Raw genomic sequence first — 72,089 nt, forward strand, 5'->3', positions numbered from 1 at the left:
TAATTATAGGTATAAAATACGTATATAGTTTAAATTGAATAAAACATGTATGTTTTGTTCATCCAACATAGACATCAAGAACACAAATAATATACACACATATCATGTAATTTATATTAAATACTTCATATCTATGTGTAAGATGAAAGTAACTATGCACTCACTTGTTAAAGTGATAACTCGAAATTTGGACAGCGCTTCGCTTCTAACAATCGTCTTTTCCTTCGACGAAACCTAGTATCGTTGCCGCTAGATTTTAGTCTAATATTTGTTGCAACTATTTATGAGCGATATTGTTTTATAAGTGTTAAAAAATACTTTTCAACCACTATGTACAGACAAGGGGCAGGCATGAAACACCGGAGGGCCGTACCATTTTGGCATTATAACACTTCTGAAATCGAACAACCCTATGCGGCCCTTCAAACTAGATTCCCGTGCTGCGAGTAGTTAAAAGATATTATAATAACACTTTGTATATTATATTTTATAATATATTTATTGTTTATAAGTTCATAATAACGATACTGAACTTAAATATAAGCTATACTTGAAGTAGGGTAAGCATAACTCACTTACCGGGGGTTTGGCTAGGAACCGGGCTCTGCGGGGGCAGAACTTCCGAGCTGAAAGCTCTTCTTCTCGGAACCTTCTAGCACTCCGGGGCTTTCCTCTAGCAATTAGGGGTTACTAAGGCTTTAGGAGAGGTTTAGAGAGAAGTTAGAGAGAGAGAGAAGGGTTAAGGTGTGAGGAAAATGGGGTGGTCTCACATCCTATTTATAGGCTGTAAAATGGCCCAACTCGTCGAGTTTGAGCCTCCAACTCGTCGAGTTGGTGCCACATGTCACCATTTGGTGGAAAGGCGTGGGGAGAAAGCAATGGTCCAGATTAAGCCATGTCACCCCTTTCGCAGCAGCACCCTTCCGACTTCTAAATTCCGTAACTTTCGCATACGAGCTCCGTTTTTGACGTTCTTTATATCCACGCATAGGTATTGACAATATCTACAACTCTCCTTTTGACTCCATTGGCTAACTATCGACCGATTTTAAATTTAACAGGAGCTCAAATGGCGGAGCACCAATGCTAGAGTGATAACTGTTGTTGTAGGAGAACATCGCAAGAGGTAGGTAGGAATCCCAACTCCCACCAAAATCAATAACACATGCCCGCAAAATATCCTCCAGGGTCTGTATAGTCCGCTCACTCTGGCTGTCGGTCTGCGGATGATATTGATGGGTTTTAGGTACAACAAATAAACTAGAAAACAATTCCTAAGTTCACATGCAACCTACTTTGGATCTATGTTTTAACTATTGAACATACAACTTTGAATTGCAAAACAAGAACCCTAGAGGAGAGAGGCTAATTTCGAAATTAACAAACTAGGGTTTAGGGTTTACATACCTTTCAATTGTTATAGCAAACAATTGATATTCCCTTGATCTTGATCTTGATCTTCTTGGAAGCTTTAGCACCACAAGTGTAATGCCTCTAATGGAATCACACCCAAACTAGCAAGAAGGAAAGTAGAAGAGAGATGGGAGAGGGAGTATGCAAAATCTCGGCCTTAGGGTTTCTTCCAAAGAAATCAGTGACCAAAAACATGAACCAGGAGGCTCCTTATATAGCTGAGGGATTTAGGGTTTAAGGGAAACCCTAGTTATCCTTTGCTTAGGGCCTAAGCAAACCCAAGGGCCTTATCCAAGCCCCTATGGACGAAATTATTAGGGTTTCCCCTAAAGATTTCGTCCACCCTCTTCCAAGGGGGTTCTAGAGCCTTCCACTCAACTATTAGATAATTGCAAACTAGTCCCTGCACCTTATAATTAATTCTTTTAACCCCAAAATCAATTCTGATTAATTTCTGGTTAACAATTAATTAAACATAATGATTTCTTATTAATATATTAATCTTTTAACATATTAATAAATCATTTATATTAATTCATTAATCTTATAAATTAATATCTCTCCTTTCATAATTTCCTTGTCCAGTTGCTAGGTTGAGGGCAACCCAAAAGGACTGTGCTGCTATCAATTCAAGTACATACCAATTATAGTTATGGGCTTAGACACCTAATCCAACAGTCTCCCACTTGGATAAGTCTGTAACTATAATTGCTAGTATGCCTTCTAAATTTGACCAGCAAATTGTAGCTTCCAAAAAGCTGCTGCCGAACTCTGACCCAGTCAGTTACGTGTCCTAAGATAAGTGATCATATAACCCTTCGTTCTGCTTGATATCCCCAGACAAAAGACATGGAATGTAATCAATCTGTTTGTCCAGAATCTATGTTTCCCGATTCCTGATTTGTGATGATGTAGGACTTCTAATCGAACACATCAATTTAGTCCTGGCTGGGCCCAGCACATAAGTCAACACCAAATCATCGAGGGGCCCACAGATATCGCTTTTCCTGTTAGGGCAAAAGGAACGAATAAACGTTGACTCATATGCTTGTATCTTTTACTCATCAAATTATGCATGACAATACGTTTTATAACACCAAGTTACTGATGCGTTTTCGTATCACCAATGCACAACCGACTTGTAAATTACAACTCATATATCTTCGTTTCAAGATTATAAGATATTATCGTCTCAGTATTACTCGTGATGAATTCCATGAAGTAATACTCTGAGCGAGGGTTTATCCAATACTCAAATCTCAATTTCTGAGTACTCATGAACATTGCAGCAATTCTATTGCCATGTCTATCCTTAGACAATCTGCAATCCAATTCATGACAGTCTTAATTCACTACTTACTTCCAAGAGTACGAGCGACTGTGGAGTTTGAATAATCTCATTATTCAGGAAGTAAAACATGCAAAAATGAAACACAATAATAAACAATCGACAAAAGGTAGTAGCCAAACTTATAAATAATACTTTATTATTTAATCACCAAAAGTCAATTACATTTACTTTGTTACAAGTTTCAAAAACTAATCTAACTACTAAAACTAATATCATCTTTCAGTCCTATGCTCCGAGCATGCTGAATATGCTTAGCCCTACTCAGACCCTTTGTGAGAGGATCTGCTGGGTTATCTTCAGATGACACCCTCTTTACTATAAGATGGCCTTCTTCTACTCTATGTCTGATGAAATGGTACTTTCTGTCGATATGTCTGGTCTTACCATGATCTCTTGGTTCCTTTGTCAAGGCAACTGCTCCTTCATTATCGCAGAACGGTTCCATAGGCTCCTGGATGGTTGGAACAACTCCGAGATCCCCGATGAAGTTCCTCAACCAAGCTGCTTCTTTCGACGCTTCACTTGCTGCTATGTACTCTGATTCACAAGTAGAATCAGCCACCGTATTTTGCTTGGAACTCTTCCAAGTAACTGCTCCTCCATTCAGTAAAAACACCCAGCCTGACTGAGAACGGAAGTTATCTCTATCCGTCTGAAAGCTGGCATCACTGTAACCATCTACTCTCAAAGTATCACTGCCACCAAGCACAAGGACCCAGTCCTTTGTCCTTCGCAAATACTTGAGTATATTCTTAACTGCTACCCAATGAGCTCTACCTGGGTTTCCCTGATAGCGACTGACCATGCTCAAAGCAAATGCCACATCATGGCGAGTACATGTCATAGCGTACATGATCGATCCGACAGCGGAAGCATAAGGTACACGACTCATGTCATCTATTTCAACATCTGTACTCGGGCATTGAGTCTTACTCAATTTGGTATTGCTCTGGATAGGTAGCTCTCCCTTCTTGGAATTTTCCATACTAAACCTCTTTAGTACCTTATCCAAGTATGTGCTCTGACTAAGTCCAATTAGTCTCTTCTTTCTATCTCTCAATATTCTAATCCCAAGAATATAGGCAGCTTCTCCAAGGTCTTTCATGGCAAAACACTTTCCAAGCCAAGACTTAACTTCTTTCAAGGTTGGAACGTCGTTACCAATGAGTAATATGTCATCGACATACAACACCAGAAAAGTTACTATACTCCCACTAGCCTTGATATACACACAGAACTCATCTTCACTTCTAGAGAAACCAAACTCTTTGACTTTCTCATGGAAGCAAAGATTCCAACTGCGAGATGCTTGTTTCAATCCATAAATGGATTTCTCAAGCTTGCACACTCTATTGGGGAACTTCGCATCAACAAAACCCTCTGGCTGACTCATGTAAACATCTTCAGCCAACTTCCCATTAAGGAAAGCAGTTTTGACATCTATCTGCCAGATTTCATAATCATGAAAGGCAGCTATGGCAAGCAATATCCTAATAGATTTAATCTTAGCTACTGGTGAGAAGGTCTCATCATAGTCAACCCCTGGGGTTTGAGTGAAACCTTTTGCAACCAGTCGAGCCTTGAATGTGTGCACATTTCCATCCATGTCTGTCTTCTTCTTGAAGATCCATTTGCACCCAACTGTCTTACGACCTGGTGCACTATCAACCAAATTCCAAACTTGGTTGTCATACATGGACTTAATCTCGCTGTCCATTGCCTCTTTCCACTTGGAAGCCTCTGGGCCTGCCATTGCTTCCTTATAAGTGACTGGTTCATCTAAGTTTACCAGTGTTCTGTCACTTATGAATGTGTCACCATCTGAAGTAATATGAAAACCATACAACTCAGGTGGCACACTCACCCTAGTGGATCTTCTAAGAGGTAATGAGTTATCGATTGGTTCAACAGGAACTGTTTCCTCTGGTTGAGTGCTAGTGTCATCTAAGGTTCCTTCATTGGCTGACTCTTGAATTTCTTCAAGGTCAATAGTGCTCCCACTGTCCTCTTTGAATATGAGCTCTCTTTCAAGAAAGACTCCTCTTCGTGCTACAAAGACCACGTTCTCACTAGGCCTGTAGAACAAATATCCAAAAGACTGCTTTGGGTAACCAATGAAAACACATTTCTCACTTCTAGCTGCTAGCTTGTCGTGAGTCTCTCGTCTTACGTAAGCTTCACAACCCCAGACTTTAATATGTGCTAACGAGGGAACTTTCCCTGTCCACATTTCGTGAGGTGTTTTGGCAACCTTCTTTGTAGGGACAAGATTGAGGATGTGGGCGGCTGTCTCTAAGGCATACCCCCAGAAGTGAATAGGAAGCGAAGCCCGACTCATCATAGAACGAACCATGTCTAACAAGGTTCGATTACGCCTCTCAGTTACACCATTTAACTGTGGTGTCCTAGGAGGAGTCAATTGTGAGACTATCCCACATTCTTTCAGATAGTCGTTAAACTCGATACTAAGATACTCCCCGCCTCTATCGGATCTAAGTATCTTTATCTTTCTGCCCAATTGATTTTCGACTTCATGCTTAAACTCTTTGAACTTTTCAAAAGTTTCTGACTTATGCTTGATCAAGTAGATATATCCATATCTGCTATAATCGTCAGTGAAAGTCACATAGAATCGATTAGCATCTCTTGTAGTTGATCTGAATGGCCCACACACATCTGTGTGTATGAGATCCAACAGACCTTCACCTCTTTCACAAGACCCTGTGAATGGTGATTTTGTCATCTTTCCCAAAAGACAAGATTCACACATATCATCTGATTTTAGGTCAAATGATTCCAACACTCCATCCTTTTGGAGTTGGGCTATGCGTTTCTTGTTAATGTGTCCAAGACGACAATGCCACAAGCATGCCATGTCTACACTATTAGACAAGTCAATATTAAGTACACTATTTCCTAGGCTATCAACACAAGTCACTGTTTCATACACACCATTACAAGGCAAAGCTTCAAACATAAAAACACCATTCTTATAAATAGAAATTGAACCATTCAAATCATTAAAAGAATATGTAAAACCTTGTCTGAACAATGCATGAAATGAAATAATGTTTCTCGTCATCTCAGACGAATAGCAACAATTTATTAAATCTAATCTAACATCATTACTAAGCAGAAGCTGATAAACTCTGATCTTGGTTACTGGTGAAGATTTTCTGTTTCCCATGATCAAGTTTATCCTTCCTCGCTCTATCTCCTCACTTTCCTTTAGTCCCTGCAAATCAGAACAGATATGAAAACCACATCCTGTATCAAGGACCCATGAACGAGAAGATAATGAGTTATTAGCAGAAATAGTGTAAATACCCGCCGAAGATGGCTTCACTTTGCCATCCTTGATATCTTGCAGATATTGTGGGCAAGATCTCTTCCAATGCCCCTTTTGATTGCAGTAAAAGCAAACGGCCTCTTTTGGATCAGAAACATGGGGAGTGGAACCATTGGGCTTAGCCTTTGGGCCATTACTAGACGACCCAGCTTGAGCCTTGCTCTTCCAGTTTTGCTTGGGAGGACCTTTCCTCTTTTTCCCCTTTCCCTGTCCAATAGCCAACACAGGGGCACTTGTAGGCGTGGAGGGTATACTTTTACCCTTCATTCCTGCCTCAGCTGTCTGCAACAAGTTGTGCAATTGGGCCAAGGTCTGCTCAGTATTGTTCAAATGGTAAGTTAGAATAAACTGACCATAACATTCAGGAAGTGAGTTCAAGACCATGTCAATGGCCAATTCCTCATCAAAGTGAATATTGAGCTTGACCAAACGCTCTATGTAGCGTTGCATTCTTTGCACATGTGACACAACTGACTCCCCATCTTTCATCTTGCAAGCCATGAGTGACTTGACTACTTCGAACTTTTCTTGACGAGCTCGCTTATGGTACTTTTCCATAAGGTCCTTGTTCATCTCGAAAGGCCAGTAGTCCTCATAGTACCTCTGCAGTTCTGGGGACATAGTTGCCACCATGATGCATGCCACTTTGGTAGCATCATCGTAATGTTTCTTGTAGGCAGCAAGATCTTCAGGAGTAGCTTCATTCTCATCAAGCTCTTTGAGCTCCTTTTCAAGAACATATTCTTTGTTCTCAAAACGAAGAGCCATCTTGATGTTGAGCATCCAATCGTTATAGTTTGAGCCATCCATAACGACTTTGGAGCAGATATTGAGCAAAGAGAAGTTTTGGTTGGAGGAGGATGAAGCAGAAGTGTTTCCAGGAGTAGACATCTGAAAAGAAAGAAAGTTTTAGTTAGATTTCAAGATACCTTAATAGAATAACCCAAAGATATAATATCAAGGTTAGGATCCAACTATGAAGATTCACAACTTAGAAATGGGATGCCGAGATCCAAGTGCAAATTTCATAAAGGTAGGTGAATGACGATTCACCAATTCCACCATTAGACGAAACAAACGAAGTGAAATTCCTAATTCTTTTGAGATACATTGAAACTATTCAATGGCATGTTTTAATCTCAGATTATGCTCTTCTATTTGTGACTGGGATGCCGAGGATCACAAACAAGATGTGAATAACCATGCAAATGTGCTTGGTAACCTCATTGTCTTTATCATTAACTATTGATGTGCTGGTAAACCACACACGCTCCATCAAAATGACAATTATGAGATACCCATTACTACTCTTTATTAGTGCCTTTTAGTGTGCTGGTTAACCACACACGCTCCACTAACGACCAATAAAGCATAATGTGCAATTTCATGGATTAGCATACTTTTCACATTTTTCCTAAAGTAACTAGAGTTGGGATTTTGAAAATAATGTTCTAGTACTTTCTTTAATATCATTATACTTTTAATGAGAAGTAGTTGTCCTATCAAATCCGTTCTGCTAACGACCCTCCACTAATCAAGGAAGCGGTGGGTGAGAGTGGACACCCATTCAACTACCATTTTATAGGCAGTTTCCTTATACCCCCCTTATAGATTAGCTTCGTGAATGAGGCATACTAGCGATTTGACTGACCATATTCTTATACATATATAATATTAAACTTTTAATTATAATATATATAAGGTGTGTTTTAAAACATTTTAAAACTTCAAGGGTTTATAAATTTCGAAATTTAAGCTATTAAATTTAAATTTAAATAAACCAATTAACTAGATTTAATATTTATCTTTTAATTAACTATTAATCAAATTATTAAATCTTGTAAGGATTATCTAATTAAATTAATCCATTAATTTAATCCTAATCCTTATCCCTCTAAATTTCGAAAAATAGGGTAAGGATAATTATCCAATTAATCTAATTAAGTAACAATTATCCAAAACAAGAAACCCTAAAACTTCTAAGCAAATTTCGAAATTTACAAGGGAGGAGGCTAGGGTTTTCAAAACCCTAACCCTAATTTCGATTAGGGTTCTTTGGAGGCTAGGGTTTTCGAAAAAACCCTTTGATCCAAAACCCTAGAAATCAAAGATTTGGCCTTTAGGGTTTAATAGCTATAAACCCTAATTTGCAATTCAACAATTGTAGTAATTCAATTTAAAACAACAATGGCTCTGATACCACTGATGGGTTTTAGGTACAACAAATAAACTAGAAAACAATTCCTAAGTTCACATGCAACCTACTTTGGATCTATGTTTTAACTATTGAACATACAACTTTGAATTGCAAAACAAGAACCCTAGAGGAGAGAGGCTAATTTCGAAATTAACAAACTAGGGTTTAGGGTTTACATACCTTTCAATTGTTATAGCAAACAATTGATATTCCCTTGATCTTGATCTTGATCTTCTTGGAAGCTTTAGCACCACAAGTGTAATGCCTCTAATGGAATCACACCCAAACTAGCAAGAAGGAAAGTAGAAGAGAGATGGGAGAGGGAGTATGCAAAATCTCGGCCTTAGGGTTTCTTCCAAAGAAATCAGTGACCAAAAACATGAACCAGGAGGCTCCTTATATAGCTGAGGGATTTAGGGTTTAAGGGAAACCCTAGTTATCCTTTGCTTAGGGCCTAAGCAAACCCAAGGGCCTTATCCAAGCCCCTATGGACGAAATTATTAGGGTTTCCCCTAAAGATTTCGTCCACCCTCTTCCAAGGGGGTCCTAGAGCCTTCCACTCAACTATTAGATAATTGCAAACTAGTCCCTGCACCTTATAATTAATTCTTTTAACCCCAAAATCAATTCTGATTAATTTCTGGTTAACAATTAATTAAACATAATGATTTCTTATTAATATATTAATCTTTTAACATATTAATAAATCATTTATATTAATTCATTAATCTTATAAATTAATATCTCTCCTTTCATAATTTCCTTGTCCAGTTGCTAGGTTGAGGGCAACCCAAAAGGACTGTGCTGCTATCAATTCAAGTACATACCAATTATAGTTATGGGCTTAGACACCTAATCCAACAGATATGCAGTGCTGAAATGCAACCTCGTGCCCAGTTCCTTGTGGAACTTCTGCCAGAAACGGGAGGTGAACCGAACATCTCGGTCGAAAACAATAGAGACCGGAACCCCATGACGAAAAACAATCTCCCGAACATACACATCGGCCAACTTTTCGGCTGAAGAGCTCTCCCGGATGGCCAAAAAGTGGGCACTCTTGGTCAATCAATCCATAATGACCCATATAGCATCAAAACCCTTTGCCGTCTTCGGCAACTTGGTGATAAAATCCATGGTGATCTGCTCCAATTTTCATATGGGAACCTCCAGAGGATACGGCTTGCCATGCGGCCTCTGATGCTTGGTCATGACCATCCTGTAGGTCAAGCACCTCTCGACATACCAAGCTATCTCCCTCTTCATAAACGGCCACCATTAACTCAATCTCAAATCCCGATACATCTTGGTGGCTCCCGGGTGTACAGAAAAACGAGACTTATGAGCTTCCTCTAACACAATCTGCCTGATCCCACCAGAAATTGGAACCCAAACCCGACCACACCGGGTCAATAACCATCGACTATCAGGCTTGAGGGAGTGGGCTCGCCACCCCTCTCGCCAAAAGCTAGCTATGAGATGCTACACCATCCCCACCAGCTCGCTAAAGGACACGCCATAAACAACTCGTTAAGGAGCTAACGACATGAGAGCGAATGAATAGCTTAAATCTGATTGGCTCTTTCCTTTTTCTATTATTTTTTTTTCGTGATTCACTTTTGCTGTTGCCTCCCTCAATCTCCTCTCCACAAACTTTGAGTTATTCACTTGCTTTCGGAAAAAATCGCAATTTCTAAGCTCGAAAATGGAAAATGGGAGACTTTGTCGCTGCAATTAGTTACTGGGAGGAAGAAGACAGAAAATCTAAATTTGACAGAAATAGACCTCCTAAAATCTCAGACTTACACATCACACCCCCATATTAATTCCTCTCACAAACCAAGTTTCTGAAATTACCAAAAGGACCCTGCACTTAAATATTATACTTATTTTCATGTAATTGATTTATATTATGTTAATTGTCGGTGGTTTAAAAAAATAAAATTTGATTAATATTTGTGCATAAAAAATGTTTGTGTATTAAAATAAAGTAATTTAATTAAATTAGAAAAAAATGGAGTGCTAGGAGTGTTACCACTCCCTACCAAATGCTATGATTAGGTGCTAAATGGAGAAAAATGAGGTGACACTCAAAAAGCTGATGTGGCAAGATGCTAGGAGTGTTACCACTCCCCTTAGCCTCAGTGACGAACCTATCAATCTCACCCCTGATCATTTCCTGTTTCCAGTTCTCCTTCCGAACTCCCTCTGCCTGAGCCTCTCTGATCAATCTCATAAGCGGAGAGTCAATGGATAGGTCTTCTTGATGCGGATATAGCATGAGCTATGCGTAAAATCCACCCCCATGCAGCATTAGGTTGCGATGCACCGCCACCGTGGCTAGACCGAACAACGCGACTGCCACTGTTTTGGTCGCCAGAGCGACCTCCACAACCGCGATAGTTATGACCACCTCCCCTTCCACCATTTTAAAATCCTCACTTGGAATTATTGGGGGATCGATGTTGGTGTTCGGTATTAAGAATAGTAGGAGCGGAAGAGTTATCGAGATGCGATGTAGGGACAATGCAGTTTTGATCTTTGATCATGGATCATTCCTCGAAAGTGAGCATGGAGAGCATCTCTAACCATGTTGGAAGGTTTTTGATGGCGTGTGGTTGTAACTATGTGAGCAAACTTCAGGGATAAGCCATTAAAATTATTAATTACAAGGTTTCGTTCAGTAACCGGAGTAACCGGAGCACCGATGTTATGGAGGAGATCGGCTATGGATTTAATGCGGGTACAATAATCCATAACAGTAGATTCACCAATGACACGATTTTGAAGTTCACTATATAATTCCATGGCTTTAATTAATCTCTTTATTTTCATGGAAGAGATCGTCAATGGCTTTCCATACGTCAGCGGTTGTAGCATCAACTAAGAATAGCTTAGAGAACTAATTGGGTTAGGGTTCCATACAACAGTTGTTTAACAATGTTATCAACCGTGGTCCATGACGGGTCTTCATTCGATTTTGAAGATGATGAACCGTCAAGATGATCATAAACAAAGACTTTGTTCAGTTTAAAAATGGATTTTTTCTTCATTGACCTATTCATGATCATAAACAAAGACTTTGTTCAGTTTAAAAATGGATTTTTTTCTTCATTGACCTATTCTTACTACGTTCGGATTACTTGTATAGTTGTGTTCATTAGAAGTAACATGAATACAATCTGCGTGTTTATAGAAGGGATATTATGCATAACATAATACATATTCTTTCCAAAATGTGTTTCTATGTTTCATCTATAAAGGGAGGACAATTACTCGCACTCAAAATATAGTAAAATGAATTACATTTTTCGTCCCTTTCGTTTAGCTGTTTGTTAGGATTTGGTCCAAAAAAATGTTTTTGATTTTTTATTTATTTACATTCAATCCGTATATTTTCACCAGTGAATTTATACAAAATGACCATTTTGCCCTCCATTCTATATTCTTTATTAGGGAGAATTTCATATATACCATTATTAAAGGTCTAAATATCGTATTTGCCCGACCTAAGCCTTAAATATCATATTTGCCCGTCTTAATATTTTAAAATATCGAATTTATCCAAATCTAATTTTAAATAATTTTTATTATTTAATAATCATTTTTTACAATTTAAAATCATTAAAATTGAAAAAACTTAACTAAATGGACATGAATACCCTTACTCTCTAAATCTGCATAAACCCATTACTGCTGACATTATGCGATCGCAGCAGAAGATCTCGTCGATCAACAATCACACCACACCGACCTTCAGTTTTGCATTCTCGACTCTTCCCTATTGCAATCGTCTATGATTATTAGGTTAATTTCTGGCTTTCTTTGTGAATTGAATGTTCAATTTATGATTACAACAAATGAATAGCTTAAAATCTTTTGAGAATGCGTGATCAGCTCGTGGCCATAGTCCTCGTCCTCTCAAACATTGGTCGCCGTCTTCCATCTCCGGCGACGTCGCCCTCCTCCCATTAGGTTGAATTTAATGTTGTCGAGAAACAGAAGCCCTTTTCGGTTTGCTTTCTATTTTTTAGTTTTTATGATTTAATCGTACATATTTAAGGTGATCCATTGTTTGTTTTTCTAATTTGATCCTATCATTAACTTAAATCTGTTGTGGTATCATAACTCATTGTTTGGGTAGTACCCAGTTTGCGTCAATCTTTGTTGTGTGTATCATGTATATGTTTCAAGTTGTAATACTCTTTTTGACGGTTTAGATAGTAAAGAATTGGACACTGTAACTCTAGATGAAGAAGACATTAAATGACCAATTTTGGCTTGTTTTTGTTATGTATTGTGACTTTTGATGTGAATAATTTGTTTAACAATCTTGTTCGTATTAGTTTTGACTTTTGATAATTGGAAAATTACATGAAATTATTGACCTGTCTCTGCTATAAACATATATAGATATATATACAGATATAATAAAACAGAAAGATAAACAAATTTGGTGAGAAGTAGGCAAAGAAAAAAATAAGTCGCAGGTCCTATATTGATCATCCGGTCAAAGTAGCAAAATAGTAGGTCGCACGAATAAGGTTTACCTGTAATTTAAAAGGCAAGGGTATTATAGTCTATTAGGTTTTATTTTTTATTTTTAATGATTTTAAAATATAAAAAATGATTATTGAATAATAAAAACTGTTTAAAAAAATAGATTTGGGCAAATCTGATATTTTAAAACATTAAAAAGGACAAATATGATATTTAGAGTTTATGTTGGGCAAATACGATATTTAGACGTTTAATAAGGTTATATACGAAATTCTCTACTTAAGGGGTTTTCTTTTCTTCATATCAAGTCCTTTATAAGTAAAGTGACTGAATGCAATGATATTTACTCTTTTTATGGATGTGATTTATTTTTCACCATAAAAGCAATGTATAAAAGACCTTTTTTTTATCTTCACCGGTCACATACACAAATCGTTAATTGACCGCTTGGCAAATGTGTAATTTACATAGATTCTTTTCGGGAAAATTGAAGTATTGTAGATGCACAGTAGAAACTTTCTTTTTCAACTTATTGAATCGGAATTCATGTTTGTTTATTTTTGAATTTTTTTCCCCTTTGTTTTTAATTTGGAATTAGTTGCTTTACAATCATTTTATTTGAATTTTAAACGTGATTTGTTTGTTAATTTTTGTATTTTCTCTCTTGGATTCTTTCATTGTTGGGAACCTGTTATATATCCTAAAAAGAAGATTGATAAAAGATATATTGGAATGAATTATTTATTGATATAACTGAAACACTTCTTTTCCTTCAGGTACTTTATTTCTAATCAAGATATTTTAGTTTCTTTACATTCTGCTATTGTGTGTTTACTTGTGTGCGCTTTTGTGCAGATTGTTATATGGTATCATACCTGCTACAAGAACCCAAAGCCCAATCACTATAATAATGCCTTTATGTTGATAGTGAAGATTATATTTAATATTTCCACTCAGTTCGGAACGGGGTGAAAGCAATGTTCTTGTTGGTGATTGTTTTATTAACGGGATCACTATCTTCTTTTGAGGTATTACAATCTCCTCACCTTGAATTTGTTTGCCATTATGTAATTGTATTAACGTCGTTCGCAGATATGATAAATCTTTATGCAAGCTGATACATTAAAGAATATTTTTGACACTAAATAGTAGTATTTTTTTTAAAAATATGGGTTAAAGCAATCATTACATGTTTGTTAATGCAATAGTTGTTTTTCAAAGTTATGAGTTAATGTTCTACATTATGATTAGAGTAATATTATATAAATCCTTATCATTTCTACTTAAAGTTGACATTACTCAATGGTGGTATGAACTATGCATGTAGTTTAGACATGTAATGCTTAAACTATTTGTAATATCTATTAAATAATATTAGCCTTTTTCTTATAATAAGTTATCTAAATAAAAACTATATGATAATGAGTTAATTAATAGTAGATCTGTCAACTTGTCTCATTATACAATGGGCTAAATTCGTACTTAGAGCTTCAAGATTAGTATTTCAAGACCATTTCAATTGGTCATAGTAAGATTCCTTGAAGTATTTACATGTGTGGGTCCAACTTCTAAATACTCTCCTTTTTATATGTATATATAAAGATTTATATATTTTTATCCGTTTCTTATTACTACAAATAAAATAACATTGTGATACAAAAAAATACTACTAAAAACCAAAAAAGAAAATCAATAAAGGTTTCTTATTAATTAGTGGCACAAATAAAAAGTACCATTACAACGCTCCCAAAAACTCTTTAGTAACATTTTTTGATATTGCCGATGCAGCCTTTTAGGATTTTTGATTTGCCATAAGCCCATAACATAAACAACTATTTTGTAGTACATATTTCTAGTCGGTAAGAATTAATGCGATTCTAAAATTAATGCTATTTTCAGTGACACTATTTAGATATGTAAAAATGTTACATTAGATCTGAAATAAATCAATGAAAACATAGTTGTCTTGGGATTAAATTATTATTTGCTTGACATTATCAGTCAACATCGCTTTAACAAAGGACCAATAAAGAATGTTCGAAAAAGAAGAGAGGATTTCGATAACAGTTATGTGATAAGGAGAACGTTATTTTGTGGTTATACCAACAGGAAAATAGTTTTTCGTTGCCTGTAACCACAATAAAAATAAACGGTTCATGTAACGAACTAAAAGAAGTTTATGACCATATAACATATCGTAAGGTTTTAGAAGTTAGAACTATATTTAATTCCGATGCTATACATGGAAAGAGTGACAAAATAAAATTTATACATGGAAGAGATAAAATATTAGAGGGCATAACATCGAAGGAGTGACAATATAAAAACTATAAACAATTTAGATGAGTTAAATAGGTTTTGTTTTTTTCTAGTGGAGGTGATTTCTGGGAGCCTAGCTACATGGCATGTGAGACAAAATGACTAATGTCCATTTAAAAGCTTAATATACATTTAAAAATTATTTTATTATGTTTGCTCTTTTATGTTCGTTACTATACAACACACATAAATATATATAAAAATAAACATAAATATCAAATAAAGATCGAATATAATTAAATATAAGTGAACAGTCATCATTTCTAAAACCTCACAGAATACCAACTTATATAATATAATCATCATCTTTTAACAACAAACAAAGAAAACAAAAAATAATTATCGTAGAGAACAAGTATTAGAGTTTAAGAGAATTACTTTGTTTTTCTTGTTTAAATTAATATAAATGAACATTAATAAATAAGCATAAATGAATCTAAATGAATAAGCAACCATTAAATCAACATAAACAAATGAAAATAACTGAACATAAATAAATTAACAATACCATTAGTTTTGTTTGTTCGTTCAAACAAACCGACAAAAAAATCATGTTAATGTGTGGGAAACTTCCATCCAAACAATTTGATGAACCTTCGATTCATTTAAATCTCTATCTAGAATTATATGGTGTATAGTGTTGGGATAATCGGTTTGAATAAACAGAGATTTTTAGTTCAAATGGTAAAATAGGAAAGTTTATTTTTTTTATTAAGTTTTTCCTAGTTTTTGTATAAGAGTAGGTTTCTTTTAGAATTAGTATAAGTAAGGGTGGTACCTACCTTTGTTTATTATTATTCCAGATTAAGTTTATTAAGCCAATAATATTTAGACTCCAAGCAATCTTTTAATTCCCTTGTTTTCAAATCTCGTTGCCAATTCCTTATTCTCGCTTCTTTCTTATTTTTTTGGGGTAAATTACACGGATGGTCCCTGTGGTTTAGGGTAATCTGCGTGTTTGGTCCCTAACAACTTTTTTTAACTCGGACCATCCGTACTTTATATTTTTATTGCACGTTTGATCCCTATCCATTCTAAAAAGACTGATTTACCCTTACTTATTTCTTTTATATTTTTTTAGATTATCAATTAATTAAATGTGGAAAATGTATTAATTAAATATTAAAATCTGATGGGTCCTACTACTACACCCATTACACCCCTCACCCTCTTCTTCTCCGGCAACCAACCCACAACTTCAACTTCTTCTTCTCCGGCGAACCACCCATAACTCCTTCTTCGACGAATCACCAAAATATACCAAGCCAAAATTAAAATAACGTCTTCTCCGACAAACCTCCACTAAACCCAAATACATTCCATGAATTGAAAAAACCAGAAATCGACCAGCAAGATCGATGGTGGAAGATCCAACCTTTATGAAATCCATTGATCCACCAGAAACCTCTAATACTCGTCGGAAACCTTCTACCTGCCCATCCCAACCTTTCTTACTCCTATCTACCTTCAGCGTCGTCCCATTCTGCCCCCAGTCCACCATTTCTTCGACGAAAATTGGATCACCACCGGAAACTGAATTGATTTCTGAAAACCAAAACCAAAGTTATCCCAAATCAACCCTAAAATCCAACTTGAAACCAAAATCACAGTTAGCCACAATGAAATCTAATATCCTAGAAACCAAAAACAAATGAAATGAAATAAAAACCTAAAGCCATTACTAAAGCAAACCATTTTTTTAAACCTAAAATGAATCTGAAACCAATGTCGAAATATTTATAAAATATGTTGTCAGAAACATCATAAAGATCGAGTGCATAAAATTCGATGCTTCAAGTCAATGGTCCAATCGACGAGAGAAAGAAGAAAGATAGGAAGAAGGTATTCTTATGGGCATGGTGACCGCTTTCTTACCCACCGTTGTCAGTGACCATGACTTCATTTACAGGAGGAAAGAGATCTGACAATCGTTTGCAGGTGTGTCTTGAACTCCTGATTCTCGTCTTCAAATCAATCGGTAGGCGTTGGTTGGTACTGGAGGAAAGAGGGACGGTAGCGGTGGTGGAAGGGAAGGGAATCGATGGCAATTCCGACCATCTCTTTTTTCTGACGGGGCATAGATGAAAACGTGAGAGAGGAAAATGACGTATGGTGGGTTTTAAAGAGACGAAGGTAAAAGGGTAAAGAGGAAGAGATAAAGGGTGTGGGTCCTTTATTTTAGTTATTAATTTTTTAATAATAATTTATGTTATAAAAAAATATAAAAAAAATATCAAAAGGACAAAATAGTCTTTTTAAGAGTGGTAGGGACCAAACGTGCAACAAAAATATATAATAGGGACGGTCCGAGTTAAAAAATGTTTTTAGGGACCAAACACGCAGATTACCCTAAACCACAGGGACCATCCGTGTAATTTACCCTATTTTTTGTTATCTACATGTTGTTACCTTAGTGCATAAGGTACCTAGTGTGAAGAAGTTTATTTAACACTTGGTATCAGAGCGGTTTCGTTGAAGGGGGTGTGATTCGAGGTTGATTACAAGCAACCCATGTTTCTTTTAATCAGGCTTGTGAGAGACTAACCGGAGGCGCGGAATAAACGGACGGGAAGACGTCAAAGCGGGTGGCTTTGATTCGGTTCGTTTTTCGGGTGACGGAAAACGGTAAAGGTGGTCGTGACCTTGTCTTGTTGTCCGGTGGAAGAGTGCTCTCGGAACAAGCTTGATTAAAGAAGTCGGGGTTAAGGAGAAAAGGATGTTGTTGGTTAAAGAAGGAGGTTCGATGACGTATCAAGTTCCGGTTTTGACTCCAACGAATTATCCGGTGTGGGCGGTGGAAGTGAAGTCGATTATGGATGCACACGACATATGGGAGACGGTTGAACCAAATGCGTTAGGTGAAGCATCAGATCAAAAGAAGTCAAAACAAGCTCTTGCCTTTTTGTTTCAAGCGATACCCGAAGACATGGTGTTGCAAATGGCGAGTTACACCGAACCAAAGAAAGTGTGGGATGGGCTGAAAACACGGTATTTGGGAGTGGATCGGGTGAGAACGGCTCGACTTGCAACGTTAAAGAGAGAACTTGAAAGTTTGCGCATGAAGGAGGGTGAAACGGTCGATGATTTTGTGACAAAATTATCCGGTTTAGCTTCAAAAGCAAGGAGTCTTGGATATGAGCTTGAAGAAAGTGATTTGGTAAAAAAGGTTACTAGATTCAATGCCTAAGTCGTTTCTTCAAATTGTGGCTTCAATAGAGCAATGTTTCGAGTTGGATTCAATGTTATTTGATGAAACGATTGGTAGATTGAAGGCATACGAGGAGCGTATAAGAGGAACCGAGAAAGTGGAGGACACTCAAGGTGGGTTATTTTTGGCTAGTGAGGAAAAATCACATGTTTGTAACCATTGTGGCAATGGACGTTCAAATCGGGATGACTTTGGACATGACCGGGGAAGAGGTCGGGGGTCTGGTAGAAGTCGAGATGGTAATGAACGTGTCCGGGATAAAAGTCACGCTAGATGTTACAAATATGGTGAGCTTGGTCACTATAAAAACGAGTGTCCTAAATGGGAAAAGGAAGAAGCGGGTCTAATCGAAGAGGAACCGACAATGTTTTGAACGAGTGGTATAACCAAACCGATTAAGGGGGTGATTGTTGGGATAATCGGTTTGAATCAAATAGGGATTTTTAGTTCAAATGGTAAAATAGGAAAGTTTATTTTTTTTTATTAAGTTTTTCTTAGTTTTTGTATTTGAGTAGGTCTCTTTTAGAATTAGTATAAGTAAGGGTGGTACGCACCTTTGTTTATTATTATTCCAGATTAAGTTTATTAAGTCAATAATATTTAGACTCCAAGCAATCTTTTAATTCCCTTGTTTTCAAATCTCGTTGCTAATTCTCTATTCTCGATTCTTTCTTATTTTTTATTATCTACTTGTTGTTACCTTAGTGCATAAGGTACCTAGTGTGAAGAAGTTTATTTAACACTTGGTATCAGAGCGGTTTCGTTGAAGGGGGTGTGATTCGAGGTTGATTACAAGCAACCCCGGTTTCTTTTAATCGGGCTTGTGAGAGACTAACCGGAGGCGCGGAATAAACGGACGGGAAGACGTCAAAGCGGGTGGCTTTGATTCGGTTCGTTTTTCGGGTGACGGAAAACGGTAAAGGTGGTCGTGACCTTGTCTTGTTGTCCGGTGGAAGAGTGCTCTCGGAACAAGCTTGATTAAAGAAGTCGGGGTTAAGGAGAAAAGGATGTTGTTGGTTAAAGAAGGAGGTTCGATGACGTATCAAGTTCCGGTTTTGACTCCAACGAATTATCCGGTGTGGGCGGTGGAAGTGAAGTCGATTATGGATGCACACGACATATGGGAGACGGTTGAACCAAATGCGTTAGGTGAAGCATCAGATCAAAAGAAGTCAAAACAAGCTCTTGCCTTTTTGTTTCAAGCGATACCCGAAGACATGGTGTTGCAAATGGCGAGTTACACCGAACCAAAGAAAGTGTGGGATGGGCTGAAAACACGGTATTTGGGAGTGGATCGGGTGAGAACGGCTCGACTTGCAACGTTAAAGAGAGAACTTGAAAGTTTGCGCATGAAGGAGGGTGAAACGGTCGATGATTTTGTGACAAAATTATCCGGTTTAGCTTCAAAAGCAAGGAGTCTTGGATATGAGCTTGAAGAAAGTGATTTGGTAAAAAGGTTACTAGATTCAATGCATAAGTCGTTTCTTCAAATTGTGGCTTCAATAGAGCAATGTTTCGAGTTGGATTCAATGTTATTTGATGAAGTGGTTGGTAGATTGAAGGCATACGAGGAGCGTATAAGAGGAACCGAGAAAGTGGAGGACACTCAAGGTGGGTTATTGTTGGCTAGTGAGGAAAAATCACATGTTTGTAAGCATTGTAGCAATGGACGTTCAAATCGGGATGACTTTGGACTTGACCGGAGAAGAGGTCGGGGGTCCGGTAGAAGTCGAGATGGTAATGAATGTGTCCGGGATAAAAGTCACGTTAGATGTTACAAATGTGGTGAGCTTGATCACTATAAAAACGAGTGTTCTAAATGGGAAAAGGAAGAAGCGGGTCTAATCGAAGAGGAACCGATAATGTTTTGAACGAGTGGTATGACCAAACCGATTAAGGGGGTGATTGTTGGGATAATCGGTTTGAATCAAATATGGATTTTTAGTTCAAATGGTAAAATATATAAGTTTATTTTTTTTATTAAGTTTTTCCTAGTTTTTATATTTGAGTAGGTCTCTTTTAGAATTAGTATAAGTAAGGGTGGTACGTACCTTTGTTTATTATTATTCCAGATTAAGTTTATTAAGCCAATAATATTTAGACTCCAATCTTTTAATTCCCTTATTTTCAAATCTCGTTGCTAATTCTCTATTCTCGCTTCTTTCTTATTTTTTGTTATCTACTTGTTGTTACCTTAGTGCATAAGGTACCTAGTGTGAAGAAGTTTATTTAATATATAGTACCTACCACATATCTAAAATGCATTGGTAGATATACTTGTGTTATAGTGTCATATCTTTTTCCTAGTGGACAAATTATATATAACACAATTGTATCGGTCAATAGAAAGCACAATTGACATAAATTGTTCTCAATGCTCAACACGATCTATGATTTTTCTCCTCGAGTGTTTGATGAGAGTTCACCAATGATAAAAGGATAGTGTACAAATGGGTGAAGAAACATATAGCTTGGAAACCCGTTCCTAGTTTGTGTTGTATATAGCATGCAAGAAACCGTATACATATAAAAGTTTACTAACCATTTTGGAATACCATATAAGCATTTAAACGGCTAAAGAACATAACCATAGGTTTCAATGATACAAGAAACACAACAAAAATTGTTGAAAGACCCTAGATGTAAAAAACACTTCCTTAATTTTTGTGGAAAAATAGGAAAATTTGGTTGAACAAATTCAACTTAAGTTCCAAAAACAATTAGGGCATTAACTAAACTAACCATTAGGAACAATGTTAACAAAAATAAACAAGTAGTTTATGTTTTGGGAAAATTACCACTTTGTCCGGAAAAGGTTATTTCGGATTAACTTTATGCCACATTCTAGTAGTTTTTACGACGGACAAGTACATTATGGATAGGAAAAAAATTATTTTAGAACTCAAAAAAAGTTCAAAAAAAATCTGAAATCCAATTAACAATTCTAGAATTTCAAGAAAATACTTCATTTTTTACTCAAATATAGCAAAAAAAAAACATAGCTAATGGGAAGTGGATAGGATAACTTAAAATGTGATATTTGATTGAAAAGTTATGATATTAGACACTTCAAAATTATCATTTCGGACATGAATACAAATAATATATTGGATTTTTTTGTTCAAATGGAAAAAACTCGTGTTAGTCCGGAATGACCCACTCCTAACAAAGTGTTCATTTTCATAAAACATAAAAACTGTCTTTTTAAAAACCTTATTCGAATGGTTACTTTATATATATATATATATATATATATATATATATATATATATATATATATATATATATATATAGAGGAGGGTTGAATTGAGAAAAAAAAAGGTTGAGAATGAGGGAATCATTCTCAGCCACACATTTATTTTGCCGCAAAATATTTTGGCGTACCGTCGGAAATGGATAACGGATAAACATGTGTTTTCCAACCAAACTTGTTTCCTTAAACTATGCTAATCATTACCTTAATATACATAAAAACATACTTTTTTTTATTTTTTTTATTTTTAGAAAGCCATTTTTATCGAAAAAATATTTTAAATATATCAAAATTCATAATTTTTTATTCTCTATAAATAGATATCCATATTGATATAGTTTTAAGATAAAATAAAAAATTTATTTTTTTTAGAGTTTCAGCTCTCGTTATTCATAAGTGAATAAAAATCTATCAGATTTTTATTACAGTACATTCGTTATTCACTTATGAATAAAACGTATGCTTAATTTTTTTTATAGTTTAAGTATCGTTCATATATGAATATGACACGTAATAAAGTTTTTCTTACTTAAAATATATTTTTTTACATCATCTTTCGTCATATATTAATATTTATATATGAATAAAATGTGTATTAGTTGTCGTCATATTTTATATTCATATATGAATAAAACATTTATCAGATTTTTGTTACAGTTAATTTGTTATTCATATATGAATAAGTAGTATAAATGATACTTAAACTGTAAAAAAGTTAATTATATATTTTTATTCATAAGTGAATAACGAATGTACTGTAGCAAAAATCTGATGCATTTTTATTCACTTATGAATAACGATAGCTGAAAATATAAAAAAAAATTATTTTATCTTAAAAGTATATCAATATGGATGCATGTTTGTAGAGAATAAAAAATCATGAATTTTTGTATATTTAAAATCAGTTTTCGATAAAAATAGCTTCTTAAAAATTAAAAAAACGAAAAAAACTATGTTTTTGTATATATTAAGGTAATTATTAGCATAGTTTAAGGAAACATGTTTTGTTGGAAACACATGTGTATTCTTTATCCATTTCCGCTGGTACAACGAAGACTTTTGCGGCAAAAATAAATGAGTGGCTGAGAATGATTCCCCCATTCTCAACATTTTTTATTTTCTCAATTGAACTTCTATATATATATATATATATATATATATATATATATATATATATATATATATATATATATATATATATATATATATATATATATATATATATATTTGAAACTATTAATAGTTAATCAACCCATTTTTTTATTTGAAAATTTACACATGTCTAATTAAATATTCATTTAGACATTTTACCTCGAGTCGTGAATATTTCTCTTCATGATTACGGAAACCATTCACAATGCAACCTTTAATGGAATTGTTGAATGAGAATAATGATGTCTTATTTAACATCCAATTGATTAAACTAAACTAGAGAGATGTCACAATATAATGAATATAGAATTCAATGCCCTTCAATTGTATAAAGAAACTTCTTTAATTTTGAAAATATGTTTATTGAATTTTTGTAGAGTTCAATTTATTATGAAAAAGAAAAATAAATTGTTTGAAGAATGAAATATTAATGTTACATTCCAATAAACTATACATTTCAATGTATTATGGATTATGTTGATGTTGATCTCTAAACCAGGTATAATATATACGTAGAACATCCACAATGCATAGTTTAATAAAAAAGTTGAATGAAATGACATGTCTAATTAGTATTTAATACTCCCTCCGTCCCAAAATAAGAGTCCACCGACAAAAAACACGCAGTTTAAGAAAACACAAATCAATGTGGCTTTTACTTAATAAAATGCCATTTCTACCCTTATTAATTTTTTTTGTTTAGTTTCTTTTAGAATTCATATAAACGTATCTTGAAACAAATTTTTTTGCCACAAGGTATCTTGAAACTTTCATTATTTTTGGTAAACAAATGGAGGCAAATTTGCCGCCATAATTTTGTGGCAAATCACAGTTAAAATTTCATTTAGATTAAACTCATTTAAAATTTCATTTTGATTTTAGATTACGTAGCTTTTTCTTTTGCCGCCAACTTATTCCATGTGTCTCTTCACTTCCCATTAATTACATATACATATGTCTTCATTTAAGCAAAGACTTCCTGTGACTAGCCTAAACATTATCTATTATTGGTCATAATTCAAATCTTCATATGGAGCCTTCCACAAATCCATCCACTAAAAAAAACACCACCCTTGCACAACGTCAAGCCATATATCAATTCTTATTGCAAGAAAGTAGTGATGGAGAATTAAAAAAAGGTTCCATAAGTGAAATAGCTTCACGATTTTCGGTCTCTACACGGACAATTAGTCGCATTTGGCATCAAGCTAAATTTCAAATTGACCACGGATTACCGGTTGATTTATCTTCAAATAAGCCAAAGGTTGTTGGGCGGAAAAGGGTACAAATAAACTTGAATCAAGTTTCAGAAGTTCCATTACGTCGTCGAGCCAATATACGATCTCTTGTGAAATCTATAAATGTCTCGAAATCAACGATGCATAGACGTATCAAGGAAGGTGTACTTCGACCACATACAAATGCGATCAAGCCGACTCTAACTCATGAGAATAGAAGAGAAAGGTTAAAATTTTGCTTATCCAAGATTACTATACAATCATTATTAAGTCCGATTCCTACATTCTATGATATGTTTAATGTTGTTCATATTGATGAAAAGTGGTTTTACATATCAAAACCATCAAAACGTTACTACCTTGTCCCCGGTGAGGATGAACCGTTGCGAACATGTAAAAGCAAAAAGTTTATCACAAAAGTTATGTTTCTAGCGGCCGTAGCAAGACCGAGATTTGATTCATTAGGTAACGAAGTATTTTCAGGAAAAATTGGTATCTACCCGTTTACAACATTAGAACTCGCTAAGCGTTCAAGCAAAAACCGTATTGCGGGAACATTGGAGACGAAGCCTATTTTATCGGTGAACAAAGAGGTAACAAGGTCATGGTTGATAGAAAAGGTTCTACCGGATATCAAAGCCAAATGGCCGCAAGGTCATATCGGTCCAATATTTATTCAACAAGACAACGCAAAGCCTCATATTGATGTTAACGATAGCGAGTTTCTTGAAGCGGCATCTCGAGATGGATTTGATATTCGACTTTATTTTCAGCCCCCTAATAGTCCGGATTTGAATGTGTTAGACCTTGGTTTTTTTTCGAGCAATCCAATCACTTCAAGAACAAGAGGTTTTGCGTATAATTGATGAATTAGTTGATGCGGTTCAAACATCTTTTGAAAGAATGCCATCACAACAACTTAACAATGTTTTTTTAACTCTACAAACATGTATGAAAGAAATCATAAAAGTTCAAGGTGGCAACAACTACCACGTACCGCATATTGGTAAATGTAGGTTAGAACGAGAAGGTAATTTGCCACTCCAAATTGAATGTGATCAAAATTTATTAGATGATGCCATATTGTATTTGAACTAGTAAAAATGCATTGCACGTCACATTGTTTGGAAAAGAACACTTGTATTTTGACTTTTTTTTAATGAAAATTAGAAAAAATGAGATGTTTTGTTTGTGTTACGATTTGATTTACTGCCACTACATAATGAATTCATATGATTGAAATTTTAGTTTACTAGAGTTACTATTTGTTTCCATATTCTGTGGATGACCTTTTTTTTTTTTTAAATTACTTATCATAAAACACATTAATAAAAACATATTGGTTAACTCAAATGATAAAGGGTAATTTGGTAAACTATTTATCTATTTTTAGTAGTGGACATTTATTTTGGGACAACCTAAAATAGTAACCTGGACATTTAAATTGGGACGGAGGGAGTAGATTAAATTCTATCATTGTGAGATGTCATTTTCGTTCAATTGAATGAAGTTTAATGGTCATTAAACTATTCAATATGAAAAATGAAATCTTTTAAATATTAAATATGTCATAAATTAGATTTATAAATATGTTCTTGTAAAGTCCAATACAATTGTATTTTTTTTATATAGTTCCATAATTATTATGTGACACTCCATTAAAATGATTTCAATATATTGTGTATGCACTTACCCAAAGACAAGTCTCATATTATTCATCTTATAGAATATTCATTTTCTTTCGTCCAACGGGTTATTAATGATCAATTAAAATAATCAACTTAATCTTTAAAATGGTAAGAACTGTTTATGCAAACATTACAATTATTAAGAGATATCAAAAGTTTTATATGGAAGGTCGACCCTTACAACATCCATTAAACCATCACTTGTCAACAAAACATTACTTCTCGTTAGCAAGAAAACACAATACATTTTTATTCCAATCGTGCTATTTGTGCCAGTGTTAAAAAATACTCGCACATAAAAACACCTCAACATTAGGCCGATGGAAATGAGATGAATTCGAACCCTTGGTTAAGAAAAGCCCCAGCAAGCCATAGCTTCAAATTTGGTAAGTTGATGTCAAACTCACACACTGTAACCTGTAAATTTAAACATATAAACACTTATTATACATATTTAAGTAGATAATATTTATATTCTACAACAAAATACAAAGCTAAACGTAAAATATTTATATTCTACAACAAAATACAAAGCTAAACTTACGTTTAAGTTAAATGCTAACACAAAAGTATCACCATCTGTTGCCAAGTTTGAGTTTTGGACATGAAAGCTCGTAATTGACTCGAGTGCTTTATGGAGCGAGACTCCAACACCTCGTCCTTTATTGCAAACCAGTCTCACGTAGTATCCTTTTTCCTCTACTTGAAACACGTCCATCTAAAAAAACAAAGTAAAATTAGTGAATAATATATATGATTGAAGATGTTTTTTATACAATAACAGGATCTTTTTCACAAAAACCTTGGATATCTTTTTCAGTATTGGAAACGAGTTTGTAGCATGAATCTTCTTCGAATTGTGAGGTGGCGTTCTTTGGTTTTCAAGTGCTTCGATTGTTTCAATCTCCGCCTTTAAATTCCTAGCTTGTGTTTGAAGTTCTTGAATGTATCTTGCAGCATCTCCAACTATCGAAGCTTTATCCATCTGCATAATATATAATACATGTTATTCTAGGAAAAGATTACAACTTTAATATTAACTTCAATTATTGTAGTTTATAATTATACCAGTAACAACCATTATTGGTAGGTGAAGTTACTTATATTCGACGTCAACAGGAGGACTTTACAACGTGCCACGTGTGCATATTATGTTGTTTTTACCGACGATTATAGACAAAGAGCGAACCTTAGTAATGTTGGGTACCAACGAACGCAACGCGTAGAGCTTCTCCTTCATCCCACTTCTCCTCTTCCGCTCTGAAATCAAAGTCCTTGACCGATCTCCTTTTACGCCACCGCTACTCCTCCTTGTCGGTGTATCAGGATTACCGGTTGTTGCAGTTTCAGACGAATTATCATCTCCGAAAACAACAGAATCCTTCAAGTCTTGTCCTTCCTGGTTCCAAATCAGGTTTGAATGCAGACCCATCGCATCATAACCACCAATGCCGCTACCAACACCACCAGTAACGACGGCTTCATACGGCAGCGGCAGCAGCTGAAGATCCGTGCAGGACTCGGTAAGGTGATTACATTCGTAGTCTAAACAGAATTTCTCGATGGGATCAGCAATCTCCCCTCGAAATCCAGATATGAACTTTTCGAATTCTGTTTCTTGCATGAAATCCGCTGGGAACATGTTGAAGCTGCCTCCATTGAAATGACTCATTGGGTTCTCCGACGAGTCTGCTCTCTCATCCATTTTTGTGTGCCTGATATGATGAAGATGAATCTACAGTCCCATACTGTTATATATATATATATATATATATATATATATATATATATATATATATATATATATATATATATATATATATATATATATATATATATATATATATATAATGTAGATTGGTTGTCTGAAGTCTGAACGGAATCATCGAGAAAGCATCCGAAATTAGGTTGTTATTAAGAAATTAAGAGGTATTGCGTTGAAATGGACATCTCATTAGATGAAAATAATAGAGAATATAGGACGCTAGCTTCATGTGCACCAGTTCTGTATGTACATAAATTATTAACAATACATTGTCACTTATTAGAGTAGCATATTGAATATTTAGCACATGTATTAGATGAAAGGATAAGGAGCAAATGGTCCGATTTGTGGACGGAACTTTTAATCCGTAATTTGGATGTTCATTTTATATCGTTAGAAAATTCTCAATGGGCCGAAGCTCCTGACAAATGACCAAAGAGAGTTCGGCAACATGTTTCCAAAATCCTTCATTTAGACCTTCAATTTTAAGTTTCATTTACATTTGGCTTATTTTCATTTGTATTTTATTATGTTCTAATAATAGAATATTTGATTGTCTTGATTTAGGTTTTTCTTTTTCATGTTCATTTACGAGCTTAACCAGAAGAACTTAACCTAAGTTAATTTTAAATTTTCAGGAATTTTGCGAAATCTATAATATTTACCTCTCTCTATGTAAAAAGATTTTTGTAAGCATTTGCTAGGCATTTTGAAATTAATCTAAGGGTGGCAATAGGACTAGCATTGGTGATCCCATTCTAATATTTAGTTATAAATCATATCTCAAACTCACTTCCTTCTTGTCGGGAACCCTATTATTAAATACTCTTCGGGTTCGTGAGTATGCCCACCAATATTGGGTATCCCAATTATGATCTTAAGTGCTTAAACTTTTATTTATCTAAAACTTATTCACAGTCTCATCGGAAAATGAGTTTATGTTATTAATTATTCCAATTTCACAACATCAACAACTTTTATTAAGATCATGTATGCTATGACATGTATTTGATGTGGAATATGCTTTGAGCATGGTGAGTCGATATGAAGGAAATCGGGGACCGAGTCATTAGACGATTGTCAAGAACATTCTTAAGTATTTGAGAAATACGAAAGACATGTTGCTTGTGTACGGTGGAGAATCAGAACTTGTAGTGAAAGGGTATAGTGATATCAGTTTCCAAACATATGAAGATGATTCAAAGTCACAGTCTGGATGGGTATTTGTTTTGAATGATGGTGCAGTGACTTGGAAAAGTTCCAAGCATGAAACGGTGGCCGACTCTACCTGTGAGTCTGAGTACATTGTTGCGACTGAAGCCTCCAAGGAAGCAGTTTGGATCAAAAACTTCTTAGGAGACATTAGATATGTTCCAAGTAACAAAGAGTCGTTGAAGATGTTTTGTGATAACGGATGTGCAGTCGCCTTGACTAAAGAACTTAGGGATCACGAAAGGTTGAGACATATAATGAGGAAGTTCCACAACATTCGAGACAGGGTTGAGGATGGAAATCTAGTTGTGAAACGATTGTCATCAGATGAGAACCCAACCGATGCGTTCATAAAAGGGATGACCAAAGAGAGACATAGTATGCATGCTAGGAGCATAGGCATGAGAGATGATGTAAAGTTAACTAGTTAGTTGAATAGTTAAAATACTTAGAGCAAAGAATAAATTTTGTAATTGTTATGGTGATTAAGTAATGGAGATTTATTTGTGTTCAAGTGTGATATCATTTTTAGTTAAATTTATATTGTGTTTCGTTTTTGGATGTTTAGATCCCCACTTCCAGAGTAGTAATTTACTCAAACTCCACATTTGGTCATACTCTTGGGAATACCCTTATTGAGTTAAGATTGTTGTGAAATGTTAGTAGATTGTCTATAATTAGACATAACATGGAGATTCCGACTAACGTTCATGAGTGCTTAATAGGGATTCAAGTATTGGAGAAACCCACGCTAAGAGAGATTACTTCATGGATTCAATCACGAGAAACACTAAGAAGATAATATCTTTTATTCTTAAAACGAAGAGACATTGAGTTCTTTTTATAAGACTTGGTTGTGTATTAGTATTATTCTAACACTATCTGTAACTGGTGGTCATAAGGAATAGGTCTTTGCATGATTTGATAAGTAGACAAAATGTAACATCCGAAAATTGGGGATCAACTTTTGGTATAAATCTTCTTTTAGAATTGGACACAGTGTGTTGGAGGCACCAACACGGCGTGTCGAGATAAGAAAAGGCGCGGGTCTCATTAAGAGCAACACGGCGTGTTGTCTCCTGGAACACGACGTGTTGGTCGCTGGATATGAAACCCTAATTTTTGGATTTTGCTCCCTATTTAAAGGAAAGTGGAGGCTAGGGTTTGTTCACCAGTAGCCCCCAATCCCTGAAGAAAACCCTAAGCATCTTTCCCTCTCAAGTGTGAGCTAGTATGGTGTTTTTGTAGCTAAAGAAGGAAAAGGTTGGAAGAAGGAAGCAAGATCCAACAAGCTAGCCCCTCATCTTTCAGCTTGACATTCTTCTGGACCCTTGTAAGTGTCCAAGATCCGATTTTTATCATTCCATGTTGCTAGATCTCGAGTTTTGCCCCTTTAGCTTCTTGTTCTTGAATATTGGAGTGGATAGATCTCATAAAGTTTGCAACTTTATGAATCTCCAGGTAAAGGTGACCTTGTAGAGTGTTGGATCTGGCTTATGATTGAGTTTTGATGCCATGAATAGAGATTTGTTCATTATCCTCATTATTGACCTAATTTGGGTTCAAGACATGCATTGGACATGCATGTCTATAAAGCACCGACCTTTGGGTTGGTTTTAGTGCTAGAACCTCTTCTGGAAAGTATTGGATATCAGCTTTGAAGATTAAGTGCTTATTGGTTAAGTCCTTACATCTTCAAGCCTTGTAGATGGGTTTTGGACCCTTTGGAGTAGTCCCAAAGGATAAAGTTGGAAACTTTATCCTTCTTAGTATCATTTTGGTCCAGATCTGAGTTTTAAAGGTCTGGGAATCGAATGAAGTAGCTTAATGGATTAAGTTGTTGGAACTCTGGAAAACACGGCATGTTGGCTGGGGGTTTTCCCAACTGTTTGGATGACGGGGGGTGGGGGGTGGGAACACGGCGTGTTTGCAAGACAACACAGCATGTTGGAGTCAACAAGGACTGTTGACTTGACTTTTGACTTTGACCACATTGAGGGGTATTTTGGGTATTTTGGTATTTTGGGATTTTGATGGTTATTGGTCACTTGGATGGATAGGTATTGGTTGGAGCTGAGACTCGGAGTCGGGACCTCATTAGCTATGGATCAGATCGAGAGGTGAGTCTTCCTCACTGTACTTTCGGGTCGAAGGCACCAAGGCTGGCCCATTGGTTTGATGACCTGATATTCGTTGATATTCTAAGTATGGAATAGATATGCATGCTAGTTTGATATGCTAGTTCGGTAGATCTGTAGGACTGCCTGTGACACTGTTTGTATGATTATCAAATATGTTATTATCTATATATGTCGGCATATTGAGTTGGGTTGAGGTTGTACTGCTCTGAGCAGTAGCCAACAAACCCTGGAGCAAACCAGATATGAGCTGAGGGCTGGAGAGAGCATACCAGACTCATACTGAGGGCTCATTAGCATTCCAGATATGAGCTGAGGGCCGGGTAGGGTATGCCAGACTCATACCGAGGGCTCAGTAGCATTCCAGATATGAGCTGAGGACCGGTTGGTATGCCAGACTCGTACTGAGGGCTAAACATTTGTATGCTAGTCTAGTGACTGATTGGTCTAGGGAACAAGCCAGACATAAGCTGTGGGCCCCGGGGGCAGGCCAAACTTATGTTGTGGGCTCAGGAGCAAGCTAGATATGAGCTGTGGGCCCGATAGGCAACCCAGACTCATACTGTGGGCTTAGGGGTAATCCAATCTTTTAGCTGTGGACCCATCGCATGATGTTATTATATATGTGCTGTTTGATTTGTGTGTTGGTACTTTGGGGAAACTCACTAAGCTTCGTGCTTACAGTTTTGGTTTATGGTTTCAGGTACTTCAGTGGACCGTGGCAAGGTGAAGGCGTGACCGTACACATCCTCATGTTTTGGAACTTATGATTTCCGGGAAACTCTGATAATGGAAATGTTTTGAAAACGATGTTGTAAACGATTTTGATTTTAAATAATGTTTTGGAAACAATGGTTTTTGTAAACACCTCTTTAGTAATGGGTTGTTTTGAAATGTCAAATTTTGTTGAAACTTTTGGGATGTTACACAAAAACTATGTAGTCAAAGTTTATTTGTTTCCTGGCACTATAATGTGAAAGGCAATATCGTGGGTCCCCGGTGATTTGATGGTGATATTCATGTGCTAGGCCTACCCGGACTTAATTGATGTGTTCGATTAATAGTCTGATTTGATCGTCATAAATCAAAAATCGAGAAACAAACTGATAGATTGTTAGGTTGATTCATAATCCATGACTCAGTCCATAATGATATCTTGAAAGAAACCAAGTAAGATCACTCTGGAGGTAGGATCTACTTGGCTAAAAGATGTACCGTTTGGAACATCCATTTTAAGCACCTCACATATCTAGCCTAGACATCACTCACATAAATAGATCGATCAGTATAACGGCTGGTATTAGTGATAAGTCTTATTTATAAGTTCATAATGATGACTACGAGTATAAATATAAGTTACACTTAAAGCATGGTATATATAACTCAACTTACAGGTTTTCTGGTGAAAAACTGGAAACTGAGCGGGCAGAACTTCGATTTTGAACGCTCAATTTCATCGGCCTCTCTAATGTTCCAGAACTTCGCTACTAACACGTAAAAACTCCTAAAGTCGTGCCCCGGTGTTGCAGAAATGTTTGAGAGAAAAAGGAAGAAAAATATGGAGAAATGAAGCAAGAATTTAGCCTACATATAGAACTTTTCGAAGGGCTCGTCGGGACTTGCTGATGTGTCGGCTTCTCCTTACTCCACGTCAACGTCCAATTTGGTGGCTCTCTTGGCTTCTCCTGCTGACACGTGACACACTCCTAGTGGTGCAACGTCAGCCCCGAGTTTGGTAGAGTTTGGGGCTTTTGTTTTTGCCACGTGACATTCTCTATATCGAAGGATTTGTATTTACGTAGACATTAACTTTCATTTAGATTGTTTAGTATAACGAGCAACCGATCTCCATTTCACTTTTCATGACACACATTGTTGTATCGAGTTGAACGTGAAACTTTGATAAATCATAAATTTTTCAAACGGAGTCAAATTTTGGCGTTCTGTATACTAACATAACAACTTCTTAATTATGATTACTACAACTTTTTTTTAAATTATTTATCCTAAATAATATTCAATCAAAAAATAATATTTTATCGCTCAACGATAAATTTATAATAAGATTTTCTACAAATGTTATATACTCATAATATTCTTCCACATAACGCATATACAATAAATATTTATATAGTCCGCAAAACATATGACATATTCTTATTTATTTATTACCAGTTATCCTATTCTAGGATTTGAATTTTACGATAAGATGGATAATCATAACCACTATCCCTTAAACGTCAAACCTGAATTTGCGGGCAATACACAACTGCCATAATCATATATGATTAATTACTATGTGAATAGACATATATTTATAAACATGTATAATCATATATGAATATTTATCTCTGTCATATAATCATTATGATTAGGCATATCGTGTCACGTTAGTACGCTGTAGCGTTATCTCTATTTTTTTCAGAATCTCAATGAAACAATTATCTCTCTCTCTCTCTCTCTCTCTCTCTCTCTCTCTCTCTCTCTCTCTCCCTCCCTCTCTCTCTCGATATGATATGACGTTTTGGTAATTATGTACGAGATATTGGTAATTTTCGTCGAAGGTTGACAGTTTGGAGGGTTTATATATATATATATATATATATATATATATATATATATATATATGAAAAAAAATTTAAAGGTATATATAAAAAATATGAAAAAATAAAAAATGAATAAAACTCATTTAAATGACGTTACATGGACGTGCGTCGTACGTTATTAAATCCCCGATTCCATATTACTTAGCACAGACGTGCATCACATGCGAACGCGTCATGTCAAAGTATCGAGTTTGACGTTTGTGTCCTTGACGAAGTGGGTGATGCAGGATTGTCCTTGCAGTCCGCATCGAATCCACTATATATATATATATATATATATATATATATATATATATATATATATATATATATATATATATATATATATTGTAACGCCCGTGTTTCGGGGCTAGGCATTAGTAGATGATGTAATAGTCTAGGTCAACTATTGTAACTCTTTTTGAAGCAATAAAGATGAATTATTTGAGTATTACGTGAATTATGTGAATTTATGTGCTTTATACTTAATTATAAAGATATAACTAATAAAGAATAAAAATAAGCGTCGAAATTTAAGTGTGAGATAAGCCCGATATCTTTACCTAAAGTTGTAGTGGTTGAAACAAGGATTCCGGATATATAAAGAACGCCCAAATCCGAGTTATAACGAAGAAGTTATGACCCGTCGAAGTTTCGCGGCAAAACCGGCATGCCACCGGAGAGCGTAAAAAGTGAATTTACGATAGAGCGATTTTTAGCCTTAGCAGTCTAAACGAAAGTCATAGAATATGTTAAACCGAGATCGTCCATAAAAAGAACGCCCAAATCTGACTTCGTATGAGGAAGTTATGAATTTTCTAAGATTTGGCATAGCAGTGCACGACCCGAAACTCGAATTTTAGTTCGAGCGGTTTTTGGCTTACGCGACCTAAATGAGAGTTGAAGATCTCATTAATAGGAACTCAACGGTAAAAAGGCGGACGAAAACGGAGTCCATATGAAGGAGTTACGAATTTTTCGCGGCTATTTAACAATCTAATCTCATCCTACTGTTAAATTTAAGATCGATCGAGAATTAGCCGATGGAGTCTAAATGAAAGTTGTAGATCTTGTTTTTACCTACGCGTGGAAAAAAAGAACGCCGAAAACGAAGCTCGTATACGAAAGTTATGAATTTTTGAAAATCGGCTGATTTCCACCCTGTATGCGATGCCATGTGTTAGCACCAGGGGAAACCTTGGAGCCTACGCAACACAAGACGTGGAGAAAGTCACCATGACGTGGTATCGCTCCAGGAGCACTATAGATAGAGGCTCGGGGCTGCCTCATTCCACACACATTTCCCCACTTCTTTCTCTCTCTAAACTCTCTCTCTAACCCCCCAACCCCCCCCCCTCCCCCCCAAAAGCCTAGGAAACTTCCCTAGCACTTGAAGAAAACCTCGAAGAGCCCGGAGTCTCCGAGAAAAAGAGTTTTTCGGTTTGAAACTCCGCCCGCGTGGAGCTCGGTTTTCAAGCAAACTTCCTGGTTTCGCCAAAGAAGATTATTTTTAGAAGCGAGGTGTTGTCCAAATCACTCCGTATCAGGTGAGTGTATAGTCACTTTCATCTTACACATAGATATGAAGTATTTTATGTGCTATGTGTATAGGTATATGTTAGCTATTTACTTGAAATGTTGCTGAATGAGAGATTTATGCTTCTTTCTTTCAGATCTGAAACTTTTACCTTCAGATCTACACTTTATCTTTCAGATCTAAGACTTTTCTTTTAGATCTGAGACTTTTTCTTTCAGATCTACACTTTCTCACCTCAGATCTAAGCTTTTTCTTCAGATCTAAACCGTGTACTTTGAGATCTACGTTAGATGAAAGATCTGAACTTCTTTCCTTCGGATCTGAACTTTTTCTTCAGATCTAGACCGTATATATATTTTATGCTTTGAAAGATATGATGAAAGATTTAAACTTTGTTTTTTAGATCTAGACCTTTTTTCTTCAGATCTGAACCGTATATGTGTTTTCTTTACAGATCTAAACTAATTCTTCAGATCTGAACTGTATATGTATTTTATATCTACAAATATGTTGGGTAAAACATGGGTAGATGAAATAGTTGGTGTATGATGAAAGATGAATTAGAGGATGAGATAAAAGGTAATATAGATTATGAGATGAGGGTGAGAGGTGAAAAATGAGAGAAACATTTACCCAAACGATGGCCCCGTCATCTGGTAGAGTACGGATGACAACCATGGACTATTCTAGACAGTCTGTGGAACACTAGCAGGCTCGCTACTTGTAGGTGTTGTGAACGATATGTTCACCCGATGTACTATAAAAAACCCATTGACATGTATTGTAGGTGGACTCCCGCAAATAATACTGTCGATAAATGAGAGCTATGGACTTTGCACACGTTGGATGAACCCTGGCGGCTATGGATTTAGTGCCTGTTGTATAAACCTTGACGACGATGGACTTCGCGCCTATTCCTTAGGAAATCCCTTAGGAATGAGTGATAGATGATCCTTAGGGTAGATCCCTAGGAATCAAAAAAAAGTTATATATAATGGGGATGGGTAATTGGGTTAATTGTTTGATGATAAAACATAATAACTTTATTATTGTGGGTTGAAAACCCTATGTACTCTCCAGGTTTCCCAACCTGACCCACTCAGTTTATTTGTATCACAGGTGTCGATATAAAGCTACACTTCACTGATGGATTAAAGAGATGTAGATCACTAGTGTAAATGAATGTAAGTTCTGTTTATTCTTATGTTTCTGTATTGACGTTGACATCCCAAGGTTTTAAAAGGAATAAAATAGATTTCTTTGGAAATGCTTTGATAACATATTTCTCATGTTTTTCTGAGAACGAAATTCCGCAACACTTTTCTTAAGAAGTTACTATCATTTTTTTTTAAAAAGCATAAACTAAATCGGTCTTTTCTGGCCGTAAAAATGGGGATGTCACAGTTGGTATCAGAGCATTAGTTTAAGCGAACTAGGAATTTGTAGGATTTCTAGACTTAAACTTAAAATGCTAAGCGATGATTGTGAGATGAGTGTCTACCATATTTTAGACACGAACACTAGTTTATTTTAGGAAAGATGCTTAAATTGCTTTATGTGCTAAATGAATTTTGATGCTTTATGATGCTACCAGATCTATGGTCTGTTGCCGACCGGATCTAGAAATTTTATGTGTACAGGTTTCTAAACGCTTGATTACGGAATTAGAACTGGCATGTAACTTTTCGGAGTAATAAGGAGATTTATACGTCTATCATAAATAAATCTTTTCTATCTAAATTCTCGTCACTACACGTCGAACGTCTTATCGACATGGTGAGCACTCGAAGTGGATTCGGAAACGGTAACCCGCAGCCTGAGCCACAAGTGATTGAGAAAGCACCAGAAGTAGTAGTTGCACCTGAACCAATCACGATGGCAGGAGTACAGGCAATGGTGCGGATAATGTTGGATCAACAGATGGAAGAGACAAGGCGTTTACTTCAACAAAGTAAGGACGAACTTACTGTGCCGGTACGTCAGGCACCAACTCTTGAGGCGACCATCTGGGTTGCTAAGTCTATTGAAGAAAAAATTAACGACAGGACTACCAACAAGGTTGAAGTTGGAAAGAAGAGGAAATTCGAGGGGTCTTCAAGGTCCAACAAGAGCAACACGTTCTCAAAGTCTAGAAAAGGAAGAAGTAAAGAAAAATGGTGCGGGAAGTGCAAAAATAAACACTCTGGAAGGGAGGTGACTTGCTTCAAATGTGGAAGGGTTGGGCATTACGCCAATGAGTGTACATTTAGTAAAAGGGTGTGCTACGGTTGTTGGGAAGAAGGACATATTTCTAAGGAATGCCCGAGGAAAAATGAAGTCGCAAGAGCAAATGCACCTCTAAAGCCGAAGTTAAGAGCATCTCAGACAATCCTCGATGAAGAAGGTGACAACGCAAGGAATCACGAGTGAGGATTTTCTATCCGAAGATCAAGATATATAGTAGCCATGCGAGTAGTATCATATGATGTAGCCTATTAGAGGCATAGTCTAGGGTAAACTTGAACACCTATGGAATCGTTTCAAGGAATAATATAAAACCTTCATTTTGCTATCTGATGTGTTAAGCTGTTGTGTGAATTTTCATGTATGGTGACTTGGAAAACTGTGAGACAATACTTGGGATGAGTATGAGTAGGTGTGAATGGTAGTAGAGGCCTATGCTACCGGAAGCACATGACTCGCACTTGGATCAGGGAAAGTCACAAGGTTACCAAGGCACTAGTAATTAATTATGTTTTGTTCATATCTGTTGTTACCATCGTTTCGGTAATGACTAAGAAGATGGTTGTTAATCCGACCCTAGTGGTCATATAATATCGAGTCCGAATAAGATGAGTATGTTACGTGGTTCAAAGAACCAAGATCGATGTAGCATCTGATTTAAGCCAAAAGATTGAAGTGAAAGATAATCGAAGCGATCAATAGAAGTATTGTAAAAATTGTTAAGCTAAGAAGCTTGTAGCTAGAAGTGCTACATGCTAGAATGTGATTATATCGCATTAAAACATGAAGGAAGGTATATTCTATTCTGGAATTTGAATCTAAATGACCTGAGTCTAAGCGTTGCATCATACGATGAGATGTCACTAGGACATGTCCCATTGGTCTGTTACGGTAATCGAAGTAAATAACTTATCTTAATTTAAGTCTGTTTAAGAAGGAGCAGGAGTCTCCAATAAGGATTGAGTTTGTAACTCGAAGGTTACGATTGAAATTCCAACATGGGATGGAGAGCGGGTGCAAGATCGAGCACCGCCTGCAGACAAGAATTCCAAAAGTTAGATACTCATTCGAAGGAAACATAATAGTTATAAATATTACCTAGGATGAAGAGATAACATATGGAGTCATTATACAAGTCATGTTGATGGGATGTCAAGTCCACCAAACAAATTACACCCTTTGTTTGCAAATAAAACGTAATATAATGGTAAAAAGGGGTATCGATCCTCGGGGAAATGGTTGTATTCAATCACCAATGCAATCTAAAAGAACTATTGTAAATAAACTAACTAACTACAATTAAACTAAAAGGGGGGGGGTGTTATGATTGCTTGAAAACTAAAAGACTTGAATAACTAAAAACTTGCAATTAAGCAAGATAGTGAGATGCTCAAATGTTGGGAACAATTGGTTAACTAAGGCAATTCAACACAATGAACATTTGTGTGTTTATCATTAGGATTCAACATGAAGCTTATCATTCATCCCAAATTGGTTATAGCAATCATGAAGCATGATATGCCAAGATTCCTCTTAGGTAGTATGGAGGTTGGGGAAGCCCACAACACACCTTCTTAATCAAGATCAAGGGTTTAATTGAACAATTGAACCCAAGAAGTTAATTAGCCTTAAGAAAGAAGGAATCCCCAATTCCTAGAGGATGTCAATGCTTACACATCCATAAAGGAGCTATGATTCATAAACTAGAGATGATTTTTACCATCATAAAGCCCTTGTTCTAAGTTAATTCAATGATTCAATGCAAAACCAAAGAAATAAACTAACAATAGCTCATTCAAGTGCCAAGCTCATGATCAAAGCATTAAACAAGCATAAGAAATATGATCTAGAACCATAAACATAAGATAATTGATAATCTAGCATGAATCCTTCAAAAACCCACAAACATTCAAAGGGTTTTAACCAAAGTTAACCAATATAAAGAGTTTAGCCACTCATGGCAATAGAACAACAATCACAAAAGTCTAATTGCATAAAGAAACTACCAAAAATCTTGGAAAGATGAAGAGAAATGAGTCTTGAGCTTCAAAAATCGCCTCCTACAGATCTCCAATGGTGTAAAATCGAAGTTCTGGCTGATAGATCTGATTCCCCAAGGTAATGGCAAGCCAAATGACCAAAATGCCCAAACTGGGCAGTTGCGCAGGTACCCGCGCGACGAAAATTCCACCCGCGCAAATGTTGCTGTAATACTATTGGTCCTTCATTCGACCACTCCACCCTTCCACTACGAAAGATTCCTTTGGTCCCCTCCATATCCATGAGATTCAAATCAGCCAATCATCTTTTAGCTTCAAATGTGGATGCTCCAAACCCAAATTAATTATCCATGATCCATCTTTACAAGTCCAAAAATATCCAAGTCTTCAATTCTTTAAGGCCCAAGTCTTCTTTTATCGATCCGCCAAGCCCAATAACGCCTCGAGAGCCCACAAGTCTGTCTTAGCTCTAATCCATAATCGTAATAAGCTCTAAACCCCTGCAAAATACCTCATGCAACATAAAAAGCACCCGGTACGATCCATACTAAAGAAAATAAATAAAATACAATGCAATAATGATAAAAAGATAAAAAAAAAACTAAAATAAACTAATAAAAATAAGGAAATAAAATAAGATATCAAATCACCCCAAGCTTAAACCTAACTTGTCCTCAAGTTAGAACAAGACTAAAATGAGCTCGGGATGAGCTAAACTAAAAAGGAAAAAGAAAGGTACCATAGAACTTGGTCAACATCAGTCAACATGGTCAGAATTAGTCCTTCATCGACCCTACGCATCTTCAAAATGTTCCCCGCTTTAGAGCCATAAACCACATTCTCCACCACTTGATGGGCGAATAGATCACAGTTGGATGTAGTCGCGGTGTGCAAGACAAAGGAAACAGAGATGCGCCCAGTGGGGGCACTTTAAATCACCAATGTAGACCATAGTGCACGAAGGAAATGCGCCTCTTCACACACTATGATTCCTACATTTGTCAGGCTAAAGTGTATAGTACGAAATAGGGTTTTGCAGCGCGGCCTCCGGGCAAACATCCGGTTTCAGAGGTTTCTCCCTTGTACTGTCCTTTACAGTCTACCGTCTCATCGTCAAGGCCTTTTCTCACCAAAAATCAAAAATAAAATAAAATAAAATAAAAATTCTACTTAACCTAAATCTAAACCTAACAGCTTAAATCTTCAATCTTGAACTTCTGTTATTTGGTCTTCAGCCTCTTTGTTGTTTGATATTCAGTCTTCTTAAATCTTCAATTTTTTTTTGAAAGAAAGTCTTGAACTTGGATTCTTGTTCTTCTTTTTGTGTTGCTCATTTTCTTCATTTTTCTTCTTTGTTTTTGTTGCTTTTCTTTAATCCTCTTCATTGTTTCTTTTTGTCTTCACTTTTCCAATTTCTTCATTTTTTTGTGTTTTCTTCTTGGAATGTCTAAGGAATTTCACCATGTAACATAGGATGGAGGCTAACATGAACATCTAATGATCATTGACAATGTGCCAAGATCTACTAAAAAGGGTGGGATATGACTCAAAAATGGGTGTTACCGAAAAAACTTGGTCCCAAAAGATGTGAATTGGAGGACCCACTTCAAAGTCCATCAAGCACCTCAATGCAAGGGTGATAAACAAAATCTATCTAACTATCTACTCTAGACCCCTAGAAAAATGATGACCTATCTTAAAAAGGTGGTGAGAATCTAACTAAGTAAGGCTTGGGCGAGACTCGGGAGTACTAAGGGGTACTCCCTCCAAAACCAAGATGCGAGTCTTCAATATCTTCAATGTACCTTATCGGGCTAATCTTTGCTCGCACACATTGGCATGACCAACCACATCCCTCCGCACCTAGACCCAATCAAGCTACCTGCATCTGACTCCCACACAAGCGGTCTTAAAATGGTCCGTGAGGCTCAAAACGTGTCCCACTTATCAAATACAAGGAATTCCATATCAAGACCCGGGACCAATCTATGATTCAATACTTATGACTCTGTGCTCTGTTACCTGTAGGGATGAGAAGACAAGAGAGAACAAAAATGCATGAACTTAAACTAGAATGCATCTAAAAAGCATGAAAATTAGAAAAGAAAGAAATAAAATATGCAATATTTTTGAACTTTTCATGCAATTTTTATGAATGTCCTAAATGACTTACTCTAAATGCAACTATATACAACCTAAATGCAATAAAAATAAAAATATAAGAATACCTCACCCCAAGCTTAAAATTAAGCGTTGTCCTCAATGCTTAGGATGAGAGTAAGGAAGGATCATACCGGGATCAAGGTGGAGGAGGCCCACGAGGGGGGGTAACCGTCGCAACACATGGGTCGTACAATGATGTGTAAGTGGAGTTCTTGGCCGCCTAAATACACATGGATGAAAGTTTGGTCGCGCAAAGGAAGCATATGAAATGGCTCGAAATTTTATTATGAAGTGGCATATTTGCGCGGGTACCCTCGCAAACTTTGCGCGCGTGGGGGGCAGCCGCGCGCATACATCAGAATGCAACTCGTGTGGGGGTAATTTGAGCTCGGATTTTGCGCGGGTAGGGTTGGGTCGCGCAACGTTTGCGCGGGCACCCGCGCAAGTTGCAGATTTTTGACACTTTTTGCATACTTTACAAAGATCATTGCTAAACCTCAAGATGCTTATTTTTAACCAACTTCAAGCTTAGAAACACCAAAACTTCAAGCAAGATTATTTATTTACAATGCATTTATTTAACGTCTTTGCCAAGACATAGCCCCGCTTCCGTCAATCTTCATAAATCGGGATTTCCAATGTTACGTTGTCGAATTCTCCCGTGTCAAAGCTTTCATAAAATGGTTTCAAACATTTTCCATTCACTTTGAAGATTTGATTCGTTTGCAAACTCTTGATTTCAACCGCACCATGATCAAACACTTTTAAAACAATGAAAGGTCCGTGCCATCGAGATCGCAATTTTCCTGGGAATAACTTTAAACGGGAATGATAAAGAAGAACTTTTTGACCCGAAACAAAGTGCTTTTGGGTTATGTGCTTGTCATGAAACGCTTCTGTCTTCTCTTTGCACCTTTTAAACCTTTTAATTATATTCTTCTTGACCACTTCCATCATTGGAGGATTCAATCTTCTTTGAGCCTCTCTCCTAGGCTTGCAATAATCTTCCATAAGAATCTTGTGTGTGCATACATTAGGGCTTATCCCGTTTATTGGATCAATCACATCAACCCGGTATAATGGAGAAATGTTGCTAGGGTACCTCATTGACTCAAAGATGTTGAAGTGAATGATCTCTCCATCAAACTCCATAGTAATTTTCCCTTTATGGACATCAATGATCGTGTGAGCGGTATTCATGAAAGGTCTTCCAAAGGGGATCATAGATGATGTGGAAGGAGTCTTCTCTTCAATATCAATGACATAAAAATCCGCAGGAAAAACAAGTTGATTAACTTGTACTAAGACATCCTCCAACACTCCTCTTGGAGACACACTTGACTTGTCTGCTAATTGAATGATTACTCCGGTTTCTTCTAAAGGTCCAACATTGAGAGATTTAAAAACCGAATATGGCATCACATTAATCGAGGCTCCAAGATCTAACATGACACTTTCGACATGTAAATCACCAATTGTACAAGGGATAGCAAATATTCCCGGATCCTTGCATTTGGGAGGTAGCTTCTTTTGGATAACTGTAGACACGTTTGCATTGACTTGAATATTTTCATTTGCCTTGAATTTCCTCATCTTGGTGCACAAATCCTTGAGAAATTTTGCATAACTTGGAATTTGCTTAATAGCATTAAATAGTGGAATGTTGATTTGGACCTTGCGGAAAGTTTCAAATAATTCACTTTCTTCCTCTATCTTCTTGGAAAAGGCTAACCGGGAAGGGAAAGGTGGTGGTATGACCAATGGCTTGATAGGCTTGTTGGAATATTCGGGTTGCTCAATGTTTGGAACAACCTGTTCCTTTGGAGGAACTACAACCTTTGAAGGCTCAACAACAATAACCTCATCTTCTTCTTCTCTTGAAACTCTTTTGGGGTTGCTTTCTCGAAGGGTTTTCCCACTTCTTAAGGTTGTTGCACTCACATTGGGGTTCTTCTCGGTTTGAGATGGAAGTTTACCCCTTTGTTCCATCTTGTTGAGAGCGGTGGCCAAGTCTCCAATTTGTGCTTGAATGTTGGAGAAAGTGTTCTTGGTCTCTTGTTGAAATTGGGTTTGGCTTTGAGCAAGAGAAGTGACGAGTTCTTGAAGGCTCATTTGATGGTTACTACTTGATTGGCCTTGTTGTGGAGGTTGTTGGTAATTTGGAGGGTTATAAGAAGTTTGTGGATATGGAGATTTTTGGGATGGATATTGCGGATGTTGGGGTATCATCAAAATGTTTGGTGGATTTTGCTTTGGTGGGTATGGGTTGTTTGGGTCATTTCTCCGATTTGGGTTGAAATTGTTTTGAAATCCCGTGGGTCTTGGTTGACTTTGATATCCGCCCATTGCATTCACATCTTCAGGTTCACTTCCAAGTGTGGGACACTTATCCGTGTAATGCCCCGTCATGGCACAAATACCACACATCATCAATTGTTGACCACTTCCCACCACCATTTGACTTAGCACATTAGTCAAATCTAAAAGCTTTGATTCCAAGTGTTGAGTGTTGCTAACTTCACCAACCACTTGTGGAGAATTTCTCTTCATGTCATTTCTAGTCCCAAAGTTCCTTTGATTTTGAGAAATGGTTCCAAAAAGTGATCTTATCTCTTGAGGGATTTTGTTGAAGATGTCACCACCACTTGAAGCATCAATCATCCTTCGATCCTTTTCATTCATACCCTCATAAAATTGTTGAAGAAGTAGTTGTTCGGGAATGTTGTGTTGAGGACAACTAGTACACAAGTTGTTGAATCGCTCCCAAAAATCATGAAAAGTCTCATTCTCCCCTTGACGAATCCCCAAAATGTCGCTTCTTTGGCTTGAGATTCGGGAGGTGGGATAGAACTTGCTATTGATGGCTTTGAGTAACTCTTCCCATGTGTGAATTGATCCCGGTGGTAAGTTGAATAACCACTCTCTAGCTTTATCTTCCAAGGTGAGCGGGAAGGCGGTTAGCTTGAAATCATCCAATGTCACATTTTCAGGCAACATGCTAACACATATCATATGAAAGGACTTCAAATGCCTTTGAGGATCTTCTCTATCCAAACCATGGAACTTGGTGAGTTGATGTATGAAACTTGACTTCAATTCAATCCCCCGGCGGTTTGCGGGATAAACAATACCAAGAGGTGTGTGAGTAACATCCGTCTCCATCATTTGTCGAAGTGTCAACTCTTGAGGGGGGTTGGGTGGATTGGGGTTATTGGGATATTGTTGCAAGTAATTGGGTGGTTGTTGGTAAGGTGGATATGGGTATGGTTGATGATTGTAAATCGGTGGTGGATAAGGTTGGTAGTTAGGGTATTGGTTGTAGGGGGGTTGTTGTTGGGGGTACATTGGGTTTTGGTACATTGGAGGATGTTGGTAATTGGGTTAATTTGGGTAATGTACTTGTTGAACTTGAAAAGCATTGTTTTGAGGTTGGTTGTTTGGGTGGAAGTGTTGGTTTTGTGGTTGCGGATAATTGGGTTGGTTTTGAGGAGGGGCTTGATTCCAAGGTGGCATATCAATGAGAGGTTCTTGTTGTTGTTGTCTTGGTTGTTGGGGTGGGGTATTGGCATCTTGATTGTTTGGGTTTCGGTTGGGATTGTGAGGTGGAGTGTGATTCATTGCTATGTAGTTTTCAATCGGAATGTCTTCAAATGATTGACCAACAATTGGAGAATTCGGCTCGGTGTCGGTATCACTTGAAGTGTGAACTTGATCTTCTATGTTGATTAGTGGAGATGAGGAAGAAGCTTGAACAAGTTGTTGTTGCTTTACTTGTTTGGCTAACTTTTTCAACCTTTTTGCTTCTTTTTCAATTTCCGGATTGTAGAGTAGTTCACCGGTTCTTATAGACCTAGGCATAAGCAATCAAATAACAATAACCAATTTCCCCGGCAACGGCGCCAAAACTTGATGGGATGTCAAGTCCACCAAGCAAATTACACCCTTTGTTTGCAAATAAAACGTAATATAATGGTAAAAAGGGGTATCGATCCTCGGGGAAATGGTTGTATTCAATCACCAATGCAATCTAAAAGAACTATTGTAAATAAACTAACTAACTACAATTAAACTAAAAGGGGGGGGGGGTGTTATGATTGCTTGAAAACTAAAAGACTTGAATAACTAAAAACTTGCAATTAAGCAAGATAGTGAGATGCTCAAATGTTGGGAACAATTGGTTAACTAAGGCAATTCAACACAATGAACATTTGTGTGTTTATCATTAGGATTCAACATGAAGCTTATCATTCATCCCAAATTGGTTATAGCAATCATGAAGCATGATATGCCAAGATTCCTCTTAGGTAGTATGGAGGTTGGGGAAGCCCACAACACACCTTCTTAATCAAGATCAAGGGTTTAATTGAAGCAATTGAACCCAAGAAGTTAATTAGCCTTAAGAAAGAAGGAATCCCCAATTCCTAGAGGATGTCAATGCTTACACATCCATAAAGGAGCTATGATTCATAAACTAGAGATGATTTTTACCATCATAAAGCCCTTGTTCTAAGTTAATTCAATGATTTAAAGCAAAACCAAAGAAATAAACTAACAATAGCTCATTCAAGTGCCAAGCTCATGATCAAAGCATTAAACAAGCATAAGAAATATGATCTAGAACCATAAACATAAGATAATTGATAATCTAGCATGAATCCTTCAAAAACCCACAAACATTCAAAGGTTTTAACCAAAGTTAACCAATATAAAGAGTTTAGCCACTCATGGCAATAGAACAACAATCACAAAAGTCTAATTGCATAAAGAAACTACCAAAAATCTTGGAAAGATGAAGAGAAATGAGTCTTGAGCTTCAAAAATCGCCTCCTACAGGTCTCCAATGGTGTAAAATCGAAGTTATGGCTGATAGATCTGATTCCCCAAGGTAATGGCAAGCCAAATGACCAAAATGCCCAAACTGGGCAGTTGCGCAGGTACCCGCGCGACGAAAATTTTACCCGCGCAAATGTTGCTGTAATACTATTGGTCCTTCATTCAACCACTCCACCCTTCCACTACCAAAGATTCCTTTGGTCCCCTCCATATCCATGAGATTCAAATCAGCCAATCATCTTTTAGCTTCAAATGTGGATGCTCCAAACCCAAATTAATTATCCATGATCCATCTTCACAAGTCCAAAAATATCCAAGTCTTCAATTCTTTAAGGCCCAAGTCTTCTTTTATCGATCCGCCAAGCCCAATAACGCCTCGAGAGCCCACAAGTCTGTCTTCGCTCTAATCCATAATCGTAATAAGCTCTAAACCCCTGCAAAATACCTCATGCAACATAAAAAGCACCCGGTACGATCCATACTAAAGAAAATAAATAAAATACAATGCAATAATGATAAAAAGATCAAAAAAACTAAAATAAACTAATAAAAATAAGGAAATAAAATAAGCTATCACATGTCTTGTTGGTGTTTCCGAGAACGATTTAAAAACTTCGTAGTCTATGGCGACACTTCGAGAGTTGGGTTGATTTGTGTTCTGACCCAAAGAGATAAGGAGATAGCGTATGTATCTCAACAACTGAAACATCACGAAAAGAACTACCCCACTCATGATCTGGAGTCTTCAGTGGTAGTATTCGCTCTAAAGATATGGAGACATTATCTTTATGGCACACAGTGCAAACTTTTCACTAATAATAAGAGTCTCTAGTATCTCTTTGATAAAAAAAAATTGAATATGAGGCAACGACGTTGGCTAAAGATACTCAAGGATTACGACGATGAGATAATTTACCAACTCAGTAAAGCAAATGTTGTAGCTCATGCTCTAATTCGAAAATAAAATATTGAAAGAGAAAGGCCAGGAACGTTAAGAATAGAAGTTGTCTCAACGATTGAGGAAAGCATAAAGAAAGCTCAGGAAGAAGCTTTAGAGGAAAAAAATGGCCGAAAGGAAGAGCGTTTTGGCAAAACGTTGGTGTTCGGTACGAATACCCAAGGATTGAAGGTATTCCAAGATAGGATTTGGGGACCTAAGACGGGAGGACTAAGAGATCTTTTAATGGAAGAAGCCCACAAGACCATGTGCACGACTCATCATGGAAACACTAAAATGTATAGGGATATGAAACCCTACTACTGGTGGCCGACGATGAAGCTCGATGTTGCAAAGTATGTGGCGATAATGTAACATGTGCGAGAGTTAAGGCACAACATCAGAAACCATATGGGATTTTAGAACCTTTACCTGTACCCATTGGTAAATGGGAAGACATCACCATGGATTTTGTGACTAAGCTGCCCAGAACAAAGGACGGTCACGACCGGATTTGGGTGGTCGTTGATCGATTCACTAAGAGTGCACACTTCATAGCAGCCAATGAAAGATGGTCTATGGGTAAGCTTGCAAATGCTTACGTGAAGGAGGTAGTAAGACTTCACGGCGTTCCTTTAACGATTGTATCAGACCGTGATAGTTGTTTCACGTCAAGGTTTTGGAGGAGTCTACAAGAGGAATTGGGTACGAAATTGTGTTTAAGTACAACTTATCATCCGCAAACCGATGGTCAGAGCGAAAGAACGATTCAAACGTTGGAGGATATGCTAAGAGCGTGTACCCTAGAGTTCCAAGGTAACTAGGATGAACACTTACCTCTGGTAGAATTTTCCTACAACAACAGTTAGCATTCGAGCATCAAGATGGCACCTTATCAAGCCTTATATGGACAAAAGTGTCGTACGCCGCCTTGTTGGCTTGAAGCCGGAGAAAGCAGTTTATGGGCCCCGAGATAGTCCATCAGACTGCTGAGAAGTTAAAGGTGATCAGGGAAAGGATGTTAGCAGCTCAGGATCGTCAGAAGAGCTATGCTGATAAGAAGAGATGACCGATGACATTCGAAGTTGGGGATTCAGTTTTGCTCAAAGTCTCACCGTGGAAGGGACTTATAAGATTTGGGAAACGAGGAAAGTTGAGTCCAAGGTTTATTGGACCGTTCAAAGTTCTTCAAAAGATTGGGAACCAAGCTTACAAGCTCGAATTGCCTGAAGAACTAGACAGTATTCATAAAACCTTCCATGTGTGTTATTTGAGGAAATTCACGGGAGAAGTTCCCGACATAATTCCAATCTCAGAGTTAAGGATGGATGAGAATAAGAGGCTAATCGAAGAGCCCGAGGCTATCGTTGACCGTAAGACTAAGAAGTTACGACACAAGATGGTCGACTTAGTGCTAGTCCGTTGGAAACATACGAATGGGCCGAATCTCACTTAGGAAACAGAAAGTGACATTATGAGTCGCTATCCGCATCTGTTTGCTGACGCATGATTTCGGTACGGAATCATCCTAAGGGGGAGAGAATTGTAACGCCCGTGTTTCGGGGCTAGGCATTAGTAGATGATGTAATAGTCTAGGTCAACTATTGTAACTCTTTTTGAAGCAATAAAGATGAATTATTTGAGTATTACGTGAATTATGTGAATTTATGTGCTTTATACTTAATTATAAAGATATAATTAATAAAGAATAAAAATAAGCGTCAAAATTAAAGTGTGAGATAAGCCCGATATCTTTACCTAAAGTTGTAGTGGTCGAAACAAGGATTCCAGATATATAAAGAACGCCGAAATCCGAGTTATAACGAAGAAGTTATGACCCGTCGAAGTTTCGCGGCAAAACCGGCATGGCACCGGAGAGCGTAAAAAGTGAATTTACGATAAAGCGATTTTTAGCTTTAGCAGTCTAAACGAAAGTCAAAGAATATGTTAAACCGAGAGCGTCCATAAAAAGAACGCCCAAATCTGACTTCGTATGAGGAAGTTATGAATTTTCTAAGATTTGGCATAGCAGTGCACGGCCCGAAACTCGAATTTTAGTTCGAGCGGTTTTTGGCTTACGCGACCTAAATAAGAGTTGAAGATCTCATTAATAGGAACTCAACGGTAAAAAGGTTCTTGGAACTGAAGCAGGATTCGTAGTCGGTGACGGAGATCACCAGGATGTTCACTGGGAGGGCGATGTTTTGCCCTGAGTTTGCTTCGGAGCAGGCTCAGATGTCCTGATATCTGAGTATGCTCAAGAGGGATATCAGGCAGTTCGTGTCCACGCAGAGGTGCGAGACCTTACTGGAGTTGCAGGAGGCCGCTCGGCGGTGTGAGTTGGAGATTGAGTTACAGTTGAGAGAGTAGAGGCAGGCCCCGGTGCAGTCGCAGCCGGCGCCGAAACGGTCCAAGACCGTTGATTCCAGGTTGGGCAGTCAGAGCGGCCGCACTTGTGAGAAGTGCAGGAAGGGTCATACAGGAGTTTGTAGGTCCGGTGGTGCGTGCCGCAAGTGCGGGAGAAAGGGGCATTATGCGAGGGATTGTCGACAGTCAGCCCCGGCTTAGGAGATGAGGATCACTGGCGGGGGTCAGGGTGGAACGGAGCCTCCGAGAGCTCAGGGGCGTGCTTTTCAGCTCACAGCAGAGGAGGTCAGGGCAGAGCCGGATGCGGTTGCGGGTATGTTTTCGTTTCGTTATTGTCTGGTTATCTGGTTATTTAATGTAGTGTTGTATTTTATTCGCCGTTCTGCGTGTTTCATGGTTTGGTTGGGAGTGTTAGTAACTAGGAGTTGTAGGTGGTTAGCATCCATGGGATTGATGGCCAGAATTTGATTGTATGGTCTTGTGGCCGGATATAGCAATTGCGATTTGAGAAGTGTTCAGCGGAGAGTCGAACTCCCTTAGAGTTCGTGATGTGCGATGCCTGGAAGTGATTATGTGGAAGTTGCTCGTTTCAGAGGAAATCAGTTCATGGATAAGAGGAGTATGTTGAGTAGGGATGATTGATTTATGCCGGTTGAGTCACCGGTGGTTGGTAGTCAGTGCTCTAAGTGGGGAGAATTGGAAAATTCTCAGGAGGATCGACAGGCATTAGAGGTTGATTAGCTGTTTGGGATTCAACAGTGTTTCAGTCAGCCAAGAGTGTGGGCTGGTATGAGTAAGCGACAGGCCGATGGGGCGGAGTACAAACCAAGGTTTTCGGAAAAGGTGATTGGTTGTTGTGAGGCCTAGGATTAGGTCGGGATCTGAGTAGATGGAATGGAGTTAGAGTTCGGAACCCCTAGAGGGCTAGAACAGTATGTACGGGAGAGATTCCCAGGAAAGATAGTTCGGGGTGATGTATGATAGTTTGAGCGGTCCGGGGAGACTGAAGGCCGGTGGGCGTACCAGTCAGGCCGAAGGCTCGGAGAACGGACCAGACAGGCTGAAGGCCCTGGAGGGCGGTCCAGACATGCTGAAGGTTCTGAGGGTGGTCCAGTTTGGCTGAAGGCCTGGGAAGGCGGTCCAGTCATGCTGAAGACTCTGTATGTGTTCATGGATCGATAGGAGGAGAATGAGTGAATAAGTCACCATGCAATAGTAATAGATATGGTCTGGCCCCAAGTATTGATCATGATGATGGAGTTGGCCGGAGGTTCAGGGAACGGTCCAGACAGGCTGAAGGCCCAGGAGGGCAGTCCAGACATGCTGAAGGTTCTGAGAGTGGTCCAGATAGGCTGAAGGCCTGGAAGGGCGGTCCAGTCATGCTGAAGACTCTGTATGTGTTAGTGGATCGGTAGAGTGGAGTTTAGCTCAGTGGAACTTATAAGTGCGGTTATGGTTGTGGAGTAGACTTCCTGGAAAGGAAAGGTATGTAACTCCGGAAGGAGTGTGGGTCCTCTAAAAGGGAGGCAGTGGAGTAAATGGATGATCGAAAGTGCTTCAGCTATTGGTAGTAAGCACTAGGATTGTACCAGATATATGGAAGCACATACGGGTTGGATGCCCATTGAGGTTGTGGCAATGTTGGATGATGCGCATGCATGTTTTCGGTCTCCTTGGAAGAGGAGGAGGATAGTGGTTCCAGATCGGGGAATGGGACAGAGGAAGGTGATTCAGCAGGATAACAAACTCGGGAGCAGTCTGGACCGGTGCTGAGGACTGCATAAGGATATTACAGTCGGAGGTCAAGGACCTAGAGATCGCGATAGGGAAGTGTGAGTGGGTTATACTCAAGTGTGGCGAACCTGAGAGTTCGAGGGGGGACGCAAGGACAAGGTCCTTGGTTCCGAGTATGGTTTTGGGTTTGAGTTATGTATGTGGAGGTATTCCAATCTAGGGTATTCCATCATGAGGATGACCGGACCCTATGATTGATTGGACCTGATGTGTTTGGTATTCCAACCCGAGGGTTGATTGGGCCAAACATGGGTAGGGATACGAGGGTATTCCATCCTAGGGATGAGCAGACCCGTCGTAGGCATGCCTGGTATTCCAGCCGGAGGCTGATTGGGCCAGGTGTGAGTGTTGGTTTTGGTAAGGGTATTGATGTATGTACGTTTGGGTAGCCAGAGTTGACAATTGGCGATTTCGAGGGTGAAATCATATTTAAGTGGGGGAGAATTGTAACGCCCCGTTCTAAGAGTAATTATTCATGGATCCCCGAGATCAAGAGTAAGGGCGTTTCGGTCTTTTATGGGCAATGGGTTTTATTCGAGAAGGTTTCGGGTCGGGTTGTGTTGCTAGAAGCGTAGGGCTTCTCGCCACCTTTTCGTGGATATAAAGTTCGTCGGAAACGGGCTTAGAATAAAGGAGTTATGACACTTTGAAGATAGTGTCAATAATGGTCCCTAAAGGAAATATTTGGCAAAGGGGTCCTAGGCATGCATGGAGTGCATGCGTGTAATTGGCTGGGTACGCCCAACGTAATGGAGTAAATGAACGCGGGAGTCCCTCGACGTACGCCCAGCGTACTGGATGTACGCCCAGCGTACGCCTATTATCCAGAAACCCTAATATTTCGGGTGTGGAGGCTATTTAAACAACTTTAAGAGCTCATAACCCTCCCTTACCCTAGCCTCCACTGTTTAGAGCCGTTTTCCCCAAACCCTAGCCAACTTCTTGAGTGTGTGAACTTTTGAAGTGAATTTGGAGTGTTTTGAGAAGAAGGTGTTGCATCTAATGAGTAGAGGAAGAAGGCCAGCGTGTAGATCTGAAGTTTTCTGGTGGTTCAAGAGCTCCTAAAGGTATAAAGTTTCTTGCTTGAAATCTATTTTGTGTAGATCTAAGTGTGGTGAAGTTTTGACACCATTCTTGTCCCAAAAACCCCCATTGTGATGCATGATGCGAGTTGGTTGAGATTAGCTGTCCTTTCAGACCTTAGGAGAGGTCTTGAGTGAGAAAAATGAGGTCCCAAAGGCTTTGATTGTCTCATGTGTGATGTAGGTGGGTCTTAATGGATTAAGACCTTGAGTTAAGAGCTTTATGGACGTCCCAAGTAATAAAGTTTGAGACTTTATGAATCCTAGGCATGTTTGGTCGATGGATCTGAAGTTTGGGCTTAAGTGCTTAAGCCATTAAGCACATGGAAGGATTTTTGGTGCAGACGTGCGTACGCCCCGCGTACCAGAGGAGTACGCCCAGCGTACGCCCTCTGTTGGGTTTTCAATTTGGGCCTTGAGTAATTGGGCTGTTTATGGGCTAGCTGGGCTTGGGCCGTGACTGAATAGTATGGATGGAGTAAATTGGACCCAATAATTATTATGGACCTTGGATCTAGGCCCATTTGGTGAGGTGGGCCCAATTTAGTAAATTGGGCCAATATTAGGCTTTGCATGAGGATTTGGTTTTGGGTTTTGGCCCAATAAGAGGATGATGGACTTAATGAGTGATGGGTCCTTGGCCTAGAAAGTCATGTTGGATTCTAACTTGGTGATTATCATGTGATAGTTGGGAGTCCCGGTGAGTCAGCGGTCAGAGATTTGCAGGATTTCGGCAGTTGCAAGGTGAGTTATCCTCACTATATCGACAGGGTCTACGGCACCAAGGCCGACCCTTTATCGGATGGAAATCCGGGTATTGTTTGTTATGTTATTGTTTTGCTAGATCTGCATCCTGGTATTTAGGATGGTGTTATGTTAGTGACCTGGTTAAGGTCGGTACCCGAGATATAGGGTAATGTTATGCTAGTGACCGGTTAGGTCGGAATCCTGGTTAGGATGTTGATATGCTATGTGATCTGTTAGACTGTTTGTCTGTTTGAGGATTGTTATGTGATTAATTGTTGTATGTGCACATGGTTGTTTGACGGGGGTTGGGTTGAGGCGGGTCCTGCTTTGTGCTGTAGGCCAACATACCCAGGGCGGACCGGATGTTCCGAAGGCCCAACGAGCGGTCCGGATAGGCTGAAGGCCCCGAGAGGGCGGACCAGACGTGCCGAGGCTCGGAGAGTGGACCAGGCCGACTGAAGGCCCGGTGTGGGCGGACCAGTCATATTGTAGACTCAGAGAGTGGACCAGGTGGATTGAAGGCCCAGTGCGGGCGGACCAATCACATTGTAGACTCGATGTACATGGCTAGACTCGGAGGGTGGACCAGGTGGACTGAAGGCCCGCTGCGGGCGGACCAGTCACACAGCAGACCCGATATGCGTGGCTGTTCCATTTGTGATATGATATGAGTATGTTATGTGTGGTTGGTATTTTGGGGGTAACTCACTAAGCTTTCGGGCTTACAATTGTAGTGTTATGTTTCAGGTACTTCAGGAGATCGTGGCAAGGCGAAGGCGTGATTGTACCGCTCCTCATGTTTTACGATTTTTATGATATGGTTCTGGGGGATACTCTGATAATAAACTATTTTGAAAACGAGATGTATGAGGTTAATGGTTTTTTTGAATGAATGAAAATGTTTTAATTTGACTCAATTTTTATGGGTGTTACACGCCAAAGAAGATTATTTTTAGAAGCGAAGTGTTGTCCAAATCACTCCGTATCAGGTGAGTGTATAGTCACTTTCATCTTACACATAGATATGAAGTATTTTATGTGCTATGTGTATAGGTATATGTTAGCTATTTACTTGAAATGTTGCTGAATGAGAGATTTATGCTTCTTTCTTTCAGATCTGAAACTTTTACCTTCAGATCTACACTTTATATTTCAGATCTAAGACTTTTCTTTTAGATCTGAGACTTTTTCTTTCAGATCTACACTTTCTCACCTCAGATCTAAGCTTTTTCTTCAGATCTAAACTGTGTACTTTGAGATCTACGTTAGATGGAAGATCTAAACTTCTTTCCTTCGGATTTGAACTTTTTCTTCAGATCTAGACCGTATATATATTTTATGCTTTGAAAGATATGATGAAAGATTTAAACTTTGTTTTTCAGATCTAGACCTTTTTTCTTTAGATCTGAACCGTATATGTGTTTTCTTTACAGATCTAAACTAATTCTTCAGATCTGAAATGTATATGTATTTTATATCTAAAAATATGTTGGGTAAAACATGGGTAGATGAAATAGTTGGTGTGTGATGAAAGATGTGTTAGAGGATGAGATAAAAGGTAATATAGATTATGAGATGAGGGTGAGAGGTGAAAATGAGAGAAACCTTTACCCAAACGATGGCCCCGTCATCTGGCAGAGTACGGATGACAACCATGGACTATTCTAGACAGCCTGTGGAACACTAGCAGACTCGCTACCTGTAGGTGTTGTGAACGATATGTTCACCCGGTGTACTCTAAAAAGCCCATTGACATGTATTGCAGGTAGACTCCCACAAATAATACTGTCGATAAATGAGAGCTATGGACTTTGCACACGTTGGATGAACCCTGGCGGCTATGGATTTAGTGCCTGTTGTATAAACCTTGGCGACGATGGACTTCGCGCCTATTCCTTAGGAAATCCCTTAGGAATGAGTGATAGATGATCCTTAGGGTAGATCCCTAGGAATCAAAAAAAAGTTATATATAATGGGGATGGGTAATTGGGTTAATTGTTTGATGATAAAACATAATAACTTTATTATTATGGGTTGAAAACCCTATGTACTCACCAGGTTTCCCAACCTGACCCACTCAGTTTATTTGTATCACAGGTGTCGATATAAAGCTACACTTCACTGAGGGATTAAAGAGATGTAGATCACTAGTGTAAATGAATGTAAGTTCTGTTTATGCTTATGTTTCTGTATTGACGTTGACATCCCAAGGTTTTAAAAGGAATAAAATACATTTCTTCGGAAATGCTTTGATAACATATTTCTCATGTTTTTCTGGGAACAAAATTCCGCAACACTTTTCTTAAGAAGTTACTCTGATTTTTATTAAAAAACATAAACTAAATCGGTATTTTCTGACGTAAAAATGGGGATGTCACATATATATATATATATATATATATATATATATATATATATATATATATATATACATATATGGTGAGGTTCAATAGAGATCTATTAGTAATCATGGAACCAATGAACCAAACTTTTTTTTCAACTTTTAGAGTTTATTTTGTATAAAAAAACTAAAGATACAGAAATTAATAACTTTTTATCGTTTTTCCAATGATACAGAAAGTAATCATGGAACCAATGAACCAATGAACCTATGATCTGCTAGATCGGTATCCCGATAGATAGGATGTTGCTATGCTGCTATGATCTGTTAGATCGGTATCCTGGTAGATAGGATGATGCTATGCTTAGTGATCTATAAGATCTACCTGTTTGTCTGTTGACTGTTTATATGTTTAATTGCTATGTATATGTCGACATGTGTATGTCTGTGTGGTTAGGTTGAGGCGGTCCTGCTTTGTGTTGAAGGCCAACAGACCCGGGGCGGCCCGGATAGACTGAAGGCCCGCGAGGCAGTCCAGTCTGGCCGAACGCCCGGCGAGCGGTCTGGATAGGTTGTAGGCCATGCGAGGCGGTCCAGTCATGCCGAAGGCTCGGGAGCGATCCGGATAGGCTGTAGGCCCTTCGAGGCGGTCCAGTCATGCCGAAGGCTCGCGAGCGGTCCAGACAGGCTGTAGGAACGGTGAGGCAGTCCATACATGCTGAAGGCTCTGTATGCATGATCTTATTTGTATATGTTATCTGTTTAGGTGTTGGTACTTTGGGGGAACTCACTAAGCTTCGTGCTTACAATTTTGGTTTATGGTTTCAGGTACCTCAATGGATCGTGGCAATGCAAAGGCGTGACCGTACATATCCTCGCATTTTTGACTTATGATTTATGGGAAACTTTGATAATGTGGATGTTTTGGAAACTATGTTGAAAGAGATTCTGATTTTTAAATAATGTTTGGGAACAACGTTTTTGTAAACACTTCTATAGAAAAAGGGTTGTTTGAAAGGTTTAAATTTTATGAAATTTTTAGGATGTTACATTTTGCATTTGGATCGTCCATGTGGTTGATTTTGTTACGCTTTTCGTCCCTCACATACATAAATTTAGGGAACAAATGTGAAATTTTGACAAAACCATAAGGACGAAAAACACAACAAAATCAAACCATTGGGACGATCCGAGTGCAAAAAAAGTAAGGGACCAAACGTGTAATTTTGACCAAACCATAGGAACCATTTCAGTAATTTACTCTCTCTCTCTCTCTCTCTGTCTCTCCTTATATATATATATATATATATATATATATATATATATATATATATATATATATATATATATATATATATATATATATTGATGCGACATCGACCTCCGGCAAGTCTTCTGGTCTTCTTCTGCGACGGAGATCTGGACATCACAGTGCAAAGTTGTTAGAGCCGCCCCAGGAACTGTGCCCCGGGAGCGGGCTCCGACGGTCAAGTTAGATCAGCTAGTAGATCTGAGAAGGTCCTCCATAGCTGGAGAGAAACATCTTAGTGCTGGTGGTGGTGTATGGTGGCTGACGGCGGCGGGTGGCGGCTGAGCCACCCGGCCGGAGTATAGTGTGGCGGCTGAGCCATGGGGGAAGAGTCTAGGGAAATCTCTTAGGGAAAAGGGGTCCTAGTGGTGGCTGAACCACTTGGGAAAGAGTCCTCTCTCATGGAGGAGGCACTATTCTATTTATAGTGGACAATTAGGTCAAGGGGAATTAGGGCAGGCCTTGGGCCAACCCAATTCAGGCCCAACTAGCACGGAGTTGGGCAAGGTCGCCCGAAGGCGCCGGGCGGGGCTGGCGGGCGCGCCCCAGGCAAGGCTGGTGGGCGCGCACCAGGAAAGAATGGCAGGGGAGCGCCAGGCGAGGGAGCGCCTGGCCGGGCCGGCAGGAGAGTCCCCAGCAGGGCTAGCAAGGGAGTCCCCAGCAAGGCTGGCAAGGGAACGCCAGACAGGACTGGCAGGAGCGCGCCAGGCCAGGCTGGCGCTAGAGTAGTCTGGGCCATGCTAGTGGACCATATATCATCAAGTCCCCCCAGTCTAATGTTATTGGTACGCGGCCAATGACATCGGACTGGACTTAGTCATATAAATTGTGCGTCGTCAAGTCCCCCTAGTCTAATGCGATTGGGTTGCTGACAATCGGATCGGACTAGATAAAGCACCAAAGCATTTAAATAATAAAGAGAACGACCGAACCTCGCCTACGAGAGTCGTGGGGTTGTGCGATGAGCCAAACATTGCCTATGCGGCTTGATCTGACTTGATACTCCTTCATTGAGAGGAGTGAAAGGCTGCTAAAGAGTGTTACGCGACACTGATGTCGATGGAATGTCGGGCCGGGGTAGCTAAGAACCGTAACCTCGCCATACAGTCTCTAAGACCGTTGCCGAGCTCCGAAGTCTGTAAATAGATACAACGTACTTCGGCCATGATTCCCACGTTCCAGTCACAACGGAAAGTTGTTAATAGAAATTGACGCTCTGAGCGTCGCGCGCGCACCCCGGTGAGGGGGACGAAACTCGCAGCCAATACCGGGTGGGGAGTTATATTTCTATGCCCGCTGAAAGGGAACTTTGAGTGACTGGCCAGTGGTTCACACATCGCAAGTCCCCTGTAAATGCTTTACAGACCGGGCTTTGCTCCTCAAGTTTGCTGTTGGCGCACCCTGAGTGTCGCGATGCTGAAGCGATTTTCTGAAAAGACAACAACACCAATTTTGTGAGTTAGTATATTTTCTTTAAATAATAAATCGATTCATATTGCATGTCGCGATTTTCTCTAAACGCTTCACGAGTGGCGGTAGTACACTACTCTTCTCCCTCCCCCCCCCCCCCTTTTTTTTTATGAAACGTCGGGTGATCCGGGCTGCAACGCGTATTCTGTTGAGCGGGGCTTGCGGTGTGCGATCTTTAAATTCCTAATTTTGTCTTGCTAAAGCGGCTCATTTAATTGTTGAGATATTCGAAATGATCAAATATGGGAGAAACCCAAAATAGAATGGCAGCAGCCCTTTTATGGATGAACCCCAATGTTGAATCGTTAGCCCAAATCCTTTTTTTTAAATGGAATCTCAACACACGAGCATTGTGCATCTAACTGAACATTGCTCATCTGACTGTTAAGTTTTCCTTGCATAAGACGGGACTCTTGGGTTAACCCAATGTTGTGAAGAGCTTGGGAGAAGCCATTACATAGCTGCAGCTCACTAGGATGAATATTAAAGCTTGAAGTCCACTTAATGTTAGGATCATGGACTTGTTTAAAGAAGCCCAACTTTTAACATTAAAATTTTCTTTGTATGGATCTATCTGAGCCCAAGTGCCACCTTTAGGCCCACCCTTCTTTTATTAGGGATTCATTTTATCAGGTTCATGGGGAGAAAACGCCCAAAAGGAAAGTAAGAACGAACGAAGCTCTTGGAAATTCGAGTGACAATTTCATCTGTAAGGGGATATCGGAGCGAGGATGTGGAGACTGGGGATTTTCTTTCCAGTTTCTAGTGACGAACAAGAAACATATGGCAGCCGTCTATACCAATGGCGACGAATGAGATTTCAATCGGGGCTGGAAGCAACCAGCGATCCCGCCGATAGAGGCGGTTCGTCCGTAATTCATTGGCTGCAGGGTAAGGCGGAGACTCCGACGACTGGAGATGGGGAAGACGGTTCTCCCCCCTTTTTTGTTCCTCGTCATCTGTGGAGATAGAGGATCTGATTTTGTCGGAGGTGTTATTTCATCAGTTTGGACCGGAGATGGCGATGGTCGACAGGATGTAGCATAGCGGTGACTGGCGCCGAAACTGCTCCGCTGGGTCACCGGTATTGAAGGTGGTCGACTTGCAGGTCTGATGGCAGTTTGCGTCAGAGCTGTTGCTACGGGAAGTTCGATGGGTGGCTGGCTTGAAGGTTGCTGCCAAGACTGCTTCGAGGGCTCGCTGTCAGTATCGAAGGTTCGCAGGTGGGTGTCGGCAGCAACGGTGATTATGATTGAGAACATGGAGGCCGAAGGTAGGAGTCTGGAGCAATTGGAGATGGTACAATGGTTGTTTGTGGAGCAGCGGTTTCGCCTCCGAAGCGGGACTCTTGGGTCGCCTGTTGAAGGTGTTTGGCAATGGCAGGTAATCCGACAGAGATGACAACGATCGGCAGGTAATCTAGCTATCACTGCTGATCGGTGATGCTTTGACTTTGTCGACTGTAGAAAACACAGAGGCAGGTAGCTGCTTCTGGAAATGCCTCTTCGGAGTATGAAGTGGATGGTGGTGCCTAGGTTTCAACCTCGGGTAAGTGGTCTCGAGGATTGCTGCCGGAAGGTCAAGCAAGGTGGTCGCCAGGTGGTCTGATCATGAGGGACCACAATTTCTGAGAAGAGAGGTGCCCTGATGGGTCCCAACTTTATCTTTTCTGTATATAGGTGATTGGATCAGGTGGGGTCCGATTTTGCTTTTTGACTTTTGTTGACAGCTCTGTCATTTGTCAGGTGCACTATGCACCATTACCCTTTTTTTTGTCCGTTGAAAAGTGATAGATTGTACAAGTCTTGTAATCTTTTTTTTTTGTTTACAATGAGTTGTAAAAGGCTTTGAATTTTGGTTCTGTATATCTTTTTTTTACAGATTATTTCTTCTTGTAGAACTCTTTTTCTACCTCTTTTCTTTTTGAAAACAATTTATTGAAATGGTAACTAAAATGTGGGGTAACTTTGTAGTGGGTTAAAAATAAATAAATAGTGGGTATGTGTAATTTTGAGGTAAAAATGGCAAAATATAATCTGATGGGTTTTGGGAAGAAGGGATAAACGTTTTTGTGGATTTTGTGAAATGTACAATGTACACAGCTGTGTGTACAAGCAAATAATTGCAGAGATTTGCATAAAAAATTATAAGCTCAAAGGATTTTTTTTATAATAATGTACAAGAAACATAGCTATGCTTACAAGCATCTCTTTCATGAAATGGAGTTATGTATAGAAAAACCCAACTAAAAAAAAGGATTTTCTGATTTTATGAACTAAAAGTATGAGGAAAAACTCATAAAACTTCTTTTTTTCTCTTCTCTAAGCTTTTAAACAACTTGAATATATAGAAAATCATAAACTACATGAGATTTTCTAGAAATATATGAGCTAAGCTGGGGTAAGAACCCATAAAAAACTTCTTTTCTTCTGAAATTGCTCAACAAACCCCAAAAATAAAAACAAAAACAGATCTAAGAAGGTTTTTGCAAGCTTGGGGAGTATTTGAGTGAATAAAATCATATAGATCCATAGATCTGAACTAAAGACGAAATGGATCTACAGATCCAAAGATTTGTGAAGCAAACTTGGAAAAAAAAACAAAAAGATCTGAACAAATGATGGGGTAGAACTCATAGAGAACTTCTTTTCTTTTCAACTTACTGAAAAAAAAACCCCAAAATATAAACAAAAAACGGGTCTAACAAGGTTTTTTTTTTCCACTAAACCTTCTCTACTCTTCAGCTTGCTCAACAGATCTGAAAATCTTTTGTTTTCCATCTCTAAGCTTCTAGAGGAAGCACCCAATAAACAACTTGAATGAAGTTGTACATGAGAAATTAGGAACCAAAACCGATTTTCTTGAAAATGAGCAAGCAAAAGAGATAAAGACTTGTAAAATATTGTTTGTTCTTCAACTTGCTGAATAAAATTCGAAAATATGAACAAGATGGGGAAAAACTCATAGAAATCTCTTTTCTCCCCAACTTTCTGAATACTCCATCAAAATATAGATGAAAATTAGATCTGATAAAGTCCTTTAAGACTTGAGATTTGTTCAGATGAACTAAAACAAAACATATCTAGACATCTGAGCAAAAAACAAGGCAGATCTGAAGATCTAAGCGAGAAAATCAAACAGATCAAAAGATCTTAGCGAAAAAACAAGCAAATAAAAAGATCTTTGCATAAAACTAAGCAGATCAAGAGATCTGAACGATGGTTAAACAGATCTGAAAGATCTTGGCGAAACCAAATCGATCTGAACAGATCTTGGTAGAAACCAAATGGTGCTAGAAATGAATAGATCTGAGGAAAACCTTAGATGAAAACACATCAGATCTGAACAAATCTGGGCAAAAACGAGCTTGAGGCCAACTCAGGCTTTTGCTACTTGCTCGAATCCGGGATGGCGCCAAATGATGCGACATCGACCTCCGGCAAGTCTTCTGGTCTTCTGCTGCGGCGGAGATCTGGACATCACAGTGCAAAGTCGTTAGAGCCGCCCCGGGAGCGGGCGCGCACCAGGAAAGGATGACAGGGGAGCGCCAGGGGAGGGGGCGCCTGGCCGGGCTGGCAAGAGAGTCCCCAGCAGGGCTGGCAGGAGCGCGCCAGGCCAGGCTGGCGCGCTAAAGCAGTCTGGGCCATGCTAGTGGACCATATATATATATATATATATATATATATATATATATATATATATATATATATATATATATATAGGGAAGGGTTATTTGGAAAACAAAAAAAACCCTAAAAATCATAAAAATGCATAAAAAAATGCCTACACATTACAAAACTTTTTTTTGAATTTTTTTATCAAAAAATCGCAGCCTTTATGACAATTTCGCTGAAAAAAAAATCAACCTTTTTTTTTAAAAAAAAAATAAAAAAAAAATTTCAAAAAAATTTTCAACGATTTTATGTTAAAAGCTGCGATTTTTTGATAAAAAAATTTTAAAAAATTCTTGTGATCTCTAAGTATTTTTTTATTCATTTTTATGATTTTTAGGGTTTTTTTGTTTTCCATAGAACCGAAACCTATATATATATATATATATATATATATATATATATATATATATATATATATATATATATATATATATATATATATATATATATATATATATATATATATATATATATATATATATATAGGGTTAGGTTCATATGAGACCATCATATTTTGTGTGACATAGGGACGCAATCATAGCAATTCATTTTGGAGATCAAAAAACAATATATTTTTAAAATATAAAATAAATGAAAATTTTTGATTTTTTTAAATATTATTTTTGTCATTTATTTTATCCAAAAAAATAAAAAAAATTAAGTAAAAAAAATTACTTTTTTTTCAAAATTTACGTGAAATATTCGAATAGAATATTATACTATAAATATTCAAATCAAATTTTAGAATGTTAGATTAATCTACTAGAATATTAAATTATAGCAATTCAAAAAATTCTAATAGAATATTAGAATATTCTAACAAATCTAACAATTTTAGTAGAATATTATAATATTTTAATTATCTACCAATTTTATTAGAATATATTAGAATATTTTAACATTCTAAAAATTCGATTTGATTATTATAGTGTAATATTCTATTAGATTATTTCATTTATATTTCGAAAAAACAGTAATTTTTTTATTATTTTTATTTTTATTATTTTTTAATTTTTTGGATAAATTAAATAACGAAAATATTATTAAAAAAAAAAAGAATTTATGGAATTTTCATTTTATTTTGCATGTTATAATTTATTTTTATTTTTTTTAGTGGCTAGGATCGCGTTCACATGTCTCACAAAATTAGCATGGTCTCAAATTAACTTTTATATATATATATATATATATATATATATATATATATATATATATATATATATATATAGTTATTTTCTTCTTTTGCTGTGTGTAATCTTATTAGCATGGTCTCCTAATTAGTGTCATGACATTTGTCAACCTATTCATTCTCCATTTTAAATTTCAAAATTTAAATTTCTCTTTAATTACATTAAATTAATAACATTAGAATAAAAATTAAAATAATTTAACACATATTATAAGGTGATATAATTTCGCGTATTTATTTAACTCAACGATTATAATTTTATATAACTAAAAAATATCTCTTAATTAATAATTTATTTAAAATAATTGATTAATAATTTTGAGTTTTTACTATGAAAAATTAATTAATTTTATAATTGTGGTTCTCACGGGTTATAAACTAATATATATATATATATATATATATATATATATATATATATATATATATATATATATATATATATATATATAATCAACGAACTGTAACGTCCCATTTTCACAACCAAAAATTTTGCATTTTTATTTAAGTAAAGCTTCCCATTTGTAAATCCATTTTGAAGAAAATCATTTATTCCAAATACATGTATTGAAAATCAGAGTAATATTAAAGCGTAGAATCTTCATTGTTGTTGATGAATGTGTACAGTTACGCCTTCTCCTGCCCATGACGGCCGATGATACCAGAAATAATAAACAACTGGGTAAACACAAATCTTAGTGAGTTTTCCCCAAAGTACCCCATACGATAAACACAAGCATGCATCGGGTCAACTCAACCTTCGGGTTGGAATACCCAGAGTTTGTTGGCTTCCGCCTCAACCTAACCGCCCTTCCCGAGCCTCCGTGCCTACGGATTATAGTCGGTCCGCACCGGGTATCTTGTCCTATAGCACAAAGCAGGACCGCCGCAACCCACTACAACCATATGTTGACTTATAAACAAGCAAGGATCAAGCAGGCACATAATACATGCAAACAACAAGCATATAACTCACTACTGCTTACTAGTCCTCACACCGTACACTGTCCCACTACTATCTAACCTCCATGAAGTGTGTAACCATAAGTAACCAGAGGTGAGATAGTCACGCCCACAGATGATCCTACTCTAGAGCCACAACCAAACAAGGAACAAGCAAAAAAACATAGATCAAAAGTTCTCAGGCTATCCTACATGACCACATACGGTCCCTAGGGCACTCCACTAGATGATAACCAACAAGTATAGGTAGACATACAGTTCCACATACCACTACCACGTAGTAACATCCTATATACCAGGACACAGATCTAACAGATCACTACAACATAACAACATACTCAATACCAGGATACAGATCTAACAAATCACTACAACATAACAACATACTCGATACCAGGATACAGATCTAACAGATCACTACAACGTAGCAACATACTAAATACCAATAATCCAAGGAATATGTAACCGTATATACCCAGAGGTGAGATAGACACCCGTACATGTCATCCTACTCTAGAGTCACAACTAAACAAGGAACATGAAAGAAAGCCTAGATCAAGAATCCTTACTCTATCCTACATGACTATATACAATCCCTAAGGCATCCATCTACTAATAGATAACCAAAGCTAGTGGGCCGACATTGGTTCCTTCGACCCATGGTACAATGAGGCGAAACTTACCCGAAATGAAGCACCTGAAAAACTGAGACGTGTTTCCTTTTCTGCGCCACGTGCTCCTGCGAATCCGCTAATCACCAAAACCAAGTAGGATCTCAATCAATAGCTCCAAAATCCTCAAGTTCGACCCAAAGTCAAACTTGGTCAAAAAGTCAATGACGAACGATTAACGAAAGTCAACAGATTGACCTCCACATCGTGGTGTCGATACGACAAAATAGTCGTGACCAGCCTAGCCGCCACGTCGTGGTGACCTTTGTCACGTCGTGGCCACTGGGTATTCAACAACTTAACGAGTTAAGTTGTTTTCTTCGATTCCAAGGATTCTCCAACTTAGATCTGGTCAATTTTAGGGTCTAGAGGGATAATGTTTCCAACTTTATCTCTTAGAACCTTCCAAGGTGTATAGATCTCAACTTTATGGTCCAAAACACCACATGGCTTAAGCAATAAGCACTTAATCTATAAGGTCACTTGTCCAATAACTCTAGAAGAGTTTCTAACACCATTCTCGTAATAAAAATATGTGCTTTTCAGACATGAATGTCCAATGCATGTCTTGAACTTTTATTTGGTCCAAAATAGGGCAAAAAGGCCAAGATCCACGCATGGTCTCAAAAATCAATCTTAGTCTAAATCCAAAGCACCAAATACTCCTAAAGGCCTGGAGATTCATAAAGTTACAAGCTTTATGAGATCAAACCATCCAAAACAACAAGGCATAGAGAAGGGTGGACAAAATCTAGAGATCTATCAATTTACTCATCAAGATGAAAACTTTATGCCTCCTGGAGATGTTTGAAGAAGACAAACTTCTGGATCTACGTTGATTTGGACTCCCAAGATGATCTACCACCACCTTCTTTTTCCACAAGCACCAAAAACACACACTTTAGGCTAAAAACTCACACAAGAGGCCTAGGATTTGCAAGGGACAATTATGAGGGATGAAGGCTGATGGGAGGGAGGCTACGAGAAGTTAAGGTCGTTTAAATTGGCCTCAAACCCTTAACTTTGGGGTTTTCTCCAACAGCGGCCACCACGTCGTGGCACCTATTGCCACGTCGTGGTGGTTCATTAAATCCTCGTGGTCCATAAGCTATTGCTATAGCATAGTGAGGCTCCACCATGTCGTGGCCACCCAAAATGACATCTACACATTTCATACCTGGAACGGGTGTTACACGAACCAAAGAACCAATCTAAAGCGTCGGAATTTAAAGCGATCAACGACAAAATGAAAGGTTTTAGTCTTTTACAATGGACGCACATGCACCAAATTATAACAAAACTCATTTCTTTTTTTTTTCGTTTAATATTTTGTAGACATGTTTTTTATCAAAAAAAAAAAACAAATATACCATTGTTCATGATTTTTCGTTCTTTTTCCATAAAGATCCATATTGATGAAAAAAATAAATAAAAAAAACAAAATTTCAGTACAGATTCACATTTGTGAATCTGCTCTGCTCGGATTTACTTTGTGAATAATAATAAGTTAGATTTATATTTTGAATGTTAAAATTTAAATATTACAGTTTAGATTCACAATATGAATCTGAACTAATCTAGTATTTTTTTTTAATCGTTGATTATGTTTATTAATAGAGGACAAAATTTTGAGATTTTTGGTATAATTAATTTTTTTTGGATAAAAATAAATTTAAATACTGAAAAATACAACAAAACGAAGTGAGTTTTTTTCGAAAAAAAAATTATTTGTTTTTTTATATATCGACATTGATCTCTATAGAAAGATGACGGAAAATCGTGAACAACGGTATATTCAATTTTCTTTTTCGATAAAAACGTAGCTTAAAAGAAATTTTAAACGAAAAAAATGTGGGTTTTTGGTAAAGATGTGAGTTCTATGGTATAATTCGGTGTATGTGCGTCCAATGTATAAATGTACATCCATTCGTTTGACCGTTGATGGCTTTGAATTTCGATGCTCACGATTGGTTCATTGGTTTATTGTTAATAATTATTGAACCTCATCCTCTCTCTCATATATATATATATATATATATATATATATATATATATATATATATATATATATATATATATATATATATATATATAAAATTCATTTGATGACCTATCCCAAAACTAATATATTCTGTTACGCGTGACATCATGGCTTACCGCTTATGTCTTCTTATAACTATTAACCAAATTATCAGCCAATAGTTTAAAATTGATTATTAACCAAATTATCAGCCAATAGTTTAAAATTGATTAAAATCCTTCGTAACCAAATTAAAAATAAAAACTATTCCTTCGTAAATAAATACAAACACAGAAAATTAATTCTTAGGTAATGTCTTGACTTTTTATATCCACATATTTTTATTAGATGGTTTACGAAATTTTTAAAAAATATTAAAGAAATAAGTTGTGCTAAATTTGATTGATTTATTTACTACATTTGCGGCGTAGCGTGTCAATTTATGGTTTACTTAATTATATCTAAGATTAGCTGATCGATTTAAATCCACCAAAAAGATCTTTGTAGATAAAGCCGTGTCTCGACAGCTGTATGATTCATGCTTTTCCGATATTTTAGGAAACAAATAAAAAGAATATTCCTATGCCAACTACAAGAGGTTTACTTGTTATAATTAGCAGAGTAAATTACAGTATTGATTCCTCTTGTTTGTTTAAATTTGTATTTTTGGTCCAATTTTTGAGAACTCTATAGGATGCATCTGTATCGTTTAAACAATTATATTGTCTATTTCTAGCCACAGGATGTTATTGGTTTACCGTCTAATAGCTCCCCTTCACAGGAGGGGCATTTTTGTCAATTCATTACATCTTTCATTTCTAATGTCTTGTTGTCAAACTCTTAATTTACCTACGATTTCGTCATTAATCTATACTAAACGCTTACAATCCATCCCAAGAAACACTAATACATTACTATGTTCATCATATTCTTCATTACGTTTCCATCTACCGAAGTGAAGTGTAATTACTAACTAGGTCCAATTTTATGGGGTATCTGTGGAAGTAATTCTCACACAGACGTCAACAAAGTGTATAGTAATGGTTGATCTTTTGTAAAATTTCAATCAAGATCATTCTTTTCTATTTTACATTTTTAAGTTTGCTTTTCGTGATGCAGAAGGTTTGCCATATTTTTTCACAATGCATGTTCACCATGGAATAATCTTCTCAAATCTCTTGGTGGAAGATACATGTTTGGTAATGTCAACTATGTGGAGTATGTTAACATGTATGAATTATTTGTGTATGAACTTGATGTCATCTTCGAGGAGTTAGGTTATATTCATAGGGAATCCATGTACTACCATTTTTACAATGCCTAGTGGTTGTATTGCAGACTCCTACCATTAGGAAATAACCAAGATGTCATTAGGTTGTCATCATATATTTTCAGGAATAAAGAGATTTATGTTTACTCAAAGCATGGGTTAACTACCTTGCATGCCTATTTCATGTCTCCTACAAAAGTGGTCATTGAAAAGATTGAGGAGACCCATTCACATGAGTTAGATAAAGGGATAATAACTTAGGAGGGTAATAATGTTTTCTGTTTGTCCATTTTAGGTCCCTAACGTATTTTTTGTGTGTATTACACCATTAAGGTTATTATAACCGTTTACAAATAGTCATTTTAACAGGAAGAAACCGGTAAAATGGATTATTTCTAAACGGTTATAACAACATTAATGGTGTAATACACACAAAAAATACGTTAGGGACCTAATATGGACAAACGGGAAACGTTATTATCCTCCTAAGTCATTATCCCCGTATGAAACTATAAACCCCTATAGTAAATTTTTACTTTTTAAATAAGAAACTTGTAGGTCTTGGGGTTGGTAGTTTGGATGCTTTTAACCTCGGCCTTCTTTATAAATGGAAGTGGCGGTTTCTTAATGACAATGGAGCTTTTTGGGTTAAAATTGTCAAATTTTGCCATGGGGAAGGTGGTGGTTTTTCGGACGATTCCAGAATAGGAACTAGGAACTGGAGGGGGTGTTTGGCAAAAGATTGTAGGATCCATTAATCATCTCCATGAGAATGGTTGTATTCCTTCTAATTCCATGTATAGAGTGGTGGGGGATGGGACTCAAACGAGGTTCTAGAAGGATGTTTGGTACTTGGATATTCCTCTTAGGGAGTGGTTCGGGAGGCTCTTTTCTTTGGCCTTTAATCAAGATGCTCGAGTAAGTGAATAATGGGATTCAGGGGGATGGAATTTTCATTGGCATCGGGGGATTAGAGGAGGGGCTGAATCGACCCAATTTGATTATCTTGTGGAGATATTAAATCATATTCGCATAGGGGAAATGTCGGATAAGTGGTCTTGGGAGCTTGAATCGTCAGGTATCTTTACTGTTAAATCAGCACGGAATTGGGTTAATGATATGACGATTTCTATGGGTAGTATGCCTACTAGGTGGAACCGTTTTGTCCCTTCCTGTGTTTTCATCTATCCATGATGTGGTGGATTGGGTGGATTCTAGACCGACGGTTCATATGGAACGCCCGATTGTTGAGTCGGTGTTCATGGTGTTCATGATGATGTGGTTACAAAATCCAATCCAATCCAATCCAAACCTTTCTACTTTTTATTCTTTTTAAATTCAACAACTTTATATGAAATACACATATAAAAATAAATAATAAAAATCTTAAAAATATATTCAAAATAATAAATACTAAAAATCTTAGGAGGGTAATAACGTTTCCTGTTTGTCCATTTTAGGTCCCTACGTATTTTTTGTGCGTATTACACCATTAAGGTTATTCTAACCGTTTACAAATAGTCCTTTTAACAGGAAGAAACCGGTAAAAGAGATTATTTCTAAACGGTTATAACAACCTTAATGGTGTAATACACACAAACAATACGTTAAGGACCTAATATGGACAAACGGGAAACATTATTACCCTCCTAAGTTATTATCCCTTAGATAAAAGTATCAAAAAGAGGAAAGATAATGGATCATGAAGTAAGAAGTCGGATTTTGACCTCAATGACCCACATCCATACTCATTGCCATGGGTTGTCTCTAGTGCCAAAACTAAGAAATATATTTAAAAAAAAAGGCCCCTCACTATGGTAATTGATTTGGTACCACCTTTTATTGGTCGTATCACCATGGAAGAAGAATATGTCCTAATTGTCCCTAATTAAACTTTCGAAAATGTTGGTGTCACAAGTGAAAGTGTCTTAGCGGAACAAGATGAACCAATAGGTTACTAATATGAAATGGATTCTTTGATCTTGGGACAAAACAAGTGCCTCATAAATCATAATGGTAAGATAGAAGAGGACTATAGTGTGGCCATGTTAGAAAAAAGTAATTTTCATGTGGACGAACAACTAGACACGGAAATAGGTGGTATACATGTTAATAATGGGTCAAATTTTGATGGTGAGGGTAGGTAATTAAGCAATGATAGAGATTTCATTCTTGATGAAGATAACCATATGCATGACATTGAAGTGTATATGGATGAGTGTCGTTGTGCGGTAGATGACATTAAGTTGTATATGATTGACTTAAACAAATTCCATACTAAAATTGGACAAATTTTTGTTTTACACGTAATCATCTTAAGTTATTTGTCTAATGCTATTATATAATAAACATATTAGTGACTGTTTGTATATGTTATAAACATATAAGACCCACTGTCAAATATTTCTCAATAACATGTACGAAATTTTCAATGCGGAAATAATTGATGGTATAGATAAACCCATAATCTTAGCTTTAGAGTTTATTGTTGTAGGTTCCTTGATCGATATCAATTAACAATAAACAAAGAACACAGAAGAACTAACACAAATGTATTCACTAAGAATATGTTATCACCAAGAGAACAAGCACAAAGCTCTAGGTTCGATAATCAACCAATGATCAGAACCCTAATATATAAAGAAAAGTAAATACGATATGAATCCCTACAAATCAGGGATATCACCTAATCTACTATAATAATAGAGTATATCCGATATCACTAAGATATCTGATCTGCTAACTAACTATGTATATACTATAGTTACAAGAGATTACATAAGATATCCATATCACGCTGACACAACATAACTTATCGTTGATGCTTGAGATGTTGGCGCTGACTAAGTCAGCTGACTGTTTTACATCATCAGATTCAAAGGCTTTAACTTACAATCTCCCCCAATCTTGTGATGTCAAAACCCAAAGTCTTCTTCTTCAGAATGACGATAGAAGTCATTAACATCTTCTTCAGGTTTCATTTCTCCCCTTAGAGTGTTATGTAATTCTTTCATTTCTCCCTCTTAGAGTGTTATGTAATTCTTTCATTTCTCCCTCTTTTTGGCATCATCACAAAATCCCCCCCCCCTAGCAGGTGATTGATCAGCAGAAAGAGCACTCCATACAAGTAGAGTGAAAAGAACGACCATCGATAGAGCGGAATAGTGAAAGGAGTTTGGTGTATCACACTATTGTGTTATAGCAATAGATGATCATTTACACAGTGTTGCGAGGTGTTATCAGTGTATGGTTCTATACGCTGAATCATTTACCACTTTTATTAGAAAAATAATTTTGGAGAGAATGGTATGATGCGTGTAATACATTATTTTGGGCTATTTTGTATTTGGATTTCTAATTTAGAAATAACCTAAATTTTTTTAGGGCAGCCCGATCTTTTTTCCGGGGTATCACCGCAACATAAAACGGAAATTCCAAAAAAATTTACACTACTGGACAAAATTTGAGAGGCATCCCGGAGTAACCCAGGCTCATATGTGGATCCGCCAATGTAAATATTTAAATTTAGTATGTGAAATATAAATAAAATCGATTGAGGAATAATATAACATGTGCAAATTTGAATACAAAAATATGTATATGCCAAAATAATATATGTCCAAGTAAATCTGTATCATACATATCTGAATATAATATAGATTATAGACAAAATTGCAAAAATGGTTCATGTGGTTTTGGACCAAAAATATTTGGTGGTACATCAATGGTCCAATTTTATATGTCTTGTGTGATTTTGTTCCCTATCAGCTTAAAAAGACTATTATACCCCTTATATTCACTACTAGAAAACAATCTTTTAATGACATGCGAACAATGACATGCGTTGATTTACGATACACATTTTTTGCATGTCCTAAAAATAATGTGAGATTTCCAAAATCTGAAGGATAGAGGACACACATTTGTGCGTGCCCTAAAATTAGTGTCCAACAAAAAAAATTACAAACACGGAGGGCACTTATCTTAAACGTGTGTCCTCTACAAATGTTGCTTTATATTTTTACTCAAACGCACATCACTTATCAGAAAATCGCATGAGACGAAATATATGAAACTGAATACCAATAGGAGAAACTACAAACCCTATAAAACCCCTAATCCCCGTGTTTCCCT

At 37.4% G+C, this 72,089-nt stretch overlaps 4 protein-coding genes across 4 annotated transcripts; 3 read left to right on the forward strand and 1 right to left on the reverse strand.

The window, feature by feature from the left end:
* The first annotated feature begins 17,869 nt into the window (after positions 1-17,869).
* LOC145119326 (uncharacterized) lies at positions 17,870-18,707 on the forward strand. The gene is made up of 2 exons (XM_079054976.1): positions 17,870-18,292; positions 18,399-18,707. Exons 1-2 carry the CDS (start codon positions 17,870-17,872, stop codon positions 18,705-18,707), a joined length of 732 nt encoding a protein of 243 aa, XP_078911102.1.
* A 661-nt stretch (positions 18,708-19,368) lies between these two features.
* Positions 19,369-20,205, forward strand: LOC145119331 (uncharacterized). Its single transcript, XM_079054986.1, has one exon. It carries the CDS (start codon positions 19,369-19,371, stop codon positions 20,203-20,205), a length of 837 nt encoding a protein of 278 aa, XP_078911112.1.
* Positions 20,206-23,769: 3,564 nt separating this feature from the next.
* LOC145119339 (uncharacterized) lies at positions 23,770-24,843 on the forward strand. Its single transcript, XM_079054991.1, has one exon. It carries the CDS (start codon positions 23,770-23,772, stop codon positions 24,841-24,843), a length of 1,074 nt encoding a protein of 357 aa, XP_078911117.1.
* Positions 24,844-25,783: 940 nt separating this feature from the next.
* On the reverse strand, positions 25,784-27,405 carry FRU (FER-like regulator of iron uptake). Its single transcript, XM_079076200.1, has 4 exons — positions 26,855-27,405; positions 26,468-26,650; positions 26,210-26,383; positions 25,784-26,082 (listed from the first exon to the last, which is right to left on the reverse strand). The coding sequence occupies exons 1-4, from the start codon at positions 27,368-27,370 to the stop codon at positions 25,978-25,980; spliced, it is 978 nt and encodes a 325-aa protein (XP_078932326.1). The 5' UTR covers positions 27,371-27,405; the 3' UTR covers positions 25,784-25,977.
* Between the last annotated feature and the right edge of the window lie 44,684 nt (positions 27,406-72,089).

The sequence above is a fragment of the Lactuca virosa genome, chromosome 1 (genome assembly GCF_052849685.1).
Source record: "Lactuca virosa cultivar CGN04683 chromosome 1, Lactuca_virosa_CGN04683_v6, whole genome shotgun sequence".
In the NCBI taxonomy this organism is placed as follows: domain Eukaryota; kingdom Viridiplantae; phylum Streptophyta; class Magnoliopsida; order Asterales; family Asteraceae; genus Lactuca; species Lactuca virosa.

Coding starts and splice junctions, on each gene's coding strand:
- LOC145119326 (XM_079054976.1), top strand. CDS start 17,870: ATGACGTATCAAGTTCCGGTTTTGACTCCAACGAATTATCCGGTGTGG. Junction 18,293..18,398: donor AAAGTGATTTGGTAAAAAAG/GTTACTAGATTC, acceptor GGTAGATTGAAG/GCATACGAGGAGCGTATAAG.
- LOC145119331 (XM_079054986.1), top strand. CDS start 19,369: ATGACGTATCAAGTTCCGGTTTTGACTCCAACGAATTATCCGGTGTGG.
- LOC145119339 (XM_079054991.1), top strand. CDS start 23,770: ATGGAGCCTTCCACAAATCCATCCACTAAAAAAAACACCACCCTTGCA.
- FRU (XM_079076200.1), bottom strand. CDS start 27,370: ATGGATGAGAGAGCAGACTCGTCGGAGAACCCAATGAGTCATTTCAAT. Junction 26,651..26,854: donor TGGTACCCAACATTACTAAG/GTTCGCTCTTTG, acceptor TATATTATGCAG/ATGGATAAAGCTTCGATAGT. Junction 26,384..26,467: donor TACTGAAAAAGATATCCAAG/GTTTTTGTGAAA, acceptor TTGTTTTTTTAG/ATGGACGTGTTTCAAGTAGA.